Here is a 71,808-nt window from a genome sequence, read left to right as displayed (position 1 = left end):
AAACTCTACTAAACAAAAAGATCAATCAAGGCCATAAGCTTGTTTGTTTAATTATTCGACCCGACCCTAGAGTGAGGGTAAAACTGTATTTAAGTCTAACTAAAGTTTAAGATGCATTGACAAATACGCGATATCGACAGACGGCTCCAGTTTGTGATTACAAAAACGTCATCGATAATATACAGAACACACATTGAGCTCATTCATAAATATTTGTTGTTAGAATCGAATAGTGTATTTAAAAATCTAAACTGTCATTAATCCGATCAAAAATATAAAAAAGGCCCTGACCGAAACACACTGAACGATTAATAGCTTCCAATAAGACAGAGGCATAAAGTTCAGAGTGACTTTTGATTTATAGGTTATTAAAGTAGGAGAATTTCATACAAATATGACCTATAGGTACACGCACATTAAACTAAAAATAACCAATAGTATGAAGCATTTATATTCTGATTTCTAATAAACAAATTGCAATGTTTGTATGTTTGCCTTCGAATTTTCCATGGCAAAACATTCACACGCTGTACCTAAGTTTTCTACAATTAAACTTCGCACCTCCCAACTTTTTTTGTGTTTAATTACTGATCTCGCACAAATTCATTCATTTTTTTGCTTGGAAAAGGGAAACACTGAGCATTTCACTTCAAGTAGTATATTACACTAGGTACGATATTTGGAGCAATTTAAAACTATAAAGGTATACCTCGCACCTATACTTTTCTAGTAGCAAACGATAAACACGATAAGATAAACACGTACAAATAGTGCCTACACTAATTAGTAATTATTGATATACCACAGGATGAATCAGATTATACTATGAATACAAAGAAAGAAGTATGTAAGTGTCCTGCACTTTACGCACCTTTCAATTGATCAGTTTAATCAATTTCCCGAATATCTTGTCGGTACCTATGTATGTACAGCATGCTCATACCTCATACCTATAAGTTCTGGTAAACGAGAATTCCTCAATCTCAAGTAGTCACGCGATTTCAAGACCATTGTCAATGACGCTACTATGCTATTATTCAGAGACGAACCGTTGTTTTTCTTAAAATAGTACCTTTAAAGCTTGGCGGAGTCAAATATTCGAAAAAAAGCAAAATTCATTGTGTGCTGTCAAAGAAGCGACAGGCGGGACTAGCGAAGGTTCTGTGTGGATTCCTGCCTGGAATGAAAAAAAATCGAAGAGTGAACTTTAGTTCAGTGGTCTTGTAAAACATGATAAATTAAAAATATGGTCCCAGAATGGTAACTTTACAAAGACACGAATTACGTCTTCTTGAAGGTAGACCGTCGAAGTGCCTTCAACTGGATAGAAAGAGATCAAATGCTTGCAGAAGTAAAACGGCAAACACCCCCTCCATCTACAGCTTCCCGTATACCAGTGTTATGCAACCCCCTCTTCCCTTTTCTTCGGAACGGAGCACATATCTCCTCAAGTCGGAGCTCTTATCTTCCAATAATCCAAGACCTGATTTAGGATCTCTGGTACCTGAATGACGGAACCATAGTAGGGCATGAAGGTGGTCACGGATGTAAAGTTACTTGGAAGCCCCATCGTATCTACGAGGCGAATGCTGGAGCAGTACTCTCCCCCTCAGCACCCTAACTCCGTTCCTTCCGTTCCAATCCCTAACTTTACCCATCCTTACAATCCCGTTCTCTGGCTGAAGAGGGCCAGGAAGCCCTGAGCAGCCCGCCTCCGGTATCCCTGTAGTCAGGGGTGCCGGAGGAATGAAACACGTTAGCCTTTTTCCTTTTTTTTCCATCGTATCATCGGCCGTCGATGCTATTCTACGTCAGAAGCATGCTGCTATCAAACTTCTCATCAGCAGATTGAAAGATGTGAACTGTCACGTGGCTTACTTATCACAAAATTGACGTACCGAGAACAACTCCTCTACGGAACCAGCCTTCTTGAGCCCTTGCGAATCAGTAAATGAATTGGTGTGCAGCATGCTAAACTGAAAGGTTCAATTTCTGACTTGGAAGAAGCCCTCATGAAATGGACCTCCGCTAAGTTGTAATTATCTCCTGTCCATGGTTTCTAGACGAAGAGGGACGAAATTAAACTAGGACACATCATTACCAGTTTATCCTTAGATAGTCCGAAGGATAAGGTGCGTTTCATCGCGTCAACTTGCCCTATGTCAAAGGCTAAATTGCCTTCCTAGCAAAAGTCTTGGCACCACGCAGAAATTAATAATTTAATTCATACAGCCCTGCACTTTGCAAAGATCCCGTCCGTTCTTTAATAGAGATGACGGCAAACAGGTGGATGGTAGCACTGCTCAATTGGAACGCTACTTGCGCATGGACACACTTTGCTCCTCTTCGACATTCTTAACGATTAAATATAAATTCATTGTAGACCAAAACTACCTTTTTACTCCGTAGTAGAAACGGTAGATCCTAGAATTCTGTGATACCACGGGAGACCTCATCTATCATGCAACAGGTGAATCTATCTATCTCAAACAGCGCATCAGCGAAATGCATTTGAATCCATCGCCATCATAGCCATGTGGATTCAGAAAGATCTAGGTACCCGTGGGTATTCTGTTTAGAAATGAATGTAAAACCTCTGCGTTTTCTTGTAAATTCATGTCAAAGTATAAAGTGTGACATGTCATTATTTTTCTCCGCTACCTCATTACGTAAAAATCCAATATGGTGCCCATAAGAAATGAGCGAGTAGAGTAGCCTGTAGCTTCTACATCTAGCGTGGTATGAAAGTTCTGATAATAGATTCAGATTCTCCGGAAAAAGGTACTCAGAGAAAGTGCCAACGGGAACCGTCCATTTACGACTACAGTTAGAGAAAATGTAAACGAAATTTGAAATTTTTGGTTTTTCGGTGATATCTCAGTTATTTGCAAAGATTTTACAAAAATGTTAAAAACGTTTTCTTAGTCACCAAAAGGAGCAACTTTGCCCCAATTTAACCTACACTATATCTCTCACCGTTACGGAAATCCCAATGATGAGGCACGAATTTGAACCACCTTGTACTACTTACGAACGGTTTCGTAGTTTCAAATTATGTTTTCAGTAATACTTAGACACGTCATTTGAACGTTCTGCCCGGCATCTGTGTACATGAGAACTCGCGAACGGTTTCAAATTTTTCAATTCTGTTTTCAGATTATGTTTATCATCACCCAAGGAAGAACTGATCAGTGACCTAAGAGCTGATTTGCTGCTTAACTCGTATGAAAACTTAAAATAATCAAATGTTGGAATACCGCCGAATCAACCCTAATTCTAAACCATTAACTAGGGGAAGCCACTCCTAAAAATCGCTCTAACCAATAAAATATAATTTCACGAGCCTACACCCATGTGCCCTAATTACTCAATGTGGACCGTACGTAATTTGAAGGAGGAAAATTGGCATATGATGTCGTGGAAAGAGCCCAACTTGGCCTTTGCAACAAAAGACCTGTACCTAGAAATCTCCCTAAGGCACCCAGCCAAGAAGTACTGACTTTAGTACGGAGCAGAAACCACCCTAATCTGAAGGTTATTTGTTTTTTTGATATTTTTCAACTAGGGCCAGAAAATAAAAACGAATATGATTAATTTCGTTTGTTTTCGAATATCGGAATTTCAAAATGTTTAAAACATAATTTTACTAAGTCCTAAAATACGCATTTTTTTAAATTTAACCAACTGTGAGTCTCTTATGGTTTTCGATTTCCCCACGATGCTTATTATTATCTTGGACACGCTGTATATTTCCGAAAAAATGAATATTGTAAATTTTTAATTCGTAAATTTGATCTGAATTGTATCTTCAGATTCCAACGGTCATTTGCGCGCGAAATTAATGAACCGCCGAACGAACAGGCGACAGATTGCGCTCAGAAGGAGCCAACCTTTTGCACGAATTTGCGTGTGGAAAACGCGAATTTGCGAAATCGAAAATTTTCAGGCTTTGTTATAACATGAAATTATTCTGATAAAATGGCAAACCAAACGGAAGAATCTTATACTATTTTGACATTGGCATTATTTCGTTTGGTCATCCACCACCCCAGGACCACCCCAATATCTCTTCTATTTGGCGAAATACGAAAAATTTTTCAAATATAATTTTATATACATATGGTTGATATACCTATAAAAAAATTGCTGTGGCTAACACAGCCACCTGCGCGTGCAATTCTACCCAGCTCTTCATTTTTTAAGAATATATGTACCTACCAAATTTGGTTTGAATCGGACCAGTCGGTTGGCTGGAAATGAGAGTTCAGACGGACCGACATCAACGAGAGTTTGTTTGAATCGGACTCCTAGTGCTTCAAAACGTGTATTTCCGTCAAAAAAAGTGAGGGCTTTGACCCCAATGCAATTCGTGATTCAATGTTTAGATGAAATCTAGAATGCTGTGTGCTGTCAGGATGCGCGGTGTCTGTTGTGTGACCGATAGGTATCAACTTGTTCAATGAAGATTTACTTTTGAGCGATATGATCTCCCCGTGTAACATAACAGACACCGCGCATCCTGATAGCTCACGGCATGCTAGGTTTCAAGTTATCTAAATATGTATTGAGTCATGAACTTTTCCAATTTTTGTACATCAGCCATACGTATATTTTATGTTGTCATACAGCAAATTGATTGCTCTTTTCAAATGACTTAAAAAACATAAGCATTGCATTTGAAATACTAAAGTTGCCTCCAATATCGGTTAAACCGGCTGAAGCTATGTCTTCTATAGTATTAAAAGGAGTACAATAAGGAACATAGCTTCGGCTTCGGTTGCTGCGCACCCTCGATTCGACTTTTTACTACCCATTCGAAATAACGCCTCAGTTTTAGAGGGTTTGTCATAGTAATCGGGCCAAGCGAGACGGCGCAGCCGCCGACGCCTAAGCCATACCCCCTATGTAATTAAAAGTAATACAATAGGGGACATAACAAATGCGGTCTACCTCAGAGTATCTGGTTCATATGCGGTCTATTGCGTACCAAGTTAAGCAAAGCAAACGCTTCAGTTTCGGCGGTCCCTTCTTAAATTTTGCGGGATTTTTTCAAATCGGATCTAAGCTTAAAACTTACTTGAAATTGCGATAAATTATTGTGTGACGATGTCCTAATTTTCCAATGTCGGATTGCGACTATTATGAATACCCACACTGCAACTTATAGAAATAGATCAAGAAAGGGGGGCACAAGGTAAAGTGATATTTGAGAGAAAACCTTTCAATCCGGTTGTTCATATCAAGCACAACAATTCAGCACCTGTAAAATCTCGATAATTGAGTGGATTTATGGATTAAAAAGCGTACGATAGGGATTAACTACTTATTCCTTCAAATCATCTACGTTTTTATGCGATTATTGGGCTATGTATACTTAAGTACCTACCAATAAAACAGTCTAACATAGGTATATCCTCGCATAATAGGTACCTTTATTGAAATACGAGTACATATTTACAAACGGTAAGATTATCTATCAATCACATATAAAATTGAGTGCATGTCAAAGTTTCCGCTGCGGTTATTGATAATAATAATAAACAATAGCAAGATATTCTTATTTACCAAAGCAATTATGTACCCTCCATTTATTAAATAAGTAAGTGGCAATGAGTATGATTTTTTTTACTAACAGGTACCCAAAATTGGTCCCTTTACTGCGATTGCGATACACCAAAAGTAAGAAAAGTTTATGGCAAAAAAATAGCGCGCGCTGTAAATCGAGAAGTAGCACACATACCATTTCAAAAAACCTGTCGTGCCCCTTTTGCTGTTCAAAAGAGGTTTCGGAATCGCGCCAGGATGCGGCACTTTGACGATGTTTTTGTCTAGAATCGCAATAACGAGTCACCACAGATGCTTTCACAAAAATAGCAGCGCCCATGTAAATACACACAACAACTTTATTTCCACTACTGTGGTAATGAAGGCGACGTCAGCTGAGCATAGTTGATGATAAGAATGAGAAATTATGTAGGATAATTGATAATAGAAAAATTACGTTTTAAACGTGTCAGCGACATCTCTTGTTTGACTATTGTAATAAGTTAATAGCGCTCTGATTACTTTCATTAATTGCTTCATCACACTAACTGATAAGTTATCGTTCCATACCGCAAAGTGTTACTTAAATTGTATCCCTTATCTATGTAATTCACTATTTAGTTGCGTGCTTTTCATTGATTTTAAGCGGGTAGTATCCATGACAACTTCCCGCCATCGATACACAATACGCGTCATAAATCTGAAGAGCGCTCCAACGCGAAAATGCTTTACAATTATATTAATTTAAGCAGTTTAAAAGTAGATGAGGAATATTGTTCTTATTTCGGTCGCAGGTGTATCTTTAACATGTTTTTTAATTGTGCTAATTGGGTTTTTGTGCCTCTTAATACGCAAGAAATACGCCACGAATGCTAAGAAAGCGAATTATGTGACTGTGAACACGAAAATTTTGTATGTGACTTCAAATGGTATTTATTTGCGCCAAACTCATAATAAGACGAATGCAAAATTAAGGAAACTCGCAAGTTCCTCCGTAGACATAAGGCAAATGTATTCTTTTACGAAATGTGATAATATGAAATAGTTTTGAAATAAATCAGATGTAAGTACCTACCTACCTTTATGCAATTTCTTTACAGGAACCACACTCATCATTATAGAAGATGCTTTCTTTAAATAGCGAAGTCCAATTTGTAATACTTATTATTCGATAGGATTTATTTTGTAGCCAATTCAGTACCTACCTACATTCATAGTTTGATTCAAATTAAGTTATGATTAATCGGATATAAGAGTGCCTTCCCTGAATTCTGAGGAAATATTTTGGTTTCCAGTTTGTAATTATTGATTTGAGGTATAATATTGATATACAAGATGCGTCCCTAATAAGCATTATATGGCATTGTTAATAAAAGATTATACACTGAATCGAACTAATTTAGATACTGATAAAAAATTAGTACATTTAGCGAAAGAACGTGAATTTTTACAGATACAGCTCAGAAAGATTCAAATTTCAAGAAGAAACTGTAAAACGCCAGTGGTGGATTAAAAAGAAGGCTATGGGGATACAGTCTCACGATCTCAGCATGCCTAATATAACAAATGATACCGTAGAGTTTGAAGATATAGCTAAAATTTCTTCAAGCAATGGCCAGCCTGTGATTGCTCATCAAATGTAACACATTTCTATAAATTCAGAGCGCGAATTTGAAGATTTTTGAAACCGATATGAAATATTATTTATTTATTTTGCCTTTATTTTTGAGTGGGCGGGGTTTCAGCCAAGGCTGCTCTACCAATCCAACCCACTATACATTTACAAATATCCATGCCCGAACCCGGATTCGACCCAGATACCCTTTAACACTACAGTTCAGCTTTAACTGAACTGCGCCACACGGACCGGCAACTAAACACTTTTTTCCCCTTGGGTAAAGTATTGTTGTCTTTGGTTGCGGCAAACTAAAATTTATCAAATAACTTACTTTTCCAATCGCGCCAACTATGTTAGGGCGCAGTCTCGTCTGACAAAATGCTTCTATACAAAAAATTAAAGCTCATAAGCTTCGCTATACTAAAGACTTTTATAGTACCTAGTGCCAGCGATAGAGTGAAACTTTGGACATTTAATGATTTAATTACATCCAACCAAGCCAATTAGATCAGTAGTTTTCTACTAATGCAGGTCCCAGGTGGCTTTTCTCTTTACTCCCTCATTCTTTCCCTTTTTCAGGTCGTCAACCAATTAATTTCCATCGTCTTATTCTTCCCTTTGTCCCCGAACAGTACCCTCGATTATTTCCTTTAACAAACAGTTCCTTCTTAATACATGTCCTGAACTTTATGATCTTTATCACACATCTTTCCTCTCCAATTCTGCTTAATATTTATACATTGCTTTAGTACGTGTAATAAGCGACAAAAAGCACAGAAATATGTCGCTTCCGGCAACAAGCATGAAACTTTGCACATAGCTTTTATACATATAGATATTGAAAAAAACGCCGGGAGACACTTCGAGCGATGACCTTGACCACCGTGGTGACGTCATCCAAGTAAAATTCACTGAAGTAGGATATTTTGGCAACAAATAACCCGAATTTAATGGGGTTGATTTCATTTGAAAGCTCTTAAAGAGTACTCTAAAAAGTATTCTAATACATTTTATCGTAACTCTTATGGTTTCAATCCTATTTGCTCCAAAGTACCGCGTGAACTCGGACTACCGCAAGTACTGAGTAGTGAGTTGCGATTTTGCGGACACTCGACAGCGCTACAGTGTGCAGTGGTGGTGGTTGTTGTGTAGTTAATTTTGCGGGTTGTGTGTGTTTGTGTGGTTTTTTTACACACCGAATCAATTTTTGGATAGGTAATTGTATTAAGTTATTCTAATGTGATTTAAGATGCCTAATAACGTTAAAATTGGCCAATTAATGAATGAAACAACAAATAATGCTTAACCTAAAATGTTCAGCGCAAAAATGTTATCACGTTTACAAATTTATAGAGGGTAATAGAAATTGTCTAAATTCAAATTAGAATCATTTTTTTTTCGAAATTAAAGTTATTCCTGAACGCTGCAAATAAGTTAACCGCTAAGGATTTTAATAAGTACTATTTATGGAATTTAGTGATATTCATGCTTCTACCCTTTTCAATGCCCCGATCATTATTACCACTAAAGGGTTAAATAGATTGTTTCAGAAATTTGATATCAACTTCCGCTTTTTTTTTTCATTATTGCAGACTGGTTCAAATACCTGAAATGGCATCGAAGAGGCAACTTGATTTCGTTGATCAGGGGTTCAAACCGGTGACAAATGGGATAGGTGTGTCCTTTGCCAACAGTCCACGAAGGATCCTACTGATACGAATCCCAATGGTCTTCAAAACCGGGTTTAACGATGGACAAGCTGCAAGAACTGATAGCATGTAAGTGCAAAACAAACTGCACAAGATGCCGTTGCAGAAAGGCTTGTACCTTACTTTGCACCTGTGAAGGTCAATGTAGCGCTTGAGCAAGTCGTTACCATAGTAACTAGCCTACAAACACATATAATTTATAATTATAATTTTGTAGTTAGGTTTTAATTGTGTACTCACAATATCATTAAAACAAATTAACTATTTGTCTAATTTTTGTTTTTCTACTTTAAAGCTGTATAAATCAGAAACCATAAGACTTATGATAAAATGTATTAGAATACTCTTTAAAGTACGTTTTATGAGCTTTCAAATGAAACTAACCCCATTCCGTTCGGGTTATTGGTTGCCGAGATATCCTACTTTAGTTAACTTTACCTGGATGACGTCACCACGGAGGGCAAGGTCATCGCTCGAAGTGTCTCCCGGCGTTTTTCTCAACCTCTATATGTCTAAAAGCTATTTTCAAAATTTCATGCTTGTTGCCGGAAGTGAAATATACTTACGCTAATTACACGTACTACTTACCTTATCAGTCCGTTTGATTTTCATCATCCTTCTCCAGATTTCAAAAGCTTCCAACCTTTCGTGACCTCTTTTAATTTTTGTCCGCATTTCACTACCGTACGTTAGAACACTCCATACAAAACATTTTACCAATCTATCTCAATTCAAGATTCGTCTTACAGCATTAAATCCTCTTCTTTCTATTAAATAATAAATACTTGTTTTTCCATCGCTATAATCTTAATTTTTCTTTCGCTTTTCCAACTCTGTACGTAAAACTTATTGAATCTTTTCACTTGCTCTATATCCTCACTCCGTCTACCGTTAATAATGTCTATCGTTACTGTTATACTCTCGTGCACTTCCACTTTCATTATACTTTTGTTTAATTGATTTGTTGTTATTAATTCTTAACTCTGTTTTCATTTTCTCTAATTTTCTAACAATATCTCCTTTTCCCCCTCAACCAACACAATCATGTCGTCCGCATATCGTCTTTCCTCCGACGTTCAGAGAATATTTTCCCCATTTCCCAAAATATTTCCACCATGTCTTCTACATATATATTAAACAGCGTTGGTGATAAACAGCATCCCTGTCGAACTCCTCTACATATATCAAAGCAATCAATCTTTTTACAGCCAACACTGATTTCGATTTTTGTTTCATATATATAAGCTTATTAGTCGTCTCTCGCTCCAGGTGACGTTTTTCCTCTTATTGAGTACTTCCAGTGATGGGCAAATTACAAGGATAGAGTAATGGACTTACCCATTACACACTAAGAAATTTTGTAATCCCATTACCCATTAACTATTTTCGTTGCTATAACTCAATTGTATTGATTCTATTATAATTATCCATTACATAACTTACATGATTGCATTATGTGTGAATGAATATTGAATAGTGCAATTTTGACCATCCGCACATTAGTAACTGAGGTATTGTATTGGAGTAAAACATGAACCCTCAGTTTTTTGACGGAAATACACGTTTTGAAGTGTACCAGGAATCCGAATCAAACAAAATCTCGTCTTCTGTAGTCTACGCGTACGGTCATAAGGGGAGCATGGTAGCATTCAATTTGACACTCCGATGCGCGATTGGGGTTGAATGCGTCGTTGGAGAAAGCGTTAAGATGGAGCTTCCTACCTATGTGGGAAAGAGGGTTCATCATTATTAGGACGCGCATCTCGCCTCGAGAGAAGATGTTTGATTTGATTAAAAAAATTAATTGAACATGTGCACTAAATTTCCCTCTGTAAATTCTCTCCCGAAAACTTACCCCAGGATTATTCTCTGCATGATTAACCTCTACAGAATTTGTTCCTACTGACAAATCGCTCGTGAAGATTTTCCCTCGTCGAAATATTTTGTCACCAGGAATTAGTTCCAAGTGGAGGAAATCCAGTCCCAAAGCTATGATTATAGAATAAGTATTCAATGCTCAAATGGTTATAGGCAGCACATCATACAATTTAGTTAACATTTCGTCAGCGGACTTCAAACCTGAATATTAGTTTTGGGCCCTAGAAATTAACTCCTTGCAGATTAAATCGATCAAACAAAAAACCGCTAAGTATAATGTATAACCTTGGACCCAAGCAGCGATAGTTACGTTTCACTAGAAGAAAAGTAATGGGGTGCGTGGGTACTTTTTTAATTTGATGACTTTGTCTTCGTTTCTGATGATCAGATCTTGATGGCTACCATTTTTTGGGTTTTTAGAAATCAAAATTTATTGGAAGTCGTCTCTTTCTGACAGACTTGTGACCATTTTTTTCTTGCTAAATTTTAACGGCAAGGTAATGGTCTTGGGGCCACACACTTTTGAAACTGATGGTTGTAAGAAGTAAAAGAAAAACACCATACGTATCCTTTGTTTATGGTGGATAGAGCGCTTCATGTGTATAGATTTTTTGGAATCTACTGGCTGCCTTTGGTACTTCCCGAAGGCAGCTTTTTTTGACATTATCATTCCACCATGGCAGTGGTCGCTTTATAGGCTTATCGCCGCACCTGGTTATACTAACGAGAATCGCTTTAGTATACGACTCAACATTGTCATTTTCTGGAATATAGGCTAATTTGCTTTCCTTGATGTAAGAAACCTTTTAATGATTGTCTGATCTTGGATTTTCGAGGTGGTTTCTATAACAATTGGAAAATGAGCGCTATTGTGCAAATCATTAATGGGACGCCATTTAGTTGAGGTACTAGGATCAGACTAAAAGGTGAGATCAATAGCATCAAATGCGCTTGGTTCAGCGTTATGGTAAGTATAGCCTCTCCTGAGTCCTGTATCGTTTCTAATGAACCAGTTCTCAGTCATGCGTCCTCTAGTATCGCTTTCTGAGCACCCCCCCCCCCCCCCCAGTGTATTGTGCGCATTGAAATCTCCAACTACAACAAACGGAGTAGGGAGTTGCTCAAATAAATCTTCTAGTTGTTCAGTTGTCCAGTCGGTATCCGGGATGTTTATGTGTTACAGAGGGTAACCATTACCTATCGGAACAAATATCTTTACGGCTACGCGTCCGTTTAAGACTACTCTCTGGATCTGAGCACCTGTTCGAATTAAAATCGCAACACCACTACAAACTCTCTGTTCGGCAACAAAATCCGTATCCGTATTTTCCATTAACTACTGCGCACTTCTTCGAACAATCCTTCCATTGTTCAAAACATTTTTTAATTAATCTGACTGGATGTTTTTTAGGCTTCCTAGCGATTTTTGTACCACTTCCACCGTGGCAAAAAAGAAATGAAAGAGGCAAGATCCGGCGTGTGGATGGGGGGGGGGGGTCTTCTTTGAGCTGATTTTGAGGCTCCAAATATGCCTGAAGGAGACGCTCCCTTTGCTCGCCTGTGAGAAGGTGAGGGACAAATTTGGCTGCAACCCTCCTCATGTGTAGATCTTCGAATAAAATCCGCTGAATTGAACTACATGATATGCTAGACACCTCACAGCAGTGAGCAGAGACGTCTTCAACCAATTGGGGGCCCTGGGATAATACGAAATTCAGCAAAAACGATCTCAAACGGGGCTGGTTTTCAATTATCATTTCTTTATTATTAAAACGTGAATATCAGCCGCAGACTCTGGTTTTACTTAAGACAGCATCCCCATAAGCAGCCTTAAAGTTTCCCCGACCGATTTCCCCAACAGGAAACAACATTTCAGAGCCACGCGTTGTTCTGGACAATCTGTCATGCCGTTTTCAACAAAATTCTCCCGAACGACCTGATACACTCACAACGACACAACTACGCACACTGATTCCGGAGGCGTGATCCTAACGACCGTCTGATCGCACAATGGGTTCCGCCACCTTTCCTCCCCGCCGCAGTCCAATTCCTGTTTCTTTTGGGTACCTCCTCGTACAAGAAAAAAATGTAGCTAATATGCTCTACGTTGTTAGGATAAAAAATAAATATAAAAATCACAAACATCACTTTTTAGCTGGACTAGCTTTCCTTATCACTAGAGTTCTGTTGGGCGCTTTTATCCCAAATGAGAACTAGGGACCCGTTGATTTCGTAAACATCGGTAACGTGTAATGTGCTAATGATATGAGCATGTAAGAAACAAATAACTGAAATTTTTTGTTGCATATATACAGACGTCATGTATTTTTGTTGAAAAAATGACTTATTCGATTTCGACCGGGAAACTTGGCCTGTAAAATCCAAAACTCCCTGAATTTTGAAGATTGAACGACTACATTAGATTAGATAATTCCTTTTTCCGACCGAATTTACAGACTGCCGTTTGGACCACTACCATAGAGGAATTTGTATTTACTCTATGCCACTACATGGGTAGTGACCCACCCAATCTTCAAAATTTTGTCAGTTTTGGATTCCCGAAACTATAAGAAAACGTCCGAAAAAATGACTTCTGGAATTCCCAAAATTGGAATGCCACTACGCATTCTGGCAATGCAAAAGATCCAGAACGGATTCTGGGCTACATTAAACCTCCGCAAATTCGCACATTGGCAATATGCTGGTGGCCGAATTCGGACAAATCCACTTTTCCGAATGTGGTGGTTGATCCATCGTCTCGTATTTGGGAAAGACAAATCAAATCTCGTTTCACTTTTCCGAAATTAGTCAAATTCTCGTGAGGCTTTCAATTCTTAATAACCTTCAATCTTTCGCCTATTTTATAGTAGTATTGAACAAGCATGCGAGACTTACGCGATGTGCTTCAGTAGATACTATCAAGGTAATACAGCAGCTACCTCTGCGTATTAACTTTCTCATTGTAATTATTAGTATTGTCAAAGGCACGTTAAATACTTTTTCTAATTACCTAAGCCATACTTTTATGTGAACAAAGCTAATTGTTTTAGTTGCATCTACACGTCGCTTACAAAATTATAAAAAATGCCCAGAATTAGGAGGGAAGGAAATAATCCAGTAAAAAATGACCTTCCACTGGCTAGAGCCTTTCATTTGAAACGAGCGGCCTTGTTATCTATAGCAGGGGAAGATTATCGTTTGTAATAACCTCGAAGGAATGATGTATTATTATAAATCTTATGACATCACTAAGGAAGCAATCGCCAATTTGTTCCATTTCCTTTTACCGTTTCCTGTAAAATTTGAATCTAAAGGCATGGGACAATGCTCTGAGATTTATCACAGGGGCGATTTGTATATTTGGTTGTCATGGCAAGAAGTGATTTGCGGTTGGTGTATTTAAGCAACAAAAATTATAATACCGCAAAATCCTAAACCCCACTATACCATGCAAGAGCACTTTACTCATTCCATAATAAGAGGTAATGATCATTAGTAATCATTTCACGCGCGTAGCTGAATTACAGTGATTTAGTGGTTATAATCAAATGAGAAATACTTATTATTGTCATAAGTGTAGGTATGGATTCTGACGGTGCTAATCGGTCGAAATTTTGGGATAATGTTGTTCAAAAATGTAAGCATACCTTTACATTGTCTTATGTAGGATCTGATTACCTATACGTTGTAGTTACGGCTCCACCATCCGTGTACACAGTAAATCCGCAAGGAAATCAAAAAAAGGATACAGAAGTTGAAGATCCCAACACAGTAATCGCTGGGACAGTCTCTGAAAATCGCACGCATGAAAATAACGTTCGGTCTAGAGCGACCCATGCCTCGTATGGGATATCATTTAAAAAACCAAGGCTTTTTAACCAGGTAACATCTTTCAAAACGTACTGAAAAGAAAACACTTTTTCACGGCTTCACCATCAATTCTCCACCACCAATTACCTACCATTTTTGGAATGTATTTTCAATAAACATTGATGGCAATGATGGAATTATCGCGATCTAACCCTGGTAGTTTAATTATCGCCCAGAAACTTTAAACAAAAAATATCTCTAAAACAAGATTATTAGTGTTAGTTCGTGATAAGGTGTGTATTTTCTGAAAGTTAAGTTGACCGCCTCTATTTCTATTTCTAAATTTTGTAGTCATTTGCTATTTTTTTCTGTACCACACAAATTTTGTGCTCTCATGGTTTTTGAGTTATTCAAATTTCTACAATGGCCAATGGGGCTCCAACTGTACATCTATACTCGATGCTGTAAAAGGATTTTTGTACACTTCAGTTTCTTGTGCTATTTTTTGTCATGTCATATAAATTCTGTGCGCTTACTCTTTGAAAGGCTAACCTCGTCTTCTCACTTATAATCCCTGCAGACACGCTTTCATTCCTGTTCGCTATAAAGCGGTACATGTGTAAATTTTCCTATGTTGACCAAAATATGAATTCGAAAAAAAATGCTTCAAAGTGGTGAAGTCCCATTCCATAAATTTGAATAACTCGAAAATCAAGTACAAAATTTGTATCATACTACAAAAACGACAAACGTACATAAAGTTACTGCACAGTGCATAGTCAAAGGTTCGATATTGAAAACCTCAGAAAGAAAGTTTGGAATATTTGACAGATATTTGCAAGGGAGATAACATGCATATTTTTTGTGGTTGCGGTAGTCTAGAAAGCAGTTTATGTCGGAAACATGTTTTTAGGGCTTCACAACCAGAAAGGTTTCAAAAAATATAGTATATGGGTATCTTTTGCCTCTACAATTCTTATTTTCTCTTTTTGTTTGTCCGACGTTTGGTTTAAATGACAATGTTAATTCTTTTAATTCTTTTTTGGAAATTTTCCGTATAGTATTTCAAGTCGACTTAATTTTCATCTATGCGTAATGCTTACTACAGAAAGCCAACACAAGACACTTTCTTGATCAAGGTTTCCATTGCATAATTTGGAAGTCGTTCTAGGGTCTCGTTGTAGTGACGCCGCCTCACGGGTCACTGTGTTTCGCGCGTGTAGTGTGACTCCTCTCCATTGGATAACAGCAAATGTTTGCAAAACTTAAAGCAACATGGAATACTGTAAATTAGTTGTTGCTTGTTTCAGGTTCTAGCATCAATTTCCATAGCATGTGTATCTGCTGTGACCGGATTCATATCAGCCTTTACAGCACCGGCAACCGACGGTATTAAGATGGAGTTAAAAGTATCCGATGAGGAGGTTTGTGATTAGTTATAAAAAAAGACCCACACGATCTAATAATAATGAACTTTTAGTTTTCGTGGGTCGGCAGCCTGGTACCGTTGGGAGCGTTAGTTGGAGCGCTAGTAGGCGGACAGCTCATTAATTTCTTTGGCCGAAAGAGAACGATTTTGATTGCCAATGTTTTATTCCTAATATGCTGGGGGAGCATCGCGATCGCTTCGAGTGTAGAATTTCTGTTTGTCGCAAGAGGTATTAGCGGTTTTGCGGTAGGAATCGCATCCTTGACAATGCCCCTTTATATAGGAGAAACAATTGAACCGCATGTGCGTGGGACTCTGGGATTGTTACCAACAGCGTTTGGAAATATTGGAATTTTACTGTGTTTCTTGCTGGGCACATACCTTTCGTGGAGGACTCTAGCCTGGTGCGGTGCTCTCCTATCAATACCGTTTTTATTTCTGGTGTTTCTAATTCCGGAAACCCCAAGATGGTACGCCTCTCGGAATAGAGATCGAGAGGCGCACGATGCGCTGAGGTGGCTTCGTGGTCCAAATGAGGATATTCACGAAGAATATTCAAACCTATTTAACAAGGAAAAGGGAGTTACCCCTAGTGTATGTCGGGTTATAATGGAGTTACGCGAACACGCACACTTAAAGGCACTGATTATTGCCTTAGGCTTGATGTTTTTCCAACAATTTACCGGAATTACAGCGGTGATTTACTACGCAACCGATGTATTTAATATGTCAGGGTCTGAAATTGATAGTAGTTTGAGTACAATTATAGTAGGGCTTGTTAATTTTGCGTCGACGTTCATCGCCAGTGTGCTAGTCGATAAGGCTGGGCGAAAAGTTTTGCTATACGTCTCTAGTCTATCTATGATTCTTACCTTAATAACGCTAGGCACGTACTTCTACTTCTTGCATTTGAAATTTCCCATAACCCAATATGGCTGGGTACCATTATTTAGCCTTATTGTGTACGTCTTAGGGTTTTCTTTAGGTTTTGGCCCAATTCCTTGGCTGATGTTGGGAGAAATTTTTCCTATTCGAGTCAAGGGGATTGCAGCATCCTTTGCAACTGCCTTTCATTGGTTATGCACATTTGTTGTTACCAAATCCTTTGTAAATATAATTCAAGGAGTTGGACCTTATGGTGCTTTTTGGATATTTGGAATACTGAGCATCGCGTCAGTGGTTTTTGTGTCACTTATTGTTCCAGAAACCAAGAATAAAAGTTTAGATGAAATAGAAGCTATTATGAACACCAGAAAAGGAACACCGTACGTATTTAAGCCTTAATTTTTCTAGAGCGACCAATTCTCCCATCTAGTCATCTCATGAACAAACTCACAATTACGTTTGGAATACTCCCTTTATTTCTAATACGAGCAGGGCGATATAAAATAGCAATAATGCGGTAATCCTATAAAAATATTACTGACAACAATTGCACATTTAAATTTTGCATGCTAAATCAAAAGTAATTTTATCTATATGATGAAAAAGTGAGGCCTGTATTATTAAATTTGTGGCACAAATTAGGTAATAAGAAAAAAGATGTATATCAGTTTAATTATCTGTAAATTAAAATAAACAATCAAAAGACAAGTAATTAACCGTCTTTATTTCTTTGGCTTAATTATTCCTACGAGTAAGTATATACACCAATTGTTAGTGTTTGATTATTATCCACGAAAAGGTGTTGTGGACGTCCACCCCTATTTGAGCTACCTACATCAGCGGTTATTTCATACTTTTCTTGGAAGTAATAACGAAATGTTATATGTGAATCAACGAAGCATGTCCACTCCTCTACGCCCCTTTCAGGTTCCATCTTTGTCACTAAGATGCAACACTTTGAAGTGGGTACCACATTCCTAATTCCACGTGCAGCACCCACAGTGAAGTAATAACTGCTTGGACTAATACTAAGTGCCTGGTAACGTTGTATGGAGGAAAAAAACACTAGCAGGAGCTAATTCCTGTGGATTCCACGAAGTCACCGGTCACCCTCTTTCAGTTCCTACTCTGTGGGTACGGGAAATGTGCAGGAGGAGGGTGCTCATGTATAACATCAGAGACGCAAGGTCTGTCATGGTTCTACCTGTGTCAATTGCTCCAGTCGTACAGTTGAGCAGCTCAGAAGATGAACAGCTTTTCGACTGTCTTAAAGCTGACGTATCCCCATTGACAATCATAGAGTTATATCATTGTTAAGAAAGAGTTCAGTTGTATTTCCTTGAAAAACAACATGCAGATTGTTGAAAACCTCGATTTCTGTTATTTTCGTTTGTTCTAGATACCTGAGAAACCTTTAAGTTGATGATTATTAAATTTACTACAACCTCATCTCTTTCGACCTTCGTCGATATTTCTCGCGAAAAACCGGTAAAATTTGTACTTTTTGGTGAAAATGACCAACCTTCGAAGGGTCATAACTTGAAATCTATTGGACCTACAAAAACCGAAAGAATTCCGAAAATATTGAGGTTTTTCGAACACCACGCAGTGAGCGCAAGTGAAGATGCAAACTACGGTTTAGTCGTACCTGCCCTAATATCATACTAAACAAGTAGAACTACCGGATGCTTTATTAAGCGGGAGCGCAAAGTGATGCAAGCGTTATAGGGGAGTCTATAGTGTCCGTCTGTCCGTGAACACGATAACTATCAAACGGTTGGATCGATTTGGTTCAAACTTTGCACAGTTCACCTATTGAAAATGGGTCAAATCCAATGACTCCGTGAGGTCACACCGAGGTGCTCTGCGGCTTTTTTAAAAGCTCTTTATGGGTTTATTGTAGCATGCAGAGGATTCACGTATTTCTGGTGATCGTCCATATGGCAAGATCTACAGGGTGTCTTTAGCATTTTGATTTCCAGCTTCCTTAGACTGGGTTAAAAGAAAAAAAAATGTACAATTTTGGGACCGAATCTCGCTATTGTTTATTCCATGCCATTTGCCAACGAAAAATCGAACAGCCCCTCTTTTATCAAATTTATTGTGAATATTAAAAAGGTCAAATAAAAATCGATGCCGTAGAAATAAATTTTCGAAAAAAAACGTTTAGTGGTATCTATACTCCATTTGGTCAGACTACTCTAATAACGACCAAATGAAGTAGTGTTTTTGTCCTTTCATACTAATGAAACGGTCGGCTGTGAAATGTAGTGTTATTTCGTTTTTTAAATGTGAAGTTATGGTCTTTCTAAGCAGTGCAATGGGAAGATTCAATTCCGTCCGAAAGTAATACCTCCATTTCTTCCAGTGTTGCCGAAATTTTAACTTGGAAAAATTCCGAAGTTTTACTGCTCTGCACGGCAAACTAGTAAAGCTATTTGCTTATTCTACCGCCGATCCTTGCGATCTTGGTCAAAATCTGTGCCCGCTGATCAAATGCTCCCTGTGACAAAATCCTACCCTACAACCAGCTAAGCCTGTTTTAGAACACCCTCTACGTATCAAGTCGTAGGTGTGGAAGTTTCATGTTAACAGGAAGCGCTAAAATGGGTTGTTCTTTTTAGGTGGAAAGAGGAATGTAGGTGTTACGTCTAGATTCTTCATATCTTGTTTCCAATTTCATACATTTTAAGCATGAATTTGTATACCCAATTGAATTTCTCACTTTAATTTTCAATAATATTGTAGTGGTTACAAATACATATATGAACCAATGTAAAAATTCACGTATAATCTTCAAGTGAGTAATTGCTAGCTTAATTACGGATACCTACGACACTGCACATTTTTTCTATACTTTTTCTCTCAAAATAGGTGTTAAGCTTTGCAAGTGTATGCTTGATGTCTGCGTGGCGCCATTAATACTTATAGATCGACTACCACTACTGCTTCTGGAACTTCGAAGAAACATCTTGCAAGGGTTTCCTCTTGTATAACGCTGAAGCACATAAACATACGGATCTAACGCGAAATACACTACCAGCAGTGGATCGGAAATCTTTCCCAAAACCTTATATAGACGAGATTCCTTCCAAAACTGGGCCAAAGGAATTGATATCTGAAAGTTACCTGTAAATATTGAGTAGTAACTGATATACTAACCATTTGAGGCATCCAGCAGGTAATGAAAACGATACACAGAGCGGCCATAAGTTTTGCAAATGAAACTTCCTCCTCAGTTGAATATCTCGTAGTCACTTCAGGTTTGCTGCATCTCCGAACTAGTGGTCGCTGGGTGTTTCGAATTTTCCATAATTCGTACAGAATTCGCACGTTGCAACAAACTATACCCAGTATAATTGATGTGCCTATAAACGATTTTAAGTTAATATTTCATCTTTTACATTGTCAAGAATATCTGAATCAAACATTCGTATAAACTTTTATCAAATTGTTATTTGGGCCCAGCCTTGTCATTCTGCCAAGAATAACGAGGCAATTAAATTTGGCTGTTTCTCGAATTTCCAAAAATTAATATCAGACTCGTTGCCTATTTCCAAATATTCGATCTAGACACAAGGGCAACTCGATTATTGATTAAGGAATCACTTAGAAGAATCCAATTTTCCTCAAGATCAAAATTGTGTTGGCTTCAGGGATGTGTTTCTAACGTTCCAATGACGCAACTCATCCTCATCTCATGTGGGTCTACCAGACATGCGTAGTCTAGCGGAACTATGTCTGTTTAAGTGCAACCATAACTACTTTAAGGTTATTTAAAATTATTGAAATTAATTTGTTTCAATCGATCGCATGTGCGTGGTATATTGTTCACAGGCCTTGAGCGCCTCTGTTTATTTTCATCAATGTTAGTTTGTTTAAATTACCTGAGTGTAATTGAGCCTGCTGGACAGGCCTCAATGTGGATGGTTTAGTGACAAATTGCCATTTCGCATAGCACTAGTTTTCCTTTTCATTCATGCTTTTGAGCACTCGCTAAAATCCTTAGAGATTACTTCTATTGAGTAAGCACTATACAGGGTACTCTTTTTTGGGGCTTCGCCGTGGAGATTTCGGTTATGTTAAAAGCTACGACGTTAATTACATTGTGGAAAAGTTCCGTTTCTTACTATAGAACGAGAATCTTAATATAACTACTATTGATATAAAAAAATGAACTAATTACTTTATCAAGATATAAGTTAGATCAATCGAATGGGAATTCTTTAACCTTACCTTATCTTTGGCATCAAAATTATTTTTTACGTAGGTACTTCATGACATAGAACAGCTGATTGCATCTAACCTCTCTTAAAATAGGGAATCTCTCATTGATCTGGTCGATAACAAAAATTCAAAAATACAAAAAGTTATTTGTATAGTAAAAGTATATATTCCAAAATTTTAGGGACTTCACACACCCAGATACTAACCCCCTCTTTCATAAATTTGGGGTAGTTAATATTCAAAATAAATAGTCAATATCTATGGGTTCAGTTGCGTAGTAAAGTAAAAATGCAAAATCGTAAGTGACCATCTTTAGTTCTGTTAGAAATTTGGTAACATTAACTCTAAAGGGGTTGGTACATTTTGTCACTTCAGTGGGAAGCTATATAAAACTATACATATGCAGCAAACAATATAATTCAAAAATTTACTCTCCCCAGTTAAGTTTATAAAAATAGAAAATCTGTTGAATAATTGAAAATTAACATGTAGCCGTAATATGCTGGTCTATCCAACCGGTCTGAGAGTTTTGCCACATAGCAGTCCCAGTCAGTGGATCGGGGATTCCGAAACCTGCAGGGCCCGCAGTGGGATGCCAGGTTTAGTTGGAAAAGAATATGCCCGCGTGTGCGAAGGCGTCGGATCATCTGATTTAAATTTCCCCAAGTTGAAGAGATCTTCGAAATTGAATTGATATTTCGTCAGGGTAATTAATTAATCTCAAGCAAAAGTGTTAAATTTTTTGAATTTTATTTAGGTACGTCGGCCAAATCTAAACAAGGGCCGCAAAGAACGTTTTTTGATATCACCGAAAGGATGCTAATTGGTCGCAAGTCAGTATAATCCTTAGGTGGGTTGCGTTTTATTAAAGAAAACACCCTTGCTCTTTTCAAAATATCTGGAATTGTGCTTGTCCTCCCACAAAAATTTATAATATAAGTAACACCGGCGTACGTAAAGGGGGGGCTGAAGGGGCTACAGCCCCCCCCCCCCCCGAAATAATTGACTTAACTACTCAGCGGCCCATCCCGTAAGTCGTCAGTCATGGTATAATTATTTAAATGCCAAGCGACAATAAAAATGTTGCAGTTGCTGGAAAAACTACCTTACTTTTTCCTTCGCTTACTTGATCTTGCGAATCTGTACGACATACGTGAAAATTTACATACTTTGGTCTTAATTCTCGAGTTTCAGCCCCTCCGGAAAAAAATCCTGCGTACGCTACTGAAAGTAATATGCGGTATTACTAAAGGACAACACAGCCAAACTTATGCCATTTTCACCTATAGTTTTGGAGTTTAGGTTATAAATTATTCGCATTATATTATCCTCAGAAACATCTCAAAATTTAAGTTTACCTTCAAAATGAGTATGAGTATAGAAATCGCAAGGAATATTTGAATTATTTACAAAGGATTTATTTATGGCATTAACGTCACTTAACTCTGGTGGAATGTGCTTGAAACGTCTTATTGCTATATATAGTTATTCGTGTAAAAATAATGAAAACTTAAAACGCAGTTTGGTGGACGTCAATATTGGTGCATTGAGTATATCGATGGCGACTACTTGGTTAGTCATTTTCATCATTAATTGCTGTTCATTTTCTTGTTCGTGATAAGAGAAGGGGTGGCAACAAAATCATCTAACTGGTTTAACAAAGAACTAAAATGTATTCGGAGTAAAAAAAACCAAGGAAGTCAGAGATACAAGGAAACTAGTTAATTTTGAACGTAATAAGTATAGCTCACAGAAAAATCAACCCTCGCTTACTATAGAGGATTTTAACTTTTTTATAAATTCGACTGATCAAATAATAACTTATCTTGCACAAGGTGCAACTGTACGGCATTAGGGGACTTGTGGGAAAACTCATAAACAACCATTTTGGAGAAAATGTTTACAACTTACAGACTGTCAAAACCGTTTTTTTAATATCTGGTTTGAGCTAGGAAGCTGTCCTGCCAAGCATATGGCACCTAGTTAAAATGAAATATGCATTTGAAAGGAGCAATTTATCTTTTTCATAAAATGCGACGACAACATTTCGAATGCAGAATCGAACATTCCTTACGTAATTACCAAAAATGTATATAAGGAAACGCAAATGAAATTAATTTACAGATGCCACTTTACCGAATGTCCTTATATGTACTTACTTCCGGGGTAAACAGACGATGTTAACTGTTAAACGATAATCAATAATATGGTGTGATAGGTAAGTAACAATATCAAGTATAACCAACGTTCTTAAAGAGTATTTGTATCTCTTTGACTTGTTGAAAAATGGATTTTTCTTTTGTTTGCAATTAACAGGTGGATTGCATGTGTGGGTTCAGTATTTAATTTAGGAAGGAAAACTCATTTTCAGCGTACAGTACGTAGAGCATTGAATAAAAATTAATTTTTTATTCAATGGTTAGAGTTAAGGCGAAATATTAATTTCTGATAAGCGGGTAATCTTTCAAAACACCGAAAATAAGCACACAGCAAAATGTAGCAAACCGCCCCATTTGTAGCAAACCACCCTTTAACAGTTTCGCATCGCATGTCAGATTCGATTTTCATTAATCAGTACAAACGCTTATGATTAAGGAGTAACTACGGGATAGTGGAGATTTTCTTAGAATCATTCAATGCATTGCTGCTTATTCCTTATTTATGGAGTTTATACAGTAGGTTTCGTTTTAATTACAGCGCAGATGGACTAGGTACCTACTGTTGAAAATCTGGTAATACTGCCGTCCATATCAACACAGTGGGTGATATCATCAAGAAATAGGGGTTTGAAGTACACATTCGCAAATCTGCAGATTGAGGATTATTAAGGATCCTCAGATCCTTTATAGTTTTGTATTGTCGTCCGTCCGTCCGTCCGTCCGTGTGCGCTCTAACTCTTTTTAAAAGTGGCCGACTGTGTTGAAATTTGGTGTATGGGTACTTTGGATTTTAAGGACGGACGCTATTGATTTTCAGTACGCTGGTTCAACAGGAACAAAAGTTATAGGGCTTCCAGTGAATCGGAACAGGAAAAACTGCGGGCTCAATATAATAGAAATTAACATATTTCATTCCCTAGGTCATGTATCGAGTTCGGACTTTCGCTAGATTATTCCCTATGGCTTTTAGATGTGTAATAATTCAATATAACTCATCTCTGTGGTACAGGTCGAAAATCTTAGGGCAAAATGTACCCAAAATTATTTTTTACACATGAATTGGGAATTTTAAAAGCTTTCTAACGCATTATCTTGATGCTGAAAGAGTGCATCACGTCGTGCACATTTGATAACCGCATATGTGAGATTCAAAGATGTTAAATGATCGGAGTCCACATGGATTTTGATCAAAATACGTCAAAATCGTTATTTATGCACCAAGATCGTTGGGAAAAAGACCAAGAGCATTATCTCATTGACCAAAACATGAATTTTGATCTATTTTTGGCAACCACATGGATTTTGATCAAAACATGTCAAAATCGTTTTTCTTGCACTGATATCGTTGGGAACAAGATTAAAAGCATTATCTCAATGACCAAGACATGAATTTGATGCATTTTTGTTAACTATAAAACGTATTTTGTAAGATTAAAATAAATTGTCGTTAAAAGTGATTGTAATACTGAGGATCCTTCGATATTTCGTTGTATCGGTTTATTCTTATTAAAGAAGCACAGCCAACCAAAGGTTGTAGAGCGTATAGAGAAATAGAATACTTTTGTAAACGATCACTCAAAATCGAAATTTTTCGGCAAATTCTCTATTTTTAGTAGTTTTTCTTAGCCAAAGTTATAAGGCTACAATTTAGGGGTGGTCTTGCAATCTTTATTCACGTATTTAATTTGATTGAACGTTGCAGTCTTTCTCAGGCAAACGTTACGAGGAGGCATTGTGAGTTCCTTGTAGGGGGTGGCTGTGCAATCTGTTTTCAGGTATATGACCGAAACTTACTCTACACTTCTCTGGATTGTCAATAAAATTGATATGTACATTCTAAAATTTACATGGAAGAATATGTAAAAATCTATCTTAGGTAAGGGAATTGCAAGTTCAATTTTCGGGTGGTTTCTCGCATATTGATTGGATCTCAATCTACCCTTGTCGATCTATACATATCGTCAAGATAATTCTCAGTTTGTATGGGAAGAGTTTTTAGGCATTAATTTCAAATTTAGGTTCCTCAGGCACTTTGTATTCGCGTCTTTGACCAAAACTTAATCTACACCTATCTTTATTAACGTTAGTTGTAGCTTAGTTTGCACGTATTTTCCCTTAAATGTTGTCAATAGAATTGATCCATACATACTCAATTTGTGTGGAAATAGTTTAGTTAGTGTTTTTTCTTAGGCAACATAGGTTGGATTTCGAATCCAATTTAGGGCTGATAGGTTAATTTTCATTGAATTCATGAATGAATATTGTTTTATTGAGAGACGCCCGGCAGCTGGGCCTTCAACATCTCCACCTATTTTGGGTTATACTTCCATAGACATTATAGACAAGAATATTCAAAATTCCAGAGGGTTTGATTTTTTGTTTGAATTTTACACTATCCTTCTATGAATTCATTTCGCGTCCTTACTGTACCCAAAGTAGAAGCACATTCTTTCTTTGGACATGCGAGAATGGAAGAATAGCTATAAAGCTAATTTATTTTTAATTTATTTGGTTGATTTTTTTTACAGCTACATATATGCTTAATTTGTGAGGAAATAATTTTGAAACATTTTCGATTTTCTTAGGTAAAACCTATAGGGGATCGCTAGTTCAATTTAGGGGTGGTCGGGTAATTTGACAAAACCTTAGTCTACGCACACGAACATCATCGATAAAATTTGATTCAAATATTTCGTATTTTGTGAGTGCCCTCTAGTCCACTTCGTTCTCAAGGTATATGAGCGATTACATCACATTTATAAAAGGAGAATGAAGGGGTGTATTGGTAGACATTTTGAATTTTTTTTTAAATTTTCGTTTGAGTTTTGAATATTTTTGGAATTTCTATGGGGTCGAAATTTAAAGGGGTAATATGTCCGAGAAGTGTGGAATTTCAGTAATAAACGTTAAAACGTGTTGGAAATGAAGTTCGTCTTTTCTGTATCATTTCAATTTCAGTAGCCTTTTGTTTAATGACTTCAGGATGTGAAGGCGACGTGATAGCGAAAGTTTATCTCAGGTTCAGACGGTTTTGTTAGAGGTATTTCGTTTCATTTACTAGGCTAGAGTTTACTAGAATGTTGGACAAGATTCACGTGGAAACTACCAGCACGCAACCACTGCAAGTAATAAATTTGGATGCGCGTATTAAATTATTGAAGCGACCAGTTACGGTCAATATACAAATAATGTTTTTGTGTGAAATTTTCTGGCGAGTTTATTAACCGGAAAGGTGCTTAGCAAAGTTGTGTTTTAACTCGTAAAGGGTTTTACCATTATCAAATAAACTGAACGAGAACTTAAATTCCTTGTGTCAAGTTGCGAGAGAAAACAGTATCGTAGAAAAACACGACAAAAAACATTGTTTCGCAATGTTCGCGTAGTAAATAACGTAGAGACGTAGTAAAAATTGAACGAAACGGCGACGCGGTTTAACATAAATTAATTCAATCGACATTGTTGAAACTAACATAAAAATGCATCATGCAGTGCTTCCTAAAATATTTGTCCTGTAAGAACAAAATAAACTGTTATACCCAAATTGCGAGATGAGTAAATTATTATTACCACTCGCACGTTAGCAAAAGAGGTATTGCATTGGGGTAAAAAATGACCCCCCTCCACTTTTTTGAAGAAACACATGTTTTGACGCACCAGGAATCAAAAAAAATCTGGATGCTGTCGATCTGTTGGTCTGTCTGCCTAAAGGCCTAACGGCTAAACCGATTAAACCAATTTCATAACATATTCTTAGACATAAAAGAAAAGGCCGAAAAGCTTTTGGGCATAACGCGCATGTGCAGATATGCGGGTGGTATCTATGCTAGCCACAGTATATTTATTGTTCAAATTTTGGAATTTGTCAGAAGTATTACATAAATAAAGTGGTTACTTCATTTTTTATTAAATTACACGGTTCTAATCAAGCATATTTGTAAAATGTATAAGGAAAGCGCGTATAGGAATAAAATAGGCCCTTGAGTGTTTCATTTACTAGTAAGCAGTGAAAAGGGTCAAGGAGTTTTGTAGTTAAATTGCAGAGAGAAAAATGGAGAGATTTGCAATAAACACAAACAAAAGTGAAAATTCTGGACCAGTCCCTTAAGGGGCAGAGCTACAGTCAAACTTCAAAATAATTTATTGATTTATTTATTTATAATCCCTCTCTTGTTCTGGACCCTCAACAGGCATGTGCCCAATTACAGTGTGACCCGCATAATGCGAATATTTCGAAAGTATGATGGTGGTCTTGATGAAACACATTTGTCGAAATTACTATCTTTTGCTTTGGGGATACTATGAGTAAATGTTAGTTTGAGGTTCATTGCCGAAACCGACACGGTGGTTCATTTGCATTTCCAACCATTTAGATGGAGTACGTACGTTTCAGCTTACTCTTTTCCAAACACGGCATTTTTGGTAGAAACTATGATAGATGATACTGATGCCGGCTCATATATTTCGAGTTATAATCGGAAAATCAAGACAAGGATCTTTTAAGTATAGGAAACTGTATGGTTCCGTCCTAAACATTCCCAAACATTTGGTGAATTCGTTAACTGGACCTTCGACCTTTAAGCATGAAGTTTTCATCAAAAATGCATCGGTCGTGTCAATAATTTAAAAACACGTGTCAACAGATCAGATAGGTATGCAAAGAACCGCCATTAATATGCAAGTCAAAGACTAGAATCTTAAATTGCTACTTCAGTTACCTGCTTTGTATATTTGCCTGAAAGTCAAAAGCATCGACTACTTACCAAACGTAAAAAAGATGAAGGCGTAAATAACATCCTTACACAGCATCGCTTCTCGATATCTGCTACATTTTCCATTATTGTAATACTGACCAAATCCAAACAATGGAAAATAGGTTACGATAATTGCTCCACCCCAAAGCAGAAAAATACATCGTTTAACCACACTGTGAGTAACAAACTGAAATAATGAAGATGATTATATTGGGTATAGGTAGTGAAAAGACTTAATGAGGATAAGATACATTTCGAAAATTAGGGTAGGTACAACAACAACCAATTTTCTTAGTAGGGAAGCGCACAAGCTTAGCTAATGAATAGCTCATTCACTCTAATTGATTTGAATAATGTTAAATTGTAATCTTGTGACGTGCAATGAACGAACGGAAAGGCAATGCTCTGTACAATAAAAAAATATGCTATTTTGTTTTCTGGAATAATGGGATGCAATTGTTCGTACTGATCGTAACCGTAACAATGAAACTCTTTGGCCCACTTGGGTGCACTCTTCTTCCTCTATAGCGACACAATATTTCAAATGTAAATAATACGAAACTTTGAACAGGTAGCAGTTTGAATAGTTGACGTTTTAGATAAAATGACAAGAAGTTTGAGCTTCTGGCTTACATTTTACAGGGTGTTGGAATTGCAAAGGGAATTCTTGTTTTAAAAGCGTAGGATAAAGCACCCCTAAATCAACAGTTTGCAACTTACCGCTTGGTATAGGAATGGTTTTGTAAGGGCCAACCATCGTTCGACAGCCATAACCAAAGCAACGCACCCAGAACCAATTCCAAAACCTCGAAGGCACACAAATAAAGCGCATCTCCAGTGCGTAGGTAAAACGTCGTATTTATTCAAATACAGCATCAGCAGCATACCACATTGGGCAATGATATCATTTGAAGCCAAACATCGTAACATAAGAATATGTTTACTATTTCGCACCTTTGATGATTTATGTAAAATCCATAAAACAGTTAGATTTGCGAGCGCCCCGATAATAAACGCAATTGTAATCACCACGTGCATAATTAACTGCACATTGGAATTTTTCTCACTTATTTCAGAGAAATGCTCCATCGCTTTAGCTACTGCAGTAATGTTTTTCATTTCGGGAGGAACTCGGAAACACTGAGTGTTATCGTTGAGTGAAACGTTATTCAATGGTGTTATTAAGGACAACGCATGAAGTTCACTAAGCCGCAATCGCGTTATCCTGTTCCTATAGCTACTTGATTTTGCTAAAACATTTAAGTTCTAATCATATACCCACCTTATTATTGACATCCTGTCTTTATTATTATGTTATATGTTATGCGTTATTCATAACATTATTGTCTGTATAAAACAGATGCAGATTCTATCTGCATAACAATTTCAATTAATTAGTACAAGAAAACAACTTAATCACTCTATTCTGGTTAAATCAACCGTCGCCATGCCATAAATGCAGGAGGAAATGGTGGTCATAATTGCACAGGATAGTGAAAAATATGCAATTAGCCATTTACCTTATTTAAATAAGTACATACTCAACAAAAATACCAAAGGCTAATTTTAGAAATTCGGATCAAACCTCTTAAGAGTTTTATATTTAAAGCTTTTTATGATTGATCTTATATGCAAATTTAAAATGTAGGCTGATTGCCACCAGGTTTATGACCTTGTCACAGAAACTTGTGGTTCAAAGGATTCTTGTGTACGAAAGACAGAAGCATTACGATTTTCATTTGGTACTTTCAAAATTCAGTTCAAACCTCGAACCACTTAATTCAAGGTGCAAAGTTTAAACCTTTAACCTGATATCAAATAGAACTGATTCATAGTAGTGGGAAGTTAGATCCAACCGAGTAGATGAACGAGATCGAACGCAGACATTTTTGCTCGTACCGGAACCATTGCTATAAGATACACTTTACCATTTTAGGTCAACAGCACCAACCAGTACAAAGTAATTTGGCAAACGGATCGACAGACCGACAGAATCTCCACAATTTCTTCCGGAACGCATGCAGTCTTCTTAAGAAGGCACAAAAAACCGTTCTGGTGCCATTCCAGTCCATAAGTTATTTTTCATAGCATGCGAAAATTGTTCTATAGTCCGTCTCACCTTTAAATTTACAGTACAGGGATCATAGGGCAATGCAATCATTATGGGAGTTTTTAGCGCGGCGATGCCGGTTTTAATTTGAATGCTAATTGCCATAATTTTCAACCTAAAATGTCATTTTAATGCATTTGCGCACTGATAATTAACAATTTAGTTCTAAAAGTTGATGAGATGGGTACAGGGTCGAAGGAGGAAAAGCGAGATGCGCGTTTTCCGACAGCTGAAGGGGTGAAGTAGATCCAGATTCATCGCAGAATGGATGCTATGTAAGGTGACAGTAACAGTTTCAGATGCCTGATGCACTACAGTCAAAATATGGTCGGCGCGGTTCTGGGAAGGACAGGAGTTCTTGTACCACAATGCGCGACTAGGACAATCCAACGTGACTACGGAAGACTTCATTGTTCGCGTGGATAAGGTTGTAAATCTTAATAGACACATCACAGAGGACGAGATTGCCACAATGGTTTTGGGACTCATGAAGAAGCACTTGAAAGGCCGCTGTTTCACATCGGACGCACTAGGCAAACGGACAGGCCGAGGTCTGCGATCCTGTGAATCGCTTCTCGCCCGAGGGAATTCTGGGAGCAAGGCGGACAATAAAATTCAACCACAATTGAATCAAACGGTTATGGAAAATTTCATCAAAAGAGTCCATATGTGACAGACCCATGAAGCGGTGGAGTGACTTACCCTATAAGCTGTTCCATACATAATCCTATCGCTATTTATGATTCAATTATTCCCATGCTCCATTCCCTTGTAATTTCAGGAAGTGCTTCCAGAGTTTACGCCTTCAAAAAAGCCCCTATCTGCCAAAATTTCGACTGTAAAATGTAAAATCCCGTTTTTTCCCGTTCCCGTTCCTTTTGGAATTTCGGGAAGTGTTTTATTAAATGAGAAAGCGTCGCGGGCCTACGTCCAACAATTCTCCAAAGTTTCAATTCAATCGGATGAACGGTTTAAGAAGGCATAAGGGACATACAGACGGACAAACATTCATTTTTATTTATATAGACTCCAAACTATGTAGAAATAGCAGGTCTTGCGGGCCTGTGTCATGTGTGACATCCTACATCAACGACCATCATTAATCTGGCGAAATGTAGACATATGCTAAATAATATATAAAATTTAAAAAAATCTGCATCGGCCGGGAATCTAACCCGGCCCGCCCATTTGCTATAAATCATATTCTAATTACATTTGGCATCGTTGTCGGCCATAAGAGCCTATACTGTAAAGTCAAGGTGAAACGGACTGTAATAAGCCATTACTAAACGGGCGGATCTCTTTTGAATTTCAGACTTTTTTTACTCTCTTTCTGGACCGCTGCTTGTTGAAAAAATACAAATATTGTAGAGCCTGAGCTTGTACCCAAATTTTGTTACCATATACGAATAATTATCCTTGTGGGGAACTTTCCCGGGAGTTTCATGTCACAAGTACCACGCCTGCGGGCCGATAAGCTTGGTCCAGAATCAATCAGTGCGATATACAAAATCTCCGGTATAGTCAAGTAAGTAAGCCGGACCTAGAAAAGTGTCCCCGAGGTCTCGTTTATACCAGACTGAACCGTTTCTCGGATACTGGAGAGGGCGCGTCCCCGGGTGGCGGATAGGGAAAAACCCATACAGACACCTGAATGATCGTACGTGACTCGTGCTTCGGTGTGGGTAGTGGCGATTATCAGTGGCTCGTCGGGACTCCCAGACTGGTAACGACGAAGGTCGTCGCCGCGGACCAACCTCCCAAGTCAAGGTGTTAGCGACCGTGCCGAGGACTGCGTGGCACTGGGGTGCAGTGTTGATAACGGCGCCCCTCGGATACCGGGCGACCTCCGAGTGGTGGTTCCTTTCCTTTGGGAAGGGGTTGGCAGCCAAGTCCTGGGCAAGCGGCTCTGCCCAGGTGAGACCGCATTTCCGCACTACTCGTGGGAATTGTATGGAATCTTCTAACAAAACCTTTCTGGGCTCCTCGTCAGAGGGGACCAACAAGCCGGGCCCTCAAAAGGGGTCCGGTAACGGGGCAGGCTCCTCGATAGAGGGGACGGCTCCAACGCAGGGCCTTACCCAAGGACCTGGTGGTGGGTCAGCTCCTATTCGCAAGAAGAATAGGACTGGCGCACAGAAGGCGATGGCCAGGAAGCGCCGGCTCGAGGGTAAAACCTCGGGTCAAGCGGGCCCTGCGCCAAAGCCTAAGGCTGCGTCTGGGTCGTTGGCTCAGGGGGGCAACCCGACGTCAGGGACTAAGCGTCTCAGATCAGAGGGAAGCACTCCAGGGTCTGGCTCAAGGCAGCCTGAGAAGAAGCCTAGAGGTTCTGATGCACCCAAGGGTGCACCACGAACTTATGGGCAAGTCGCTGCGGCAGGGCTTAAGGTGGCCGTCGTTCCGGTTTCATACCCGGAGGTGGACATCTCTGAGGCTCAGTCGAGGTGCATTATGGCTGCATTGAATGCAGTCGTAGACCAGATGGAGGGAGGGCCCTTTCCTCGGCTGGCAGGGTTCCGCTGGAATCCGCAGGGTGCCATCGTGGCCGAATGCGAGGACCAGTGGACCTTGGACTGGTTGGAGAGGACCGTCCCTCTTATCAGGCCCTGGGATGGCGCGTCGCTGAAAGTTCAGAGGCACGTCCCGAGGGTAACCAAGGTGATGGCTGTGTTGTACGGGCTCCCGGATGACACGGACACCATTTTGAAGCGCCTCCAGAGGCAAAATCCTGGTTTCAGGACGAGTCTATGGAGGACGTTCTTTCGCAGGGAGGAGCCTGGTAGGATTCTCCTCGCATTTGGTGTCGATGAGACGTCCTATCAGGCACTCCAGCGACAGAACTTTCAGGCGCACGCGGGGGTCTCGCGCGTCACTTTTGTGACGAAAGCGGGTGCTCCGGCTGCGCAAGGTAAGGGAGAGAGCTCCACCGAAGCAGCGGGACCTAGTTCCGTTGCGACGGAGGGGGCTCAACCTCGCAGTGTTGATCTCGAAGAGGCGGCGGGATTGCTCCCGGCGCCCGAAGAGATCGAGAAAGATGTCAGCGAGCTTTTGGCTCGTGTGGCGGTTCTTGGCTCCGACCAGGGGTCGGAACCGTCGGCATCGCTAACGGAGGAGGGAACCTAGTACATCAGTGATGGACAAAGTAACCTTCTTACAGAGCAATTTGCAGCACAGTAAGGGGGCGACCTGTCTAATAGGTCGTCAACTTGCTGTAAAGCAGACAGGCGTATGCCTCATACAAGAACCTTGGGTTTACAAGGGACGAGTAAGAGGTCTGGGCCAGGTGGAGGACTCTCTTTAATATAAGAGGGACAGCCAACTGAACCCGAGGACTTGCATTTATGTCGATAGACGAATCGAGTCTTAACTAATGGCTGATTTTTGTTTCAGGGATCTCGTAGCTCTACGACTTCAGCTGAAAGATGACAGAGGACGGGGCAGGCACTTGGTGGTCTGCTCCGCCTATCTCCCGTACGACTCAGAAGGGGCTCCACCAACCAAGGAGCTGGCTGAGTTGATAGAGTACTGTCGAAGTAGTGGGCTCCCTCTTGTGGTTGGCTGTGATGCAAACGCACACCATGTTGTGTGGGGCAGCACGGACACGAACTCGAGGGGCGACCACCTTCTGGAGTACTTGCAAACAACTGATTTGAATGTTTTAAATCAGGGAGCAGCCCCTACCTTCGTCACAGCGCGGAGGCAGGAGGTCATTGATCTGACGCTGGGCTCCTTTTCAATAGCTCACATGATCACGAATTGGAGAGTGTCTGATGAGCCGTCGCTTTCGGACCACAGGCACATTCTTTTCCAACTGAACCTGGCATTGCACTGCGGGCCCTGTAGGTTTCGGAATCCCCGATCCACTGACTGGGACTGCTATGTGGCAAAACTGTCGGACCGGTTGGATAGACCACCTTTGCTCTGTCGGAAAGCAGGGCAGGTGGAAGAGGCGGCCGCATTAGTAAGCGACGCCATAACAGCGTCCTATGAGGACAGCTGTAAACTGCGTACCTTTCGAGGAAAGAAGAGAACACCTTGGTGGAACTCAGACCTTGAAAAGGCTCGTAAGGAGGTTCGCAGGCTCTTTAATAGGGCCATGCGAACTAAGTTACCTGCGGACTGGGAAGATCTTAAGATCTCCCAGCGCAGGTATAAGGACCATATTCGGAGGTCGAAACGAGGATCTTGGAGGACTTTCTGTGGTAACATGGAAGGTCTTCCTGAAGTTCAAAAACTTCGTAAAATCCTTTTGAAGGACCCGGGGCAAAAGGTGGGGACACTGAGGCTTCCATGCGGCAGATATACGTCTACCGCGGGTGAGGCTCTCACATGTCTCCTGGAAACACACTTTCCAGGCTCTGGGGACTACTTAACTTCGGACCCACCAAAAGGAGCTACTCGGGTCGGTGTAAGGCCGATCAACTGGAAAGTAGCTTCCCGGGTGGTTACCGAGGGATCTCTGAGATGGGCGGTCAACACGTTCAGCCCATTTAAGAGTGCAGGACCGGATGGGATATTCCCGGCTCTTCTACAGAAGGGCCTGGATCCGCTGCTCTTACACTTGTTGCATCTCTTCAGAGCCTCTCTGGCTTTAGGGTATATCCCCGAAAGCTGGAGGAAGGTAAGAGTTGTGTACCTACCTAAGCCGGGTCGTGCTAAATATGACGTGGCGAAGGACTATAGGCCCATCAGCCTATCATCGTTTCTTCTAAAAACGGAGGAGTCCACGTGCAGGTTCTGTGGCGAGGCAGATGAAACTACCGAGCATGTGGTCTGTCACTGTGACGTTTTGATCAGAGACAGATATCAACTCCTTGGAGACAGATACCTGGAACCGAGGAGGGTGAAGCAACTTAGTCTAAACAGGGTCCTATCCTTCATTGAGAGGAACGGGCTCTGAACTCAGTTGCGAAGAAAGGGGGTAGGCACAATGGGCCTCTGGTGTGCCGAAGTGCTGCCCGGTCGGGCTCCCCTGCGAATAGAATAGAATAGAAGGCAGTGGTAGGGTCTTCGTGTGGCCCAAACCTTCCCTAGGAATTTCTCCCTCCGTTGTCAGGGTCTTCAGTCAATTCCAAGCTGAGTGGAAACAAGCTACTGGACTCGGACAGTCCAGGCCCTTGTACACAGGCCCCCTTGCAAATCTGGGTCTCTAAGTTTCTAAAACTGAATAGAAGAGACAGAAATCAGCTCCTTGGCGACAGCTATCTACAACCGAGGAGGATGACGCAACTTAAACAGGGTTATATCCCATATTGAGAGGAACGGGGTCTGAACCTAAGTTGCCAAAAAAAGGGCGTAGACACAATGGGTCTTTGGTGTGCTTAAGAGCTGCTTGGACGGGCTCCCCTTGTGAATAGATAGAGATCCTCGAAGATCGCGGTACGTATAGGTCAATTCGGATTCTGCTGTGGAGTCGTTTATGGGGTCAACTTTTGCTTATATGTCGCTATTGCCGTAACTTCTTCGATTTCGGTGGTGTCTGCCTAAGAAGAGGACCACCAAATGAACGCAAGCAGCTCGTCGTCGCCACAGACATCTGTTTGAAAGGCATATGAGTCAGGCACCTTTTGGTTAGTTATTTTCTATCATCATTCCGTGTTTTGTAGGTTTAATCCAGAGAGAACACTCCGGAACCTTTGTTTCAAAGCAGTACAATACCAAAAGATTACGCTTAGTCAATAATTATTGATGCAGGGAAATTATTCCGACCTAACACAGTCTGTTTTGCAAAAGTGAGTTTTGGGTAGCTTTATTATAATGAATAAGAAGCAATTCCTGTTCATTAAATACAATTTTTGCACCAATTCCTTAGTAGCATTGCATTTTCGATTATTAAACATAGTGACCTGCGACTGTTAGTTATTTGTCATTTTTAATTACCGTACGTCAGTGTCATTCATCATGGCTTCAGATTCGGTAAATGTTCCAATGGAATGCCGCCTTTGTGGAGATCCGGTGAAGACTCTTAACTTATTAACACCTAGAGAATATGAATATACTGAATTGGACATGTGTATGTTGTACGAGGTACGTGCAATTATTTTATGTATTTAAATACCTACTAAAAACGCTTTTAGCTTCACGGCGGCGACGAAGATTATTTCCTTTGCGACAACTGTCGTCACTCATTGTCACAAATTTCAAAATCAATACAATTAGTCCGTAGTTCAAGAGTAATTTCCGAAATGAACAATACAACGGGATGTCTTATGTGCGGAAGCAATAGTGGACTCCACTATTTTGGAATTGACCACGGACCAATCGGGAATGAAGTTTTCAGTCGCATGATTGCACGATATGGTCGTGTAAGTATATATGGAACCTTGGTAGTCAATCCTTCTAAGAAGTTCTTTCTATAGTTCAACAAGTGGACACCAATCATCTGCGAAGCATGTGATGAGGTATTTTCTGATTTGGTCGAACTCCACACCGTGCTACAAGGTCACTTGGTAAGAGTTTACACAGGATGTCCAAACAAAACCGTGCACCTCTGATAAATCAGATTGCGAACACTTACCATGGCGGTTTTTAAGTTGGGACACACTGTCTTACTTGCTGATGGATAAATTAAAGTATAAGAAACCCTGAATTTCAAAAACCTTTCCCATTTTTAGCAGCGCAAAAGAGCAGAGCCGTCTACTGGTCAACGTTCTGCACCGATTCTTGCGCCAGAATCTACAGAAAAGAGTACTAAAAGAGATGTTCAAGAGAGCATTGCCTATGATGCAGTGCGCTGTAGTTCAGATTTTCTAATTTTCCCACTGTCTGGTAGCAATACTTCCCCAGAACTAAATTTTGGACTGCCATTTCCACCGGGAGAGATAAAGTGGAACACTTCAATTACACCAAGAGATGAACCTGTTAGCTCCTCTTTTGAACAAACCCTGAGTGCGTGGATCCTAGTTATACAACAAAGGCTGTTATGAACTATATTTGTAGGTACGATTGCAGAACAGTTAAAGGGAACCAAACCCGTCTTCTGTATTGGAAGCGAAAGTTCCGAAGACACTCTGGGATGCTCGCCAAAATTTGGAACAATGAAAGAACCTGTTGTTTCCACTTCTACAGGAAATACTAGTGAGCATAGTACTATACCACACACTTTATTACAAATTACATTCGTAGGTATCGTCAAAGAGCCAATAAGGTCAACCAAACCAAGTTATGATGAAACTTTCGAATTTACTAACATAAAGGAACCTGCTGCGTCCATTCGTGAAGAAAACATGAGTACGTATATCTTAAGTAAATATATCGCATATATCAAAGTGTTTTTGAAGGTACAAATGAATGCCAATTAAGGAGAAACAAACCTATTTTCTGTATTGGTAGCGATAGCTCTGATGAAAGCGTGGAATACGATCAGGAATTTGCAAAGGGGGATGAAGCAGTTGCGCCTACATATAAAGATAATATTAGTGCGTACTGTTAGTTCTATGCTTCACATCTCATCACAAACTTGTAGGTGCCAACGAAGAACAGTTAAAGAGAACCAAACCCATTTTTGTCATTGGCAGCGGAAGTTCCGATGAAAGTTTGGAACAGTTTCAGCAATCACAAACAGATATTACATTCGGTACCTACCTACTCATTATATATTTTAACAATGTCTAAGTTCCGCTTGGCCTTATTTCAGAAATTACTCTATCGTCTCCTAGCCTTCTTATTGACCGTAAACACGCTAATTTTCAACAAAATATCTCTAAAGATCTGTATATTGATGGGGCGAAGAGTTTAGACATGGCGCAAAGATCTCCCCTGTGCAATAAAAATGAAGACTTTTGGTTTGAAGAAGATGTATCACAGTATATGCCTAGAAGTCTCTACATTGATGATAATGACAGCTTACCCAAATTTCCAAGGGATCAATTAGCTCCCATGCACGGCGAGGAGAAGTCACAGATCAACTTTAATGGTAGGCTCTACTTAAGTGCACTCAAAAGATACCTTTTAAACCATTTCAGAGAAAAGCGTTGAGCATGAAGACGTCATCAGTTGTATTAATAAAGGTGCAGGGGATCATTCTGAAGTAGATTCCATTGATCAATTACTCCGTTTAAATGATGAACTGTCTGCTACATGTACACCAGTTCCAGGTATGTTTTCTTTGCATAGTCCCAGCTCTCTTTTGTGTTTAGAAGAAGTTATCATGTCGTATATGCTTACAGATCTTCATATTGACTTTACAGACAGTTCAGAAAACGCACAATTATTCAAAATACCCAATAAAAAAGAAGACTATCGGTTTGAAGAAGATGTAACACAATGCATGCCCAGAAGTCTCTTCATTGGTGATAATGACAGCTTACCCAAATTTTCAAGGGATCAATTAGCTCCCATGCACGGTGAGGAGAAGTCACAGATCGACTTTAATGGTAGGTTCTACTTAAGTGCACTAAAAAGATACCTTTTGAACCATTTCATCTCTTCTGTGCTTAGAAAAAGATGTGATGTCGTACAGAATGTCTACTGATCTACATATTGACTTTACAGACAGTTCAGAAAACGCACAATTATCCAAGACTCCTAATAAGAAAGAAGACTATCGGTATGAAGAAGATATAACACAATACATGCCCAGAAGTCTGTTTATTGATGATAGTGACAGCTTGCCCAAATTTGTCCCGATGTCCGGTGAGGAGAAGTCACAGATCGACATTAATGGTAAATTTTTCTTAAATGCACTCAAAAGTTACCTTTTGTTCATTTCAGCGAAAAGCGGGAAGCATGAGGACGTCATAAAACCGATTAATAAAGATGGAAGGGATCGTACTGTGGTAGATTCCATTGATCAATTTCTCAGTTTAAATGATGACCTGTCTGCTACCTGTACGCCAGTCCCAGGTATGTTTTCTTTACGTAGTTGAGATGCCCAGCTTCTTTTGTGTTTCGCTGATACCCTATGTACTTAGAGATCTTTATGCTGGCTTTGCAGAAAGCGCACAATTATCCAAAATGACCAATAAAAAGGAAGACTATCAGTTTGAAGAGGATAGAACACGATACATACCCAGAAGTCTCTTGATGGATGATGATTATAGTTTACCCCGTTTTCCGACGGATCAATTATCTAATACGCCAGTCAAAGATGTGCCGCAGACTGAATTGGGTAGTAAGTTGTTCCTAAGTGCAAGCAAAAAATTCTCTAACGCCATTTCAGAAGAAACCGAAGAGCCGGAGGACGTCATTAATTCGGATACACAGGATCTTTCTGGACTTAACCGATTTAATGAATTCCTTCACTTAAATGATGATCTATTTGCTACACTTAAGTCAGTTCTAGGTATGTTGTCCTTGCGTAGTCGAGACCTGTAGCCTTTTTTTTGTTTTTAGCAAAGGCTGTTACGCCGTTTATCCCTAGAACTCTTTATACTGGTTGCACAGACAGTTCACACGATGTGCCCAATAAAAAAGAAGATTGTCGGTTTGAAAAAGATATAACCATTCCCAGAAATCTCTTCAATGACGATGATGATAGTTTACCCGGTCCATCCGATCAATTATCCAACACTCCCGGTGGAGACAACCCGCAGACTGATCTTGATGGTAAGTTGTTCCTAAGTGCAAACAAAACATTCCATAAAACCAATCAAAAAGGAAACGAAGAGCAGGAGGATACAGAAGATCGTTCTGGAATAGATTTATTTAATGAATTACTTCACTTTAATGAAAATCTGTTTGCTATGCATACGTCATTTCCAGGTATATAACGTTGTCCTTGCATAGTCGAGATCTGTAGTTTTTTTTGTCTTTAGCAAGGAGTGTAACGCCGTTTATCCCTAGAACTTTTTATACTGATTATACAGACAATTCAGACGAGATGACCAATGAGAAAGAAGGCTATCGGTTTGAAGAAGATATAACACAGTGCATGCCCAGAAGTCTCGTCATTACTGATGATAACAGTTTACCTAGTTTTTCAGGGGATCAATTATTCAACAAGTCGGGTAAAGATAATCCGCAGACTGTGCTTGATGGTAGTTTGTTCCTAAGTGCAAGCAAACAATTTCATTAAACAATTTCAGAGGAAATCGCAGTGCAAGGCGAAGGTGAAATTGATATCACTGTGCAAGCGGCTGGTTTAACTGACACTGGAGTTGGGCGACCAGTCCCAAGTAAGTCTGTAATCACACACACAATTTTGTTTTCTTTTGTAGAGTTGTTTCACTCTCTGTCGTCCATCGGGTTTAACAGGAGCGCGCCGTTTCTGACTATACAAATGAGGGGCGTTTGTTTGTTGTAAAAACACAACATTCACTTTTTATGACATTTTTAGAAAGAGCAGCACCTAATTTAAGTGAAACTGCGCAGGTCTCTACCGATATGAAGGTTTATTCTGGAATGAACGTGACTGAATTTAATAAACCACCGTCAGGTATTGCGGCTCTCATGAGTTAACAAAAATGATTGTTTTATTTTTTTAGCCATGGCCATTGCAAACGATAAAGATGAAGTGCCTTGATTTTTCTTTGGAACGGAATTTCAAAATTTATAGTGACGTTAATTATTTCATTGTTTAATAGAGTTGTAACATTGCATTAAATGAGTTCAATAAAATATGGCTCACTTTTCCGAGTCAAGATAAATCGTTAGAAATCTTTTTCCTCGTGATAACTTTTGATCAATAGACTTACTTCTGTGTAAAGTAGCTAGAAAATCCGACAGATGGGGGAAATAGCAAGGAGATGTATATTCAGAATTTCTAATACGAACCAAACCAAAATGTGGTTCTTTCCATCTCCCGGTCTTGATGATCCAGCACTGCATACAGGACCATCAAGTCGCATTGCTACTATAGCAGTCCCGACCGAATCGGCGTACCATAACTATAAAAAAAGTGTTGAATAGGATACTACTGAAAACTACTGTTTTGACATCATCCCGATCTGAGATGAGAGTGCATTCCTCAGTGTCTAGTTGCCAGGCTCCTAGTTAAGCTGTCCCAAAATCACGACGTCCCTAGGGTGTACATTCACACTATGCACTGGTTTACTAACAAATTAAGGCAGTATTAGATTATTCGTGCAGCAACTATTGTTGCGATTATTGCAGAAATTATTGTAAAAAGATGCTGCAATTACACTATGCAATTTATTTGACAATTTTTTATACGTCGTTCTAATCATAGATTGGGACCAATCAATGTAGGACTGGTGTCATCGGAAAATGCTTGAAAACTATTTTTGTTTTAGTTGTAGCTCACGTCATTTTTTGTTTTCTTTCTTGCAGAGTTTATTTCCCTCCTTCTTTCGCTTGTTGCATTTTAATTCAAAACATTACATGCATATTTGTTCTAAATTGCAAGAGGAGATTTTCAACACTTGAAAGAAACTGCTTTGGTTCCAACACAATTTTTTTTTTGCGGAAATCTTAATTTGCATGAAGCATGGAGATTACTAAATACAATCGTAACGTAAATTATGTATGTGGCTAAGCTGTGCGGGCTGTGCCGTTATACTTAATTTATTTGGCAGAATGGAAGATTGACTCGGCTAAAAATTCTTGTTTTTCTCCATTAATTAACACACATAACAAATCATCCATTGAAATGCTAACTATATGATAGCGTTCAAAACTCTTTGGCACAAACTAGTCTCAGTAAGTAAGGGTACGTTTTAATTTGAAAAGATCCGAGTCATACCATACGTCCATACCTCACCCCTCCCTCCCTCCTCAATTCGCGCACAACTTGGACCCTCAAAACTAAAAATTTCATATCTATGTTAGCAAAGCAGGCCAACTCACTCAAACATTCGAACGCTGCAAAAACGAGTGCTTGCCTACTTGCTCACCACAGACACGACAATTCATTGCTAGTTTTGTCAATTGCCCGCATCATTCGAACACAACTGAGTTTGGTAGGACTCTCCGATCCTCCCTCGAAGATTTCCGGCCATCACAAGTACGAAAGCATGGAAAGCCAAGAATTTTCGTCCATACCTGCTCACATGTTTTTGTGTGAAAAGAAGGCCGAAAGGGATCAGTCAAATCCTTATACGTTCACGGTAATTACAAGAGACGACAAACACTTTGTCATAGTAGTAGGTATCTATCGATCGTCTGAAGCCAGTATTCACCGCAGATGGTGGAATCCAGCAGCCCTGTTCACTCCAGCAACGAGTTCTTGCCGAAGAAACTGCATCTTTGCCTACTCTTCGCATCAACGAACCAGGTCCGGACGCGTACCTACAGATTGGAACAGGCAACACGCGTTCTGCATTATTTCGAACTATACTACTGCACAAAGCGTTACAGTTATTAGGCCATCCCATGAAGCAAGCTCCATCGCTCAGCTCTTCCGTCCATAACAGCTTATTGCTTAATTGGCGATTGCTAATAAATACAAAAAAGTGTATTTTTATTCTGATTCACTGCACCCTTTAATCATTTATCTCCTTAAAAGTGTGGTTTACTAATATATCCGTTGCACGCATCAGCTCTTTTATAGTTTCCAAACCCCGATCCATTCTTTGTGGTAGGAATTTTTTTACAACATTAGAAAGAGCATACTGAAAAACCTCGGTAAAGCTCGAATTCCATTTTCCTATTGTTGCACTTAACGAAGTAACGCAAACTTTTGGGCCAAATTCGAAAGTGTGTGGATATTAGATTCTTGGGCATATTCTCTATTAAATTTAGGTGATTAATACAATTTTGATTTATTTTTATATTTCACGTTGTCCTATCATATAGTACATTAAATCGACTTACAGGATGAGTTTCCTTGAAAAAAATACTGATTTTTGAAATGGTCTGGTTCGTTTTTTTTGTTAATGCACAATCAAGATGAATCATCACAAGTTTTTGGCATCCCCATTTGATCTAGCTGTAGAATAGTATAAGTAAGTTAGATAACTACAATGGGTAGCGGAAACATCCGCTAAGTTTATTCAACCTGTAATTATTCATCTAATCATAGTACTGCACACGCACCATTGTTAAGCAATTAACACATACATTGCCAATGTTGCAAATTGATTGGACGAGTACTTGGTACACCACAGCCACACCATCGGAATACATGTGCATACCTATACGTATCTAAATTATATTGATCAAGTACCAGTTATCTTTATCCGCAAAAAGAAACAAGGAACCGATGTGCATAAAATATAGGAGAGAATACGTAAATGAATATTGATCTCATGGAACGCACGCAACCACTGGGCTATAATTAAAATCAGTTTTTTAATAGTAGGCATACTAAAGAATAGTTAAGTTAATCGTACGCCAAGGTTAGTTTCGGCAAGTGTCAGTCTCAACGACTTGCCTACTTGATATGCATTACGAATTACCAACATACCTAGGTACATTATATTGATCTCGAGTAGGTATGCCGCAATGGTTGCGTGTAAATTAATTACTTAGTAAAATTAACACAACATTATTTGCAGATGGTTTGCACTTTTTCAAGTTACCGAAGAGTCGATAGTGGACTTCAAAATTGACAGGGGCGCCATCCACCTTCCTCGCATGACTGGCAGTCATCGAAGAGCGAAAAAAACGGAATATGGATTTTGCTGGCTCGATATGAATTTTCTGTATATGGAAAAAGATTATTCCGGCCCGATTGCAAGGAAAGCAACAAAGCATGCGTGCCCTTGCTCACTTGTGACTACCATATCCACTAAATCTTAAAACTAGACGCATGGGGTTGCATGTTAAAAGCCTTACTTTCCTTGCCAAAGCTTTTGTCGAATCTTTTATTATTTCAAAACCTTTCGATAATTTCAAGGTAGGCCAAGACTGTAACCTGTTCAGAATTTCATTTGTTTTGCCAATTAAACGAATTTTACCGTCGATTCACTTACTATGCAAATTTTACACATTCATTTATAGATGTATATTGAAGGACCATCCCCCAGAAACTTTACGTATGGTAGAATTTGGAATTATATCCGATACTAAAAGGTAATTCTCTACACACCGGGAACAGAGATATGAACGGACAGACATTGCAATGTCGAGGAAAGCTTAAAGTCTGAAGCATGTACTACTGTAATTAATTAAATCCTTTCTAAAAATGTCTAGTTTTGTTCGCTAAATTAATAGTGAATAAAGGAAGTATCCCACCACCACCCCCGCTCGTCTTGATCAAGCAGTCCACATTCGAGATAGGAGAAGCTGGTTATGCGTTTGGAAAGGATACTCTATAATGTTAGGGTATGGTACGTATGGGGCGCCTACCTTTTGGTTTATCCTCATAACTCATAAGCAAGTAAGTATCGTTGGGCAGGAATTACAAACTAAAATTAAAATTTGTTATAATTTTGAAATACATACAAATAATTGAATAAAGAATATAAAAATTAAATTGTTAATACCTTGTAATTCGAATTAGCAATTCTTATCGAGCGCCTGTACTGATTAAATTAACTACTGGTGTATATTTATTAAACAGCGACCGTCTTGAAGCAAATGTAACAAGAAAAAAAGACGGGAGTTTTCAACTCAACAAAAAGCATCTTCTTCTTCTTGGAGTTCACAATCCTAGGATTTGTTTGCTATCCTTCACTTCTACATAACTACCCTTGCCTAGGTCCCTAACTATTTGGTCTATGTATCTAAGCCTTTGTCGTCCTACCACTTTCTTGCCCTTTGACCTACCTTCTATAGCGAGCTGTACTAATCCTCCGAGCCTGAACACGTGCCCTATCATTCTATCTCGTATTCTCTGTACGGTTTCCCACATTTTCCTGTACTACCTCCAAGAATGCTTCGTTTTTACCCTATCCATCCAGCTAATCCTCATTATCCTTCTATAGCACCACATTTCGAATACTTCTATCCTACTTTTGTCTTTCCTGTCTATCGTCCAGGTTTCGCACGCGTATCGAGCGACACTCCGTATGTACGTTTTTAGCAGCCTTTTCCTATTTCTTATATTTATCCCGGATCTTATAGCAGGTCCCGGTTTTGTTCAAATGCTTTTTTAGCCTGCTCTATCTGGGATTTTATATCTTCCTTGCTACGATTATCTTGTGTAACCGTACTACCTAAATAGCAAATTTCCTTTAAATGCTTTAAAGTGTCGCTTCCTATTCGGATCTTTATCTTTTTCCTATCCTCTCTTTTCGCCCATTTCATTACTTTTGTTGATTTTCAGTCTCTAGATAGTATTCCCTCCATACCGTTTAATGCTGTTTCTAGATCCCTTTCCCTTTCTGCTAGTATTAGTATGTCATCCGCGTATCTCAGCATCGCTCTGAACTTTGACACCTAAGTTAAACTCCTGCTTTACTCTATTTATGGCTTCTTCTATGTAACGGTCAAATATTGCCGGCGACACCGCGCAGCCCTATCTAACCCCCCTCTGCATCTTAACCTCCGCATCCTCACCCTCTACGTTAATCACCGCTCTCTGTTCCTTGTAGAGGTTGTAAATTACCCTCCTATCTTTATATACTATCTCTGTCTCATTCATTATCCTAAATAAAGTGTTCCAATTGATACTTTCGAATGCTTTTTCTAAATCTACGAAAGCCGTATGTAAGTTGTTTTTCCTACTCTTAACCTCTCCTCCAAAATTGTCCTAAGCGGTAATATAACCTCGCGCGTCCCACCATTTTTTCTAAACTTGAACTAGTCATTTGCCAGCCTCCCTTCGAACTTCTCCTCTATTATCCTATAGATTATTTTAGCTAGTATTTTTGATGCGTGCGCTAGAAGGTAAGCTAATTGTCCTGAAATGTTCGCAATTGTTCTGCGCCTGCTTTCTTCGGGATCATAATCAGCCTACCTTTTTGAAAGTCACCCGGCATCAGCCCTGTCTCGTATCTATATCCTATTTGTTAGTTTAAAGAGTCTATCCTGCACGTTTGTCCCTGAGTATTTTATTAATTCTGCCGATAGTGCATCTGCTCCTGTTGCTTTCCCTAGTTGAAGGTCCTTTATAGTTTTATCGAACTTTGTCCCAAGTATGCTAAACCCTAGTTCTTCCTGTGTGATGTTTGGCTGCTCTAATTCTGCTAACGGTTCTTCCGCCCTATATAGTTAATTGTTCTTTTTCCATCTCTCTGCTCTATTCTATCCATTCTCCATCTGCACCTGCACGGTTAGACTTTGGCCTTGCCTTATTAAAACTACTCTTTTCTATTTTCCTATATCCTACGTCCGCCCTACATTTATGGAACTCAGCCTCTATTGCTGCGCATTTCCCCTCGAGCCACTGTTCTTTTGCTAACCTACATTCCCTATTTACCTTGTTTTTTAATTTTTTATATTTATCCCAACCATGCTGACTTTTATATTTTCTCCTTTCGTCCATTCGTTCTAAAATTTCCTTTGCGACCCATTCTTTTCTGGCTATCCTTCTATAGTCTTGTCGCTTCCGACCTTAGACCTTAACCCAGAAATTCAGGCACCTTTAACTTTTCTTCGATGCAAATTTTCATTCAGATACAAGTTTACGACCAATAGAAATTTATTTATTTATTCCAATCGGCGGACGCGTTACCATGATTGATGCTTTGAGGTCGCTAACCTCGCTACCTGCACACAATAAAAATCTCAAATTTTGGACCGGTTGTGAAGCCATGGTAGCATTATCTCTTGATAGATCATCATAGTCGTAGAAAAAATAGTGTATGAAATTCGCATTTAATGGCTATTAAGTTAAGACACTCGTATTCATTACGAAACAGCCGTAATAGCCGTTATGAAATGTTCATTGCATAATATACTATTCCAGCTCTCCGTATATCTGCTCTATCTCTTTATCTTCGTGTCCTGAAGATTTCATATAAACCTGAACCGCTATTGTGTCGTAGAGTTTGTTTTCTATTCTAACTACAACTAGATCGGTACGGAACTCGCTTCGCTCGTTCCGGCCGATCACGGCGTTTAATTAACAATCGCCGTTTCGTGTGGTTTACCGTTTGTCAATTTTTTGTTTTTTTGCTTGATTGTTTTGATAATGTAGTTTGAACCGTGTTCTGTGTGGTTAGAATATTGTAAAAGGCGAAAAAAGAAGAAAGAAACTTGATTCGGCTCAAAATGAACTAATATATTGATACTCTCTTTTTAGTCAATCTCATCCTATAGGTTGGTAAAAATGCTTTGCATTTTAAATCTCCGCTAGAGTGAGTTTATTTCTCACAAATACCGCCGAAAATAAGAATGTTGCATTTTGCGCACAACACGACTTTTTGCGTATGCGTTTTATTTGCTTTTATTAGATGGACTTACCATCCAAATTTCGTTCAAATTGCTGCATAAATAAGACAGTTGCGCTCTCCGCATGCGCAATACGGGTTTTGAAAAGCGCATTTCATTTGTTTTTGTTAGGACCCACAGAGTTGTACTCGTATATAGTAAATAGAGGAGGTGTACACAGGACCTGCGCGTTGCAAAATTAACTCCAACTACAGTGGTCACATACTTATATAGTTTTAACGGCCAAGGCGTTGTGGCGCATTCGCGGTGCGTTTTGCTCGCACCTACGTTGTTTATTGGTCACTATATCTTCATCCGGTTAGTGCGCACACTCGTCAACGGCCTGCGCAAGATCAAATTGGAGTGAATTTTATGCAACAACACTGTCTCTCTATTTATTACATACAACTCTGTGGAAGGACCTAACACCAAAGTTTCGTGCAAATTGCTCCGTAAATAAGTAAGTTGCGTTCTGCGCAACATACATGAAACCCTAATGTAGATGCTAAACAGTTTCACGCTTATATACAACCGTTCACACATTGCACGGCTTCGCTCCGCACATTGACACACAAAAGAAGACATCGCTCGACTTCGGCGGCTGCGCCGCCTCGCCTCACGCATGTACCCAAGTTGCCGTGGAATCTATAATATGAACGAACACTTTAGGAGACCAATGTAAAAAATTTGCTGTGACCAGCACAGATAACACCCGCACACCTGCACATGCGCGTTTCTGCCCAAAATCTTTTCAGATTTTCCTTTTAGGTCTAGGAATATGTGTACCAAATTTGTTTGAAGTTCAGACCGACCTCCAATGCAATACCTCCCCTACCAACGTAAATGTGCGGGTTGTGACAAAGTGTCTATATACACATCTACAAAATTTGGTACAATTCGACGCAAAAGTTTCGCCATAATATTAATTTAACATTTTTGACACCTTACGCATGCGTGATTATGCCCAAAACCTTTTCATCTCTTCCTCTTATGTCTGAGAATATGTGTATCAAATTTGGTTCCAATCGATTAAGCCGTTTAATCGGAAATGAGAGTACAGACGGACCGACAGACCGACATCATAGAGATTTTGTTTGATTCGGATACCTGGTGCTTCAAAACGTGTATTTTCGTACAAAAAAGTTGGGGGTCATTTTTTACCCCAATGCAATAACTCCCTTACTAACGTGCGGGTGGTAAACACCGTATCGTCCTAACCCTCGGCGTCTCCCAATAAACGCCAAAATATGAACAAACTGGCTTCTGTATGCAATTGGAGGGCATAACACCCTAATGTAAATGGCACCCAGTCTCACGTTTGTATAGAACCGTTAACACATTGCTCGGCTTCGCCTCGCACAATAACACACAAATGATGATGTCACCGTTGGATTCTACAATATGGAATATTTTAGTTCTAGGTAAACTACCTTTTCCGTTCACATTACGCTAAAGTGTTATTAAGAAAAGTTGTTCAGAATGAAAAGTTATAGCATTATGCAATCAATCAATTTTCAAAATGATTGGCCATACTTTGATAAAATCCAGTATGGGTCAGTTTTCTTGTGTGTACTGCATTTTATCAAAGTACGCCGATCATTCTGAAAATTTGCATAACGCCATTATATTCCCTTTGTCGGTATCCACTTCCGATATCCCGTTCTCTTCCAATGCGCGTTTGAAGATTGAAGACCAACAGTAAGATCGTGTTGGGGGCTACCACATTCCCTTTGACGGTACCCACTTCCCACGTTCTGTTCACCCACAATTCGCGTTTGAAGATTTAACTCCACCATCAGGAAGATCGTGTCGGAGGCTATCACATTTCCTTTTTAGGTGCATCTACTTATACTTATATTACACCCACATTTTGGTGGATTTCACTAAAAACCTTCCACAAGATAGTACTTAATTTTTGGGGGCACTTCTCGCCATAGGTATTTCAGTGGTATTTTAATTATGTGGAAATGTTGGCTTCCCTTTATGTATTTTATGTTTGTTGTAGAGAATAAATTCTGCATCTTTCCTGTCATTATTTCTAATTTTGCATGTCGGCAATGCGTACAAAAATCGGGATTTAAAATTCCATTGGCACAATTTGTTGTTCGTTATGAATTGCATTGTCATTTTATTTGCTTTTATTAGAAGGTAGGCCCGAACAAAATTGCGTGTAAATCGCTCCATAAATAAGAAAGTTACGTTTTGCGCATGCGCAATGCGATTTTTAAAAAGTCCATTTTCATTGCTTTTGTTAGAGAGACCCAACACCAAAATTTCGTACAAATCGCTCCATAAATAATCAAGTTACGTTTTGCGCATGCTCAGCACGATTTTCGAAAAGTGCATTTTGTTTGCTTTTGCTAGAGGAACCTAAAACCAAAATTGTGTGTAAATCGTTCCGTAAATAAGAAAGTTGCGTTTTGCGCAGGCGCAGTGCGAATTTTGAAAAGTGCATTTTATTTGCTTTTGCTAGAGGGACCTAAAACCAAAATTGCGTGTAAATCGTTCCGTAAATAAGAAAGTTGCGTTTTGCGCAGGCGCAGTGCGAATTTTGAAAACTGCATTTTATTTGCTTTTGCTAGAGGGACCTAAAACCAAAATTGCGTGTAAATCGTTCCGTAAATAAGAAAGTTGCGTTTTGCGCAGGCGCAGTGCGAATTTTGAAAACTGCATTTTATTTGCTTTTGCTAGAGGGACCTAAAACCAAAATTGCGTGTAAATCGTTCCGTAAATAAGAAAGTTGCGTTTTGCGCAGGCGCAGTGCGAATTTTGAAAACTGCATTTTATTTGCTTTTGCTAGAGGGACCTAAAACCAAAATTGCGTGTAAATCGTTCCGTAAATAAGAAAGTTGCGTTTTGCGCAGGCGCAGTGCGAATTTTGAAAACTGCATTTTATTTGCTTTTGCTAGAGGGACCTAAAACCAAAATTGCGTGTAAATCGTTCCGTAAATAAGAAAGTTGCGTTTTGCGCAGGCGCAGTGCGAATTTTGAAAACTGCATTTTATTTGCTTTTGCTAGAGGGACCTAAAACCAAAATTGCGTGTAAATCGTTCCGTAAATAAGAAAGTTGCGTTTTGCGCAGGCGCAGTGCGAATTTTGAAAACTGCATTTTATTTGCTTTTGCTAGAGGGACCTAAAACCAAAATTGCGTGTAAATCGTTCCGTAAATAAGAAAGTTGCGTTTTGCGCAGGCGCAGTGCGAATTTTGAAAACTGCATTTTATTTGCTTTTGCTAGAGGGACCTAAAACCAAAATTGCGTGTAAATCGTTCCGTAAATAAGAAAGTTGCGTTTTGCGCAGGCGCAGTGCGAATTTTGAAAACTGCATTTTATTTGCTTTTGCTAGAGGGACCTAAAACCAAAATTGCGTGTAAATCGTTCCGTAAATAAGAAAGTTGCGTTTTGCGCAGGCGCAGTGCGAATTTTGAAAACTGCATTTTATTTGCTTTTGCTAGAGGGACCTAAAACCAAAATTGCGTGTAAATCGTTCTGTAAATAAGGAAGTTGCGTTTTGTACGTTATACGAGACCGTGCTGCCATCGTCCCGTCCCGGCGGAAATCGTAATCGCCGGTGGCCGGGCGTCCAAAAGCGTTTCGATTCGCGAAGACGCTAATAACGGTCGGGCGGCGCGCGACGCTCACGCGCAACGTCTTCGGCGATCGAGAAATTATTTTTCGTAATATAATTCTCTAAAAAAAAAATTATTCCGACGCCGAGAAGCGAACGGCAAACTCGAACCGCAACTGACGTATGGGAGGTAAACTCGGATTCAGACGAGAGCACTTTTGACCCCCTAAAAGTGAATAGCGTTTTCCCGTAATTTCGGGACGGCGAGAGGACCGGACGGCCCTTCTAATTCGCCAATCTAAAAAAATTCCTGCGTTTCGTTCGCCCGCAAACCCACCGTAAAGTCCGCGAACGGGAAAATCTTTTCGCTGCCCTCCCCCGCGAACGGGGGGCCCGGGGACCGCCGTTCGGCACTCGAACGAAGGGCCGGTCCCTCCCGAGTCCCGAGCCGGAGCGGCGCGCGCGTCGCGCCGCGCCTTCCCCCCCTTCGCGAATTTAACGTGAACCCCTTGCGAAACGCGAAAATTTCGGGGGGGCGGAGGGGGGGGAAGGCCTAAAGTTCGAGGGGCGCCGCCGCCCGGGCCGCTACCGCGGCCCGGAGCCGCGGCCGCCACAAAATTTTTGGGAAATTTCATCAGGCCGTTTTGTAGAAATTCGACAAAATCGAGTTAACGGGTTGTTTTCTTATTTTATATAATGAATGATCCTATCACTTACTATCTTGCGGCTTTTAATTCTACGTCCTAACTTCTTGTTTAGCACAAACCCTACCCCTGTGTGACCGTTTTCTGTACCTGAGCGTACCACTCTGTACTCTCCTGACTAAAAGTCACCCTGTTCCTTCCACTTAATTTAACTTACACCTACAATATCTAAATTTAACCTTACCATGTCCATTTTTAAGTTTTCTAATCTATCTAGCCTCCTTCAACTCCTCATATTCCATACTCCTACTCGTTGAAGTTGTTTCTTAGGTGTTTGTTTGTCCCAGAATCTGGACCATTAGACCATTGGCCCTACCCACATGGGGTTCTCTTTTTTTAAAATATACCATTTCTTCCATTGTAAAGCTGTTGAAGCTGCGCTTCCTGGGGGAAAGATTCGGTGGTGGTTCCCGTGGCCTTCCACCTACCCTAGTCAGTATGTTTGTCTCGGTAACCACCCGTCCTCCCGCGATCCTTCCTTCCGATCCGAATTCTGGAGGCCGTTATGGACGCAAGTAACCTTTGTTCGTATTTCTCCACAGATGAGGCACATACGGTAGACTGGCTAAATATTATCTTGCCTAATGTAGTCTTTCGTGACACCCCGTAACCCAATTCCAGTTATTATTGTTAACTCTATTGAGGCATAGAGGAAATACTTCCTCTATGATTGAGGTAAGTTATGTTCGGGAACTGCTACTAAACTTCTGCCAATTAAGAAGTGCCCCGGTCTCAAAGGACTTCAAGTCGTTTGGATCTGAATAAGTCAGGACTTGAGCACGGTTTCAAGTGGGGTACTGTACAAAAGTTAGTGTACTGTTGCCTATAAGATTCTTTTTAAATGAACCTTCACTGCTTTCTTAATCTGGTGGTAGATTTGGTGGAATAAACTTCCATCGTAAGCTTTAATTTGCTTGCAAAAATGTTTGAAGAATTAGATTTAAAAAATTGAGATAGCTTGATTGGCACCAGCATTCGAGATGTCTTAAAGCCTTTGTGCATAACCAAAAAATGAAAGACCAAATAAACTTTGTATTCGCGTGCATGACGATCTCTGTTTTTAAATAGACCTGCATAGTCTACGCCACTATTATATATCATGGATTAATTTAGGTATTTGTGGTCTATATGCTATTATAGAATAGCGAGGTAGGAGATGTATATACAAGTTGGTAAATTGCTCATGTAAACATTCGAAATTTTGAGAATCGCAATTGACACTCTCGTGAGTAACTTTTTTTGTGAACTTTCGACGTAATGCTAATGGCCAATAACGCTTCCGTAATGAAATTGGCTGTGTTTGCGGCCCGCAACGTGTAATAATTAATGTAATAATTAGTTAATGATGTATTGTGGCAAAATTTTTGCGGAATACCTTAACTTTTACAGCGCTCCTCAAGGTAGTGCCAATCCACCTTGTGTGTAAATTCGTAGAAACTATAATAGTAGGCACTAATAGATGTAAGTGGTCAAATCATTGAGCACTAATGGATACAAAACCCCAAAGTTTGAACCGAATAAGTTCAAGCGTGTGTCAGAAACAGTGTGGCGTGACCATATACGGAGTCATTGGATTTGACCTATTTTCAATACGCTTCTTACATGTGGCATATAGTCCTACTATGCAAAGTTTGAACCGAATCATTTGGCAATTATCTAGTGCACGGACAGACAGACATACACTATCGATTTCCCTACAAAGCAAAAATCTTGGCCCGACTACCACAAATCCTGACATTTCCAATATTTTCAGTACACACTAATTCAGAAGAAAAAGTTTTGTTCTAAATACGTAAATAGTGTACCCTTCAAGTTTCATCATAACTTCTTTGTTGAACAGCCGTATACAAGAACTCTATTCTTAAATGAATTTACTAAACTGCTTTGTGGTCCCACCAAGAATTGCATGATTACCCACATCATTTTCATATTGAAAAATCCCCGGATACCAAAACCAATTTTTTTTGCACCCCTTGGGGCACGTACCATCTCGAGGTAGATACTCCTATTTGTTATTTCCTGAACCTTCGGTTTATATGCAGAAAATGCTTACGGTGGTCATACTTCATTGTAGTACTGCGTGTGATAATGTATTTCTAAAATACGAGGATAACGCCAAAAATTCTCGGCCTGGCATAGATCCAGATCGCAGCCAAGCAAAACCTTTACATAAAGTTTTATTAGGCTTGGAAAAACAAAACATGATTTGTGATGTCAATTAGTTTCCTTACAACTGTCACTCGTTGAACACCGTGTCAGAAATCCCAAAGGTCCAGTACCGAGCTGTGGCCAAATTCCCTACTCGAGAAGGTGTTTCTACCCAAGAATTGAATTGGATTGGATGAAGTGATTGAGAAAACATCGCCCTTGTTGAAAATCTCGTGTTTGGTGATCGATGTTCAGCAGAAAATCCCGACTTTCTGACAAACCCGTTCGGCGAATCATTTACCACCATTCGGAGATGAATAAACAGTACAGGGTAGGTCCCCAAACAACTCTAGGCAGTTCAACGACGGCGTCGGGTTGAATGTGGTCAATCCTTTGCAGCTCTATGGAGAACACCCTGTGGACGTGTTGAAGACGGGATGAACTGTACAGTACTGTACTATGATCCACTGACCACTGTCCAAAAGGGGGTCGATGGAATGGAGAAGAAAAGAACAAGTACCTCCGATAAGGTTTGAAGTTTGTCAGTCGACAAGAAAGGCGGTGGCATTCTTCCTATTGACTTTAAGGAACGTAACACCACAGTCTATTATGCAACACTCCTGCACTATAACTAACTCGTATACTGAAAAAGAAAATTTAATGTTTAATGCTAAATTTTATATTCCAAAATCCTCCAAAATATACCAAATTTCACCAGAATTGGAATTCTTTTTTGCATGGATACGTCAGCATGGAGTGAGAAATTGGGAAAATTGTTTTAGGTTTTAAGATTACTAACAAAAACTATAAGAATTTTGGGAATCCTCTAATAATTATCTGCGCCACCTTTAGTTGCGCGGGTCAATGTGTCAAACGCATAACGCTAGCTTTTTCGGTTCACTGTTGGGATAGGCCCAGCGATGAGGTGAGCCTGGTGCTTTTTTGTTGCTTTATAATGTTATTAAAAACTATGGAAACTAAGGAAGCTTAGGTGAACGAGGAGAATGAGATTAAGAAGAATAAAGGGGGCTAAGAAGACTAACTGTTTTTCTTCTAAAAGAACCTGACACTGTTTATTGAAATCATTTAATAATTTTATTGTACTGGTACTGATGGTATAAAAAATTAAATATTCTTTCCATTTGAGTGGTACATCTTAAGGACATTGCTGGAGTGCAGATGGAAATAACTTTTGATGACACCATTTATTTAGGGGAGACATGAAACCCCAACAAATCAAACATATTTACTTCAAAAAGCCATACGTTAAAGTATACAAAGAATCCCGGCTAATTTCTGATAGTGGCTATATTAGGATTTTCATAACTTCAGAGGAAATCTCCCGAAATCAAGAGGCCTCCGCGAAAATCGGAAGAACGCTGTTCACTAAATGACAGGAATTCCGAGGAAGTCAGAGGAAAAAGAAACCATGCTGCAAGTTTGTGCAATTTGCACGTTCGAAATTCAACTCAAGAATAAATTAACACGTTTCTTTTGTATTTATAGATACCGTGACCTGGAAAAAAACGTAAAATTAACATGCGGAAATGCCAAATGTACTTTTAAAACGGTACATCTCACCCTTACGTTCAAACCTTAAATGAGTTGCATCGTCGAAGAAAGTTTCCTTTGTACGTTTTTACTTTCTGTTTCCTATTGTTAAGAAAACGTATAATTATGATAACTACCCCAACTATCGATTAAGAAGTGACGCAATAAATCTGACGTTAAATTTCTGCAGTTACAACGTAGGGAACCATAAATGTCTTGACCTTTAAATGGGTGATTGTATCAAGATTAATGAGTGTTGGGCAGGAGTTGTTCCAATAGCTTTATAAAGGAGAGGATGGGTGCTGGGTAAAGAAAAATAATTAGGGTTGTAGAGTGACGTAACGGGTTGCGTGCTTAACAATACTTCAGGCGCCGCATTTTCCGATTTCCTTATCACCAAATGATCGTTCTTGCTGAACGCTAATGCCATGTTGTATTCAGCACGTGCATGACTTAACAAAGACGCAAGCGCTAGGAAAAAGAGAAAAATTCTGCGACAAAGTTTCATTCTCTTAAGGACTGTGATTGTAACACGATCTTTTATGGTCTAAACGAGAATGAACGCTTTTTATGTGATAGTGTCGATACCTATCCTTTTAGTGCTGGCTGGATTTAATCATGCCCATGGTTTTACTACGTTTGGAAAGACTCCAACGAATCCTTTAACGCAGGCACCACCACGTCAAGGTATATATACATACTTATACCATCCGGTGCTGTCTCCACTGTCAATAATCATTTCGATTTCGATTTGATATTTCCATTCAAGTAGTAACCGTTAAGGGAGATGGCACTGATTTACATCTTAACTTTTGTTATTTTGTTTGCCGTTGGTGGTGAGAAATTCTGTTTACCAAAACCACGCTAAGACATATAGTAACGGAATTGTTGTTTCAGTGCCTGCCAAGTCATGTGGAAACCACACGGAGTGCTGGTCCATACCGAAAACTAGCTGTGTTGCTGAGCCAAGGGATCATTCACGAAAAAGTTGCCTTTGTGGAGATAATAAACCACCCGCAAATGGACAATGCTTTGCACTACATAAAGGTAATAAAAAACTCAAAGTCAAGGGCAGAAAAAGCATTGAAAGTCCTGAATTTGAGCTTTAACCACTATACATCTTATCAAAAGTAGTATCTAAGTAAATTCAATCGATCTTGCACGAAAGTTTCCCCTTGAAGAATCTGTATTTTGTGCGTGTTAATGCTACAGTAATAAATCATATAAACGTATAGACGGGAACACCAATTAAAATACTGAAATATTTATTAGCAAATTTAATTCAATTCCTATTAACTTTTTTCGGCCATCAGGATTTTGCAAAAACACCCCCGCCGTACGCTTTTACAACGTATTTTTAGATTACACTCGCTTATCTCTTGCAGTACCTAGCTATATCTCAAGGTTGGTTTTCGAGTTTTTCTTTATTTAATGGGAATTTTACACGCTCTGCTTTTCCAGCTTAGTCATCATTTGCGTTCTTCATAATTCCTTTAAATCATAATTTTCTGGCAAACGTCGATGTGTCGACTTTTCTGATTATGGTCGTCGCTGCACTCCAAATGAACAAGATTTCATTTCAATTTCATAGTAATTACTCGAGTTGAATGCATTTTACTGGTTTCAACGTATTTTTGCATTAAGATTGCATCTATTAGCAGTAAGACCTCAAAGAATGTGACTTTTTAGCGAATAAAAAAGGAGATTCTCTAAATCTCTGTAAAACACCCAGGGAGTATTGTAGAGCGTTCGGATTTTCAGCATTGTATTGACCAAAACTTATTAATTTCGTTGGGAAAATGTTCAAACGCGTCATAGGCGAGAGCGAGAAGTGAATTTCACGCATCCAATGATCGAGTCATTTCTTCACTTACTTACTTAACTTCACCAACTTAAATGAAAAATTAACTAAAATTATATACTTTGCCCAATTGTACCTGAAGGGTTTCTAAAAGAAATGAAGGTTTATATCTGCCTTAACAGATTTTTATGGTTATGGGTTTATGAAAGCCATTATTATTCTTATTATTCGATGCAGTAACAATGCCGCAAATTATACTCCAAGACGCGCAGTTGAAGTTAATTAGGCTTGCATTACGGCATTAAGTTAAGTTTCACCTTTAATGTGAACGTGGTAGTGTGTAAGTCCCATAGCAAATAAAATATACACTTCAGATTTGACAGACCGTATAGGATCATGTTCTGGACCCATGGCATGTGCCCCCCCCCCCAAATGTAGATCATAATTCAAGAATTATATCTATTTGTTGAGTTATTGAGTAGCAACCGCAGGGATCAAATGTAAAAGTTCACTTAGGAATCCAAAATTTAGAATAGGGTGACCAAATCTACTGAGGTTATGTTAGATTATGTCCTCCCCCCCTTCACTTCTCGATTGGAATTACCTTTCTCTAATTAATTTTTTGAGCTGGAATTAGAAGCTATTTAACAGCGTTCACTTACAAGCAATTGCAATGTTTGAGCTTTTAAAAAGGCAAATAAATATTTATAATCATTGGGGGGGGGGGGGGGGGGGGGTCCATTTGACTTCAAACCAGCGTTTATGCATGATGAATTACGGGCTATTTAGGAGTTTCAATTATAGGTAATTGATTTAGTTTGACACTCCAAGTGTCTGGATCGATCAATAATTTATGTTTGCAATAATTAACCACCGAGGGCTCAATTCTCTCCTCTACGATTGGTATGCTGAGAGTCATAACGCTTTCCTTAGCGTAAAAAGCGCTGTGCTAATCTTTGTTTTTCTCCCCAAATGGCCAATTACTGATTTTTAGCTGTGCCGCCTACACTAATTGGATTAGGTAATTAAGTCGACCGCACGAATGGATGTACCTGGTTATCCATTCAATACACCTTATTATACCAAAAATTTTTTCCATTGTACCTTTGTCGTTTTCATGAAATCCGGTTTTAAAAAATCTTCACGAGAGCACTAGACAAATTTCCAAAGGATGAACCTATCTTCTTCAAAATTTAATGTACTATAACTTGTTTGCTTTGTACCTATGGCGTTTTGGGAAAATCTGGTTCCGAAAAATGACAGCCAAGTTGAAGAAAGCACCTGAAACATTTTGAATAAATGCGTCTAAACAATTAATGTACTTTCTCGTTTTCATTGTGCTTTCGGAAAATTCAGTTCTGAGTAGTCACCGTCAATTTTACACAGATCCCATGGACCGCAAATCTGGGTCTGAAAGATTTCGGCAAACCTTAGGAAAGAGCCGAAAAAAGTTTCAAATAAATCCGATTTCTGTATCTTCATAATTAAATGTACTTCACTTTACCATAATTGATGTGCAATTTACCATAGCCTGATGCCTACTGGAATTTTAGTATTTTCGGTTACTGCATTGATTTTAAATTAGCTATAGGTGCACCAATTTAATTGAGAAAATTCAAGAGGTAAATTTTCCATTTGATAGTTATTTCGTAAAGACCTGATCACATGGTTATTATCTAACTTTCAATTTTATAGGTTATTGCCGGAGTTGTTATACCCCTAAGCCATTTGCCTCTTTACGAACTAATACCATTGGAAAATAACAATTCTTCCTTCTTTGCAAAGCAGTTGTCAACAGCAGCTTTTAAGCAGTCAAAACGGCGCGGCGGCCCGAAGGTGTTTCTGTACCAATCGCAACAGGTAAAAGTGGGAATGGCTTTGCGAAGATTTTGTAAGGTGTTGCCATAGAGCTCTGCATTTATAGTAGGTAGTTCCGTTTTTCATTTCTTCGATTAGGGGAACATCTTCATATTCTAAAAAACGGTTGCCATCAGCTTTCCAGATGGTTGGGTGCGCGCCTTTTTCGGAGAAGGAAAACCTTTTGTTCATCCATTGTCTGGATTCTAACTTTGTTTCTGGGTGCACCCAAGTCTCATCATCAGTCACAATTTGTGCCAAAAAGTCGGCATCCTTTTCCAAAACTGCCAAATCGTATTGCGAAATTTTCAGTCGGGGAATCCACCACTCTGGTACCTCTTGCTCGTGTTCAAATGGTTGTGAATTCTGGTTAACACACTAGGTTCAGATATTCCCAATGTCATACCGATAATGCACACTTTGACACAACTACCTTTGGGAACCTTGGCTAATAGAATTTCTACCATTTTCGCCAAAGGAGCTGCTATAGAGTCTAGAAGGTTGAAAGGGGGAGGTTCACCTTCTGACATTATATCTAAGCTTTGGTTTGATAGATGGACGGACAGACAAACTGAAAAATAAGGATTCCCCCTGGTTTTCAGGTGTTTTTTAATTTTTTTGGTATCTCTCTGTCTAAAATATAGCCATTGTAAATTTTCAAAGGCCCAAATGCTGTTGAAATACTATTGTTGGATACCTCTTGTGACTAACTAATTCATCAATGCACGACACAAAAGTAACAGTATCATGAAGCCAATTTTCCAAAATGAGAAATCTGAATATAGCGTTTTTTGTTGTACCTACTGTTTAAATCTGTACATTAACCTTAATAATGATCCAATGAAATTGAAATCGGTAGCTTAATATCGGGTTAATATAAAAAATGTAAATGACAAAGAAAAGTTATGCAAATTAATCTCTTTATTGCTCGTAGGATTACTTTTGCGCTATTTTATGGTTGGCACGAAATCGATTTTATGCAAACTCTTTTGTTAACTCGAACTCTAGATATGGTTTATCAAAACCAGCATTTGTTCAGAGTTATTTATTAGTATAAGATCGCATGCTATATTATTATGTACGCTAGGGTCATATAGGTACTTGGCCAAAACGATCTGCAACCTGGCAACAGGTCGTTGGGGACGGAAGCAGATATTGGGGATCCGAGAGAAAGATAAAGAATTGCTTGAAAAGAATTGGCATAACTTTTGAGACACGGAAGTTCCAAAGATTATACTGTGATCCATGACTGTGATACAAGTATTGCGTGTTTTAAAACAGCTCTAAATTTTATTGCAACCCGTTTATCTTAATGAATTAAACGTCTTCATTCTTAACCCAATTTTAAAGCATCACGAACTCTCTACTTTTTAAGCAATAATTGTCTCGCCATTAATTAACACATTTCTTCTTTGTGCTGTATGTTCCATAACACCTGTTTCACATAATACTTACATAATAATTAATATTTCCATATTTTTGTAATTCGCATTTTATTAATGCGCATTCTTTTGCTCTAACTCTGTACACGCAGAATACTAAAACTAGGACTGCCTAATCGTGTAATTTGGGATTTTTTTCTAAATTTAACACTAACCCCTAAAGAATAAATGATTATAGACTCGCTCCCTCAGAAAACATTAACGTAATTTTGTGAAAAACTGCTTACGGTCATTATCTGGCTATGTAAGGGTGCGCAATTTAGTGGGTTTCCTAAAGCAAGATGAAAGGTCAGGGCGAATGCTAAATTGTGTTATATTTATGCAAGTCGGCCAGGAATCACCTTAATCACCTTGCGTGTAAGAATTCTCTCGCCCAATAAACGTAACCTTTCTTACTGTTATAACTCTGATAAGGAAAGAACAAAATAGTGCAATGCGCATAACATATAAAAATGTTCTTTGAACGAAAAACGCTAATGTTAGATACAATTCGTAGACACTTATTTCGCTCGTCAAACGTACTGCAACATAATTTAAGCAAAAATCTATCGATTTTACAATTAAAACACTTTCAAGCTAAAGTTATGCAGGTACGAAAAGCTTTGCATCTAATTTGCATATCGTATCCTGGTTTTGGGTTCTCGAAACGTTCGTTCTGATGTCTGCATTACAAATCTATTTCAGAGTTCCATAACAGCGCTAACTGCAGACCCACTTCCAGATAAACAAGTCGATTGCGCCTCTTTCATTGCAGATTTAGGCTTATTTTGGTTTTGGCAAAAGATATTCTTTGAAGTAGCAAACTTTTAGCACGGTTGTCTTCGGACTCTGTTATGACGTTTCGTCCAATAGAGCTGCACGGACCAAAAGTTTGAAAAGCTCGGGCCACAAAGAAAAATTTGTTAGATTTTAGGTTGGAAGACTTTTCGTGCTTCCTCTTCGCTTGAGCTCCACTAGCTGCCCCGGTGGTGATTGATGTTTGGCCTATGTATGATACCTCAACAGTGTCCACACAGGTGACATCCCAAATGAGGCTTTGTCTTTTGCATCATGGTGCTAGGGCAACTCCGTATTCATCTAAAGCTAAACCAGTCACACTAATCCACAAATGTGGCTGTAGACCCAGCAAGTTGCATATCAAATGAAAGGAGTTTATTAGAACTAGTCGAGTATAATCGAATATTATTTAGTTGTTGTCACGGTTCAAGATATGACGTCATAATGGCAGGCTGGCTGGCTGACAGCTAATGCGGGCACGTAGAAGAACACCTGCAGAAAGCCGAAGAGTGTACCGGGGCCGTGTAATTAACAACTTTAGGGACGGGCATACATAATGTGGGGTCGGCGACATCTGGGCGCCATCCCCGAGTGTGGTGTACTAACGTGGAGATTTTTCGTTTGGTCCGACTGTTTCCAAATTGGTGTTGTCGGAAAGACCTTGTAGCACGCACAACTCTTTCGTGACGGAATTTTGTTTTTTTCCTAGGGTCGAAATTAACCAGCTTTTGCAAAGCGCGCGTCTTCGAGACGTTTGGTCGTCCAAAAGTGTCTAGAGCTCAAGACCCTCGATTTATTTGGTAAAAGTGCTTGTTTTGATCCGCTCTACCACTCAATTTTTTTACATACATATATGTAACACCCTGTATATGCGACTAAAGTAGTAAATTTTACAACGTTTGTATACGACGACGATATTTAAAAATGTTAAATTTTCATCGGGAGCTACAATAGTGACTACACCCAATCGATTGTAGTTACTTTTATTTGGAACACATCGTATACGGCTAGAAAGTCGAATTTTTTTCATAATTTAGGCGGTACGGATAAAATTTCGAAATGTTCAGACCAAAAAATTCATACCGACCCGCTGGAAACTCTGTTATTTTATTAAAACAACACTCCTAATTTCCACTCCGCGTTTGCGATTAACTTTCTTCAAACATTTCCGCATCCCCCTGCACATCCTTTAACTTTGACTGTTAAAATTGTAGGCGAACAGAAAAATCGAAACGATCGCCACGAAATTGGACGGTTCGTCTCAAACCGCAAGGCTTCGATAGCTTCCGCAACACTTTTCAACCCACAGTGAGCTCCTATATTCTTGCACGGTTGTACCACCAATACGACCCCAACGCAAATTTGACGACAGAACCCCAAGCTTTTTTTAAACGCGTGTGGCTGTCGTTGTGAAGCCGACCCGCGCTCACTTTTCGTATGAAACGGTACATATGGAAGTTTAATTGGTCGTGCCGCTATCAAGAAAGCGGACAAGGACAATTCTACCCTTTATTCTTACATGAACCTATTAAACACAGCAGCAAAAATGGCATACAGTATCGTGGAAAGAGCCCACCTCTGAAACAGTCTCTAGGGACGCCATCTCCCATCTATATCTAGCTAAGGAGTGCTGGCCTTGACACGGGGATAAAAACCACCCTAATGTTGCACTGATTATCGCCAAGAGGCGTGGTCTGAGTGTCTTGCAGTGGGAACCTAAAACCTAAAATTTAAAATAATCAATCGTTTATCCTGCACCACTACTACATCGCCTACGGTGCGAGGGTCTTCACCGTTCCTGGTGGCCTACTCCAGACTTAAATTCAGCGAAAACCCAAGACTCTATCAACACTTTAGCGGATTGCCAGTGTGGATTCAGAAAAAATTTATGTACGTCGGATGCCATTATTTCGTTGCTTGATGAAGTGTAAGGAGTCCACATGGAACATTAAATTGATTCTCGATTATTAAGTATATCCGTTTAAATCTTGACTTGTCAATGCACATATATTCTATGCTAAGCCAAAGACAACCTCAGGAAAACTTATCCGACCGACTTTAATAGCAAGGTGTTGAGAAGGAAAATGCCTTTCCAGAGCACAAGTGCCAAAATGCATACTTAAAGTAGGTATACAAAATGACAATATTCGACACCGCTGTTATAGTGACCCTATTTAGTCGCTTATCAAGACCGCCATCAAAAAGTCATTGCAGTTTGCTCTCTCACTGAAATTCATTCACTAAACAAATTGTCAGTTTTGTGATAAGTTCGAAAATGTTTAACTTTTAAAAATGAAGGCATTGGGAGCTTAAACTTGAGTTACTTAGTTCATTTTTCTTAGAACCAGAGCTAGGCACATGTACCGAAATTAAGAAACCATACCGTAACAGGGAAAAATATGGAAATAATAATTACGCGAAGCCCGATGTATCAAATTCCAAGTACTGGAACTGTAAACTGTCCACCCATACTTTTCACACGTGTCGCGCTAGAAAGAATAAATTTTGTTTTCAATGCGGTAGGTTGAATGTGATTACTTCCGAGTGTCCACTGTCCAGCCTGTACAAAGAACACTAGACCCGTAATACTAACTGTTGAGTTTTATTAACAACATTTTTGTTTTGTCTACATTTATCAATAATTTATTATTCAGTTCTCTAGCGTTTTCATTATGAGATATCACTCTAGACCTAGACCATCATTTTTGCAAGCAACAGTCACATTGGTGTCGTCTGCATAACTTAAACGTTTCATGGAGTAGAATTGACAGTTCATTAGTAAATATTATAAGAAGAACGGACCAAGGGTAGACCGTAGACCCTCGGGGCGTCCCATATTGAACTACTCTTATTTCTGGCGTTGCCTCTATTGTTTCTCCCGAGCAGACAATTTGTTCACTTGCACCATATTGATACCGCTCTGCACTTATGTATGCAACTTCTCTAATTCCATAGTTGTAAATTTTGACGTCAGCAGACATCACCAGTCATAACCAGGGTAACGTGTGAGCGGAGTAAAGCGCCTAACACACATATAGCACCCTCCTAATACACATGGTATTCCACCTGAACAGATAGTGAAAGAACAAGGTGTGCAAAGGACGGTCACTCAAAGGTTAACATGTGCTAAGGGAAGCTGAAGCAAGCAAAGCACATATGACAGAATGGAGCAAAAATATATTACTCAGTGAGAAAACTCACCTTATCCAGCACTTTACACAAGACAATATGAAATATTTATACAACTGATCCCTTCGAACAACAACACGTACCTAAAACAATTTCTGTAGGTACCGTCCACTATCGTGGCGAATAACAAAAACTTTCACATCTATAAATGATAACTGATAATGAATTATTACACGTTGTGAGTAATCGCCCGTTTGGAGACTGCTCACCTTGAAACATATGCAAAAGGGGTTCTTACACATAAATGGTTAGCGTATTCCGTATTGGACCATTCTCCCAATCGAAAAAGGGAATCTCATACCTCTTGGTAGTGTCCGACTGGTACACTAAATATACTCTGGCGAAAAGCCACTACGGCGAATGAATTTACCAAACATTATTTTTGGTTTATTATATGATAAGAGTACCCAATTTGCCGGAAAAGGATTAACAAATTAGCGTCAGATTATTCAGTTCAAAAAATGTGATATAATCCTCGTTATTCTGCACACTGCAACGTTTCAAACGAATTATTGATAGCGCTATAGGTACATTTTTACACTAACCCAATGGCATGTCGAACTGCCAAAAACACCACAGGCCATTAATACGGCGCTCCCCCAAGGCTTACTCTCCAGCAGATCTCACCATGGGCGATATGTACCACCCTCTGGAGCTTATTATGGAAGAGTAGATAACACCAAAGATTTTGAACTTTTGGGTAATACTAGGGATGACCTATCCTATATTGATGTAAAATATTCATGATATTATCTTAGCTAAGAAAATAATTTTGAAGGAGACTGTAACATGTATTTGATATAATTCAAAATTTGAGTCGAATTTGACGTGTTTATTTAGTTTAGTGTCTAAAGCCCTCTACTTAGAGGTAAGATTCGTAGTAAATTTTAATTAGATTAATTGCCGTTTTTCACGTATTTTAGGATTTTTAAATATATGCATTAAAAGCCGAACAGTTAAAATTTTCCAATATTTGGATGGCAGTAAATTTTCCGTTTGATCACATTTTGGAATCCTTCAACGAAATTGGAAACACTAGCTAGATTTCTATATCGTAAAATTATAACCTCCCGAAGATACATCAACATCATAATTGTATTGTTAATTGTATGCACGTCCTGTGTGATTTTGTATGTATGTTGTGAGCGTATGGGTCGTGTGCATATTTTAGTTTAGAGCATTGTGTTCATTATACTTAAATTATCAATCTCATTGCGCATATTAATATTTGTATTATTTATTGCATTGCTACCCGGGTCATCCATTATAGTAAATTGTCAATACGAGATTAATTATACCGAACAATGCTTAGAGAGACATATTTGTTTACATTATTACAATAATTTCTATCTTAGTAATCTTACGCTCAGTGCTCTTTCAAAAAATCAGAACTCCACAAAAAGCAGGTGGAAGTTTACTAATGGTGATTTACCAGCGCTTAAAAATAGTCTCTGCCTTGGAAGTGCCCATTGCAAAACTTCTTTCTGCGCAAAATAAAGTTTCCTTCGTTAGTTATTAAACACATTGCAGATAAAGGCTTCAAATTAAGTCGCCCTTTGAAAATCAAGAACGAGTCTTCACTGGTTTGGTGCGGGACAATGAGTGCAAAGAGCATCTAGATTCTAGAAGGTTCTTCTTGAAAGTGCAAAAGGAAGATCGTTGGATGTGTAAAGACAAAAGTACAAATACCTACTCCTATAAAGTCATGTATAGAATAAAATTCGAAAAATTAAACGGGTGTTAGTAAAAAACAGTCATAGTACTTCAGCATTCTCTAACAGTTACTTCTTCAATTCTTCCCTTCTTTTTTTGTCAAAAAATCCACTTCATCTCTTTTATCAATATACAACAACGCACAACAATTAATTCCACGTTTAGTTAGTCACATATTATATTGTTTGGTCCATCGGTAATTTTATTGTGTATTTTATATTATGTTTGTATGTAGAACTGGACATGTCGTAAACCAGATGGTATAGCATGACGAATAAATATTATTATTATTATTATCCCAAGAATATTAAGAATTGATTTAGACACTCATTTCCAGTAAGATTTTGGCAAATGGATTGGATTTTAAAAACTTGCGAAATTATTATGTATGTTTGTTATTTAGTAGCGTAATAGTTTGAGTGGGTTTTTTGAAGGAGACGAAAATATTTTATTGTGTTTGTTTTTCTTATCATGTTATACATTTTTACGTTTTAGTAATTTGGCGTGTTTTTCTTTCATCGTGAGACACCCGGTATATGGCCATCTTTGACTGTTTTGGAGATATTTTTATTTTAAGAAAAACATTTACAATTAAAACTATTAGCGAATTATCCCTTTGGTGAATATTTTACACTTATGGCTTTTAAAAAACAAAATTTCTGTCCAACAGCCAAACAAAAATTTGTTAGTTTATTGGTTCACGCCTTTATAAACATCTTTATTTTTTGAATACTGAAGCTTACCAATCCCCGAACTAATTCAGGACCACGGAAAGTACCGTTACAAGCGTTCCTGGCTACAATTATTGTAAACTATGCGGCATTATGATTTTTGAAAATTGTAATGAACCACCGAATGTGGTTCAAGGAGAGATATGGGTGTTTCCTCTGATGCTATTTTCATTGAAACAAGTTGGGGTAGTAGGTAAGTGGGCCGCAACAATCAAATAAATAAATAAGACATGTATCCCAGACCCAATGCTTCTAGTTTTAATTGAGCATAGTAGGTTGGATATTAAGCAAAGTTCTAAAATGCGAATAGTTACATGAAAGCCCACCCTAAACCATATGAAGAAGCATTTCCCCTATCAAGATTTATTTATAATTGCTTCCAAATAAGGCAACTTGTAACTCTTCTTTGAGCATCTTCCTAATTGAATGATGTACCATTGAATAACGAAATCAGATTTCACTTAACCATTTCAACTGCTATACCCATAACTTCATGATGGCATGATGAGGGGATGATTGTAACTTCAAAAATCAAGGTTTATCTGCGAAAGAGAAGGAAGATCTAATCTATAAACCATCCTGATAGGTACTACATGAACATTCTCAGAACAAATGGTCCAGCATCCCATAGCTGTTTCTTTGTTGCTTTCGGTACATTGACAATTGACATTCTTTTTTAGTGCTAGTGGTCGTTTTACATTTACCCGTTTCGTAAAAAGACGACGAAGTGTGACATGACAAGATATCTTTTTTGTTGCTAATGCTCTTTTTTTACATGTCTAGAATTTCATTTAGAAGATATTAGAGATAAATATCAAGACGGCATTTTTCAATATGGCGAAAGAATTTTGTACGCGACAAATACATCTTAACCATGGAAGCAACCGTTTTGACGTTGTTGGGTAAAAATATGAAATCGATGGACAATTTCGTTTTTACTATCCCTCATTCTGAACGTGCCCTTCATTTTTCGCTTTCTGCACAGAAATCTTTGGATCATAAGTTCAATTTACGCACTTCTAAATTATATACGGGACACAGTTTTGAGATTGACTATTACTTTTGGTTGGTTCTAATTCAGGGATTTCATTCATTATGTGAATTTAAATGTAGTCATTGAATAAAAAATAATTTTTATTTCAATGGTGTAGTGGAAATCTGGAAATATTAACAGATTGTTTTTTTTCAGCACCCTTTCATCTTTGTGATAAAGACGAAGACTGCGTAGATGGTGCAACTTGCGTTCTTATGCCTGGACTGCCCATTACAAAAGATGGCCCAAAGCATTGTAAATGTATAGAAGGGTTTATAGCGTTGGATGGGGAATGCAGCGGTAAGTACTCTTTGCTGTATTATTACAAAAATGCGCGCGACAAAGGTATACGGGATAAGTTATCCTAGCCCCGTACCTGTAACAGTGTAGTAGGTATATAAACATAATTCCTAGCAAATGCAAAATATTGCACATTTTTTGTATAATAGGACCCTAAATTAAAATGTACAAAACTGTAGTACCTACCAATTCTGGTAGTGTACTTAGATTGATTTAAGAGCTGGTAACTATTATATTATGACTTCGCGCATAAAATAGAAACATAAACGACAAGTTCAGGATTAATCACTGTTGACTGGTTTATATCGTGTAACGTTCTTCGCAAAAACAGAAATTCTAAAATTATGAACATTTCAAAACTTGCAACTGACCGGGAGTCCTGAAGACGTTGTTCCCACTTTTGCTAGCAGCGTTGGAAGTCTTCAACCAATATGGTCTTCAGCATGTTCGTTCCACTCTTTTGGATGTTCTAAAGTCCCGAAATGTCACAAGGACTGAGGTCAGGTGAATAAGAGGACTGGGGACCCACAGGAATGCCTTTTAAAATCAAAAATTGTGACCGAGAGGGGCGTTGTCATGATGGGGTATTCATTTGTCTCGTCTTATGCGAATGACCCTTTTTCCCGGGTCTTTCAAGGACGTCTTTATAAGAAAACTTGGTTGACAATTTGTCCTGGAGGAACACATCCAATTTGCTCATTCGAGCTTTCTTTAATCGAGGAGAGTGCCACTCCTCACTTTGGTTCTTGGTCTCAAGATTGTATTCAAAAATCCCTGTCATTGCACGACCAAAGAAATCTTGCTCATTGGCGATTCTGTCAAAAAGATCACGACTTGTTTTTTCGATTGTCCTTCTAACTGAATTGTGACGTTTCTCTGCACCATTTTGCCACTGTAAATGGTCAGTGAAATTTGATGAACGGTAAACCTGTTCTTCAAACGGATCGTTTTTCTGCGAATTTTAACTGGGTTATGTATTTTACTTCCTACTATTCGCACAAAGCGAGCTACCGCTACACAGTTGACTTCCATCAGTGTACACTGCTGTAATGACGTTTTGGTCAAATATACTAACCACAATCGTCGACACTAGGCACTCCTTGAGGATCTGAAAAGAATTTTCATGAGTACTATCCCATTGAACATCTTTATTAGTTAGAGTGGTCAAAGGTTTGGCAATGTCGGCATAAACCTTAACGAAGTCGCGAAAGTCCAAACCCAGAAAAGGTCTTATATTATACGCCGTTTTGGAACAGGAAAGTATCGAACACTGGTAACCTTTTCTTGTCCAGGTTTTACAGTATGGTAGTACCTACCTGCCTCGATTTAGTAGCGTAGGTATGTAACAGACACTTTCTCAAATTACCTTCTTTCCGGAAAATGTGGTCTAGTGCGAAGCAGTCGCGGGGATGTCTGCAAGTATAAATTTCCCTTCAACGAGTCCAACGGCGACGTCATTCCCAGAAACGACTTTCTTTTCAACTACGGAGATTTTCCATATTTGTTAACATTCACTTGGCACTAAGGAAACTATTCCATTCTGAAGTGATTGCAACGTGTGGGATGCGGTGTTTTCCAATTTTGGTGCTTATCATTCTTATATAAAACTTAAGGTTGTCCTTTAGGTCCTTGGAAATTAAGACGTATGGCAAATGAGCGACAGAATCTGATTTGGGCCCTACTGTTGTGATAGAATCCTTATACCATAGCTCTGTAATGGCAAAATAAAATAGTCAACGCTCTCTTATTGTATAGCTAAAGTTAATAAAGGGGTTCTTACACACATGTGGTCATAGATTCCATGACCCAAAAACCACTCATTTATTACGATATGGTAATAAGGGCTAGTTAATTTAAATTTTATATGTGAAATGCGTGTATGGATTATGAAGAAAAAGTTACGCACACAATGAATAATTGCATACTTCTTTTCCAGGTACCGGTCCTGTTACTGCGAGTACAAGTGTAGGCTTACTATTATTAATTCTGATCAGAACCTTATTTTGAACGTTAACTCGATTTGATGTTACATAATATCCTTTTATTCAAATAAACAATAACAAAAAATTTCATGTTAGCCATATCCACATAATACAGTCTTTTTAGATCGATTGTAATAAGTTAATTTATATTCATGTTAGCGCAACTACAGTAACTTAAGCACCAGTACCTAAAACGTTAAGTTTAAATGCAATCAATTAATTGGCTCATTGTTAAACAGTTAGATTACATATTTGTGTAGGACAACTATAAGAAATAATAATTAGTAGAGAGCATACAGTTACATAAATGTACATTTAGCAGAAGCACTGTTGATGTGAAGGATTCATGGACTATGTACAGCCAAATGATGAAGAACTGCTTTTTTAACTGTATAAGTGTAAGTAAACAACCCATTTGTTAATTTTTGTAAAAAAAAAGCGGTGATCATATTTTTAAAACACGCATTCACATGGCGTAGGTAAGTAAGCTGTAGAATGCACAGATCACTTCCAATTTTGTAGCACTGTATGTAACCCTTTTTAGTTTTTCATTAGCTAATTTAAGGATTACTGAAATATAGTCGTTTATCCATATTTTAGAATAGAAAATTGATGATATTCTTATGAAACTGTGGTAGGCCAAAGTGTACCTGGAAAAATAAGAGGCCAACTTATTATTATTAATTGTACTGATTTTAAAGTTGTCTCATAGTTTATACCTACTGTAATGTGTAAAAGTATTAAAGCTCATTAAGCAAACTTGTTATTACTACAGCTGGACATTTTACATTATATGCAAGGGTTAGGGATCTATATTTTCAACTTTTCATCTATTACACAATTACTTTGCATGACATTTTATTTACAATGTTGGATAAGCACTATATTTCAGTTTAGTACCTTCAGACTTCTCGATTTCAAAATGCCATGTTGTAATAATTATATGAAGCTAATGAGGCACTAACTTAGTATCTATAAGGTAATTAAACTACACGAATTTGGAAAATAATATTGTAATTTTATATGTATTGCTTTGTTTAAATATTAAATAAACAATATATTTCCTAGTGTGTATAATTCGTAGAATACGGTAGACCGGTGCCAATTTGTGCCCGTCCATATAAAAACGTCTAGTATAGGAGTGAGAGTGATTATATAGTAAGGGGAACAGTGGACAGAACAGTATTGCAATCGGCACGTCAGAAGGCGAAAGATGACGGATCTCCACTATATGTATTTATATTCTGCCATGGAGCCAGTTGGTTGCTCCTGTGGGCTCAAAGTAGTATTGTGTGCATAGCCCTCTTACGTACCGGTACCTGTCGATATAATCTTTGTATCGATTAGGTTGATTTAGCCGACGGTCTGAACGACGAGGGGTAGGAGAGACTGGTTTTGGATTGTCTAAGGGTTGCGGAGATGGTAAAATTTCGTCTACTTGTCCATCAGTCATAGACTCCGTGCCGGGGGTACATTGTTTTCCCGCTGATGTTGAGGGTGCCGAGGATAAGCGGACCTTGTTATTCCTTACATTGGATGAAACTAGATAGTGGGAGCGGCCCGTGAAAACAAACGGCATTTCGTATTAAAATTGTGCCACTTGGAACACATGTTCCCTAGACCTATTGGAATGATTTGAGTCGCAGAGCCGGAAGTTCCGTCCCTTAGGATTGAAAATGGCGCCAATTTTCAAAGTTGAGGCGAATTTCAGGAAATATCTGTGTTTATAGCGATTTTTA

The 71,808-nt window shown here is 38.9% G+C and overlaps 5 protein-coding genes across 6 annotated transcripts in view; 3 read left to right on the top strand and 2 right to left on the bottom strand.

Moving 5' to 3' along the window:
• The window catches only part of LOC116165608 (ras-related protein Rab-38), a 2,740-nt gene extending 2,511 nt beyond the window's left edge, over positions 1–229 (bottom strand). The window contains exon 1 of the mRNA XM_031480197.1: positions 1–229. This exon is cut by the window's left edge and continues 224 nt beyond it. The gene's annotated coding sequence lies outside the window, so the exon portion shown is untranslated.
• A 14,006-nt stretch (positions 230–14,235) lies between these two features.
• LOC116166109 (facilitated trehalose transporter Tret1-2 homolog) lies at positions 14,236–17,447 on the top strand. Its single transcript, XM_031480949.1, has 4 exons — positions 14,236–14,386; positions 14,441–14,631; positions 15,870–15,983; positions 16,040–17,447. The coding sequence occupies exons 1-4, from the start codon at positions 14,332–14,334 to the stop codon at positions 17,270–17,272; spliced, it is 1,593 nt and encodes a 530-aa protein (XP_031336809.1). The 5' UTR covers positions 14,236–14,331; the 3' UTR covers positions 17,273–17,447.
• A 2,140-nt stretch (positions 17,448–19,587) lies between these two features.
• On the bottom strand, positions 19,588–29,193 carry LOC116166110 (prostaglandin D2 receptor). Its single transcript, XM_031480951.1, has 4 exons — positions 28,731–29,193; positions 28,020–28,197; positions 20,036–20,241; positions 19,588–19,991 (listed from the first exon to the last, which is right to left on the bottom strand). Exons 1-4 carry the CDS (start codon positions 29,127–29,129, stop codon positions 19,725–19,727), a joined length of 1,050 nt encoding a protein of 349 aa, XP_031336811.1. The 5' UTR covers positions 29,130–29,193; the 3' UTR covers positions 19,588–19,724.
• Positions 29,194–38,665: 9,472 nt separating this feature from the next.
• LOC116166223 lies at positions 38,666–40,706 on the top strand. Its single transcript, XM_031481088.1, has 10 exons — positions 38,666–38,784; positions 38,833–38,964; positions 39,056–39,232; positions 39,281–39,403; positions 39,454–39,666; positions 39,718–39,822; positions 39,876–40,097; positions 40,146–40,169; positions 40,278–40,495; positions 40,545–40,706. Exons 1-9 carry the CDS (start codon positions 38,694–38,696, stop codon positions 40,361–40,363), a joined length of 1,173 nt encoding a protein of 390 aa, XP_031336948.1. The 5' UTR covers positions 38,666–38,693; the 3' UTR covers positions 40,364–40,495; positions 40,545–40,706.
• A 15,041-nt stretch (positions 40,707–55,747) lies between these two features.
• LOC116166094 lies at positions 55,748–71,085 on the top strand. 2 transcript variants are annotated; one of them, XM_031480932.1, is made up of 4 exons: positions 55,748–55,931; positions 56,142–56,291; positions 67,944–68,087; positions 70,024–71,084. In XM_031480932.1, the coding sequence occupies exons 1-4, from the start codon at positions 55,802–55,804 to the stop codon at positions 70,092–70,094; spliced, it is 495 nt and encodes a 164-aa protein (XP_031336792.1). In that variant the 5' UTR covers positions 55,748–55,801; the 3' UTR covers positions 70,095–71,084. The 2 variants fall into 2 exon arrangements, with proteins under 2 accessions (XP_031336792.1, XP_031336793.1); XM_031480933.1 differs by lacking the exon at positions 55,748–55,931 and adding an exon at positions 56,024–56,080 and having other exon boundaries at positions 70,024–71,085.
• The last annotated feature ends 723 nt before the right edge of the window (positions 71,086–71,808 follow it).

The sequence above is a fragment of the Photinus pyralis genome, unplaced genomic scaffold (assembly GCF_008802855.1).
Source record: "Photinus pyralis isolate 1611_PpyrPB1 unplaced genomic scaffold, Ppyr1.3 Ppyr1.4_LG3a, whole genome shotgun sequence".
In the NCBI taxonomy this organism is placed as follows: Eukaryota; Metazoa; Arthropoda; class Insecta; order Coleoptera; family Lampyridae; genus Photinus; species Photinus pyralis.
Note: the sequence above shows the minus strand (reverse complement) of the source record. Positions and strands in the feature narration are given on the sequence as shown.

Excerpts from the sequence above, each read along its gene's own strand:
- LOC116166223 (XM_031481088.1), top strand. The coding sequence starts at position 38,694 with ATGCCCAGAAGTCTGTTTATTGATGATAGTGACAGCTTGCCCAAATTT. Across the intron at positions 38,965-39,055 it reads TACCTGTACGCCAGTCCCAG|AAAGCGCACAATTATCCAAA; the intron begins GTATGTTTTCTT and ends CTGGCTTTGCAG. Across the intron at positions 39,823-39,875 it reads TATGCATACGTCATTTCCAG|CAAGGAGTGTAACGCCGTTT; the intron begins GTATATAACGTT and ends TTTTGTCTTTAG.
- LOC116166094 (XM_031480932.1), top strand. The coding sequence starts at position 55,802 with ATGAACGCTTTTTATGTGATAGTGTCGATACCTATCCTTTTAGTGCTG. Across the intron at positions 56,292-67,943 it reads ATGCTTTGCACTACATAAAG|CACCCTTTCATCTTTGTGAT; the intron begins GTAATAAAAAAC and ends GTTTTTTTTCAG. Across the intron at positions 68,088-70,023 it reads GTTGGATGGGGAATGCAGCG|GTACCGGTCCTGTTACTGCG; the intron begins GTAAGTACTCTT and ends CTTCTTTTCCAG.
- LOC116166110 (XM_031480951.1), bottom strand. The coding sequence starts at position 29,129 with ATGAAAAACATTACTGCAGTAGCTAAAGCGATGGAGCATTTCTCTGAA. Across the intron at positions 28,198-28,730 it reads AACCATTCCTATACCAAGCG|TTTGTTACTCACAGTGTGGT; the intron begins GTAAGTTGCAAA and ends TCATTATTTCAG. Across the intron at positions 20,242-28,019 it reads CTTCATCTTTTTTACGTTTG|GCACATCAATTATACTGGGT; the intron begins GTAAGTAGTCGA and ends AATCGTTTATAG.
- LOC116166109 (XM_031480949.1), top strand. The coding sequence starts at position 14,332 with ATGGATTCTGACGGTGCTAATCGGTCGAAATTTTGGGATAATGTTGTT. Across the intron at positions 14,632-15,869 it reads AACCAAGGCTTTTTAACCAG|GTTCTAGCATCAATTTCCAT; the intron begins GTAACATCTTTC and ends TGCTTGTTTCAG. Across the intron at positions 15,984-16,039 it reads TAAAAGTATCCGATGAGGAG|TTTTCGTGGGTCGGCAGCCT; the intron begins GTTTGTGATTAG and ends ATGAACTTTTAG.